Source organism: Phaenicophaeus curvirostris, chromosome 6 (genome assembly GCF_032191515.1).
Source record: "Phaenicophaeus curvirostris isolate KB17595 chromosome 6, BPBGC_Pcur_1.0, whole genome shotgun sequence".
Taxonomy (NCBI): domain Eukaryota; kingdom Metazoa; phylum Chordata; class Aves; order Cuculiformes; family Cuculidae; genus Phaenicophaeus; species Phaenicophaeus curvirostris.
Genome location: NC_091397.1, coordinates 57,280,939 through 57,353,027, shown reverse-complemented (window position 1 = coordinate 57,353,027; position 72,089 = coordinate 57,280,939). Strand labels below are relative to the sequence as shown.

The window sequence follows — 72,089 nt, the reverse complement described above, 5'->3', positions numbered from 1 at the left end:
GTTCGTTAAAATAAATTCTGCCAGCTCCAGTTACTCCAGCTACTGGCCTCTCTATTAGCGTATCAAACTATTCTTCACCACCTTTCCCTGGATTTTAAATACTCCAAGGAGAAAGAATTAGGAAAGCACAAATCATGGACCCATAGAAGTCTGGTTGCCTGCGGACTACTCCTCTCCATCTACCAGAAGCCTCTGTATCTTTCCCTGATAACCCCAGCACCATGTTTCACGTCCCTGGTTGGTTAGAAGACCAGAAGGTCAACAACATCCAGGTTTCAGAAAGGTTAAGGGGACACTGCTCTTTCCATGTTTTGTGTCCCCTGGTATCACCCAAAACTGGAAGACGTTTCTACTTTTAAGAACTGTAGGCTGTTGTCATCTTTCAAAAGTTATTAAAGGCAAGCTGCCAACTGAAAAATGATGTGATCATGCATATCTCTTTCTCCTACTTTTTTAATAGAAAACCACAATAAACGTTAAATCAGCAGTTCTTAGGCTTTTTTTTCTGTGGTTGATTAAGGCAAACAATGGTGCCCACCCACTTTGCAGTTGTCACTGGGTTTATATCTCCCGAAAGAAAAACAGTCAAAATCATAGTAGAAAATGGAGTTGCAGAAGAGAGGTCTCCTGTGAGCAACAGGCTGCCAACAAAGCCTATAAAAAGGACACTGCTGCTGTTTTTATTATTATATATTATTATTATTATACTACCATGACTGAATACCAACCTTTCATTTTGTTAGTCATTTACACTTCTAATTTTATTCTTTTTTCATGAATTTGAAGACAGTGGAGCTGGATAAACAGGAGGGAAAGCAAAGTTCAGTGCTGTGACAGTTTCTCAAATAGTTGGTTTGGTAGATTGATCTATTAAAGTAGCAGTGTTTGTGGGACATCATAAATTGCTCGATGAAAAACTTTACTTCCTACTTGGTGTTTGACTTTGGTTTCTAGTTTGGTTTACTACACTGTAAATAACTACCTTGCATCTGGGTTGATTTGTTTACTCACTTCCAGCTGTAGAAAAATTCTACCCAGGTTTGCAATAGTTAAATAGAGCAATTGTGCCATCCAGTGGCTAGCTAGGCTAACTCATTTCTTCTCCTTCTACATGATCTTCTGGTATTTCTTCTTTCTTACACAAAAAAAATATGTAATTATAGTAATGTACAATGTTCATTCCGTTGCTGCATCCCATTAATATATGTAATAAAAATGTTAATTCTATTCATACTTTTTTTTAATATCCTGCTCAAATTGAAGGCCCAAAGAGAAGAAAGATGAGCTGCATATCCTTTTGGATCAATTAGAGATAAGTTACAAGTCGTACACATCCTATCGTGAAGTGTTATGGATCATTGAAAACAGCGAGCCAGGAAAAACACAGCTTTTGACTCAGCTTGTCCACTGTGTCCGTGGACAATGACAGAACCTCTGATGGAGTGTTCGTAATATAACTTTTTGTTATAACAACTGGAATACAGTTTATAAATTGATTCATGAAACATGTCTGTGACTGAAAGAAAGAAAGAGTCAGAGGGGGCAGACAATACGACAGAAGAACCCTGTGTGATTATATTCTTACATGATCAGTCTCACCCATTTCATCACCACATCCAAAGCAACATTCTGGAGCATGAGGTGAGATCTGGTCTATACTGCATGAGTCTACACTGAGCAGAATGGGAAATGTGGCCATGAGTCATGTCTTGAGGAGGTCTTCTCATATCCAAACCAGAGCTTACTGTGATCACTTCTGAGGAAGAAGGACTTTCCTGATTGCAAAGTTTTGTTGGTGAACCACAAGCCTGCTTTGGACGAAAGCCTCATTGCGCAAATTAAATTTCTGGTAATCATGTGAAGCCAATTCGGAAAAAAATCAACACATAGGAAATGAAAAAAAACAACAGAAAGCCATCAGTGGAGAGGAAATGCAAGAGAAGAGTATAATGTGACACATTTGCCAGGTGCTGAAGATGGGAAACTTTCTGATGGACTATTCTGGCTCCTTCGCTTCTTTCTGTGTTTTGAGACATTCCATTGCTCTGAAACAATAACCTTGTGCAGGCAAAGTTGCACATCTCAGGGACAGTCATCTGGAGGAAAAGTGCATTGTTAAAATAGACAGGGGGGTTCACACTCTGGGTATGGCTCACAAAGGGAAATCTCACAGTCCCAGCACAGAGTTACAGCTTGGTTCTCACACAGCAGCCCTGTGCTCCTGTGACCCTGGTAATGAAGGAGAAGGGAATGCCTAGCTGCCTCTGTCTTAATGGATTGCCAGTCTGTTTATTTTCACTTGGGTTTAGCCATAGTTTTTCAGCTTCCTGGGCTCTGCACACAGTCCAGGTGTAGAGTCCTTCCATGAGCAACATAAACATGTATTGTGACCCCATGCAAATACCCTACTCCAGGAATAGTAGCCAATCAGCCTTCATTTTGGCGTGTCCCCTCGGTCTCCCTTCTCCACTACATTCCCAACACAGATATGACTCACTATATCTCAGTGTGATTCCTCCAGGATTAAGTATTTCCCAATATTTCTTCTCGAACACAAGCACCAACTTCCCCTCTGCCAAGAAGGACTTCTAGGGAAACCTCTGTGTAATGCTATCCTGCCGTTAAGGACATAAATCACTGGTGACTTACAACCTCTGCCACATTGTGATATGAGAGACTAGTTAGCACACCAATAATCCTTTTGCTACAGACGCAGCAAAGCTCTCCCACAAAGAGACTCTTTGATCAAATTAAAATTGTACCTTGACCTGAAGTTTAGAAGGTGGCTAGAGATTTAGAGAGTGTCTTGATTCCTAGAGGAACTTAAAACATCTTTTCTCTTGACAAAACCCCAGAGTTTTCTAGGCTTCTTAAAAATAATTTCAAAATTCTTATTAAAAAATCATGCATTTCTTAAAAAAACCCAAAAGGCAAAAAAACAAAGCTTAGCATGGAGAGGTCAGGAGGGAGGAAGAAGTTACAGTTCCCCAAATCTAAATTTTTCTTACCTCATCAATGGTGAAACTCTAAGGAGACCAAATGATAATTCTGAATATTTTGGGGAAAAAAAAAGTCCTCTCCAGGAGCAAGGGCTAGCCTCCCAAGGCAGATCAAGAATTCGCTATTCTGGGGCCCTTTGAAGAAGGAAAGTGCTGACAGTCATCACTATTTCACTCCCACTGAGTGTGTGTCTGCTAGGCAGACCTCTGCTGCCCCTCTGAGGTATCCATGGCTTCAGTTATCCAAACATGTTCAGATTCCCATGTGCTAAGTTTTCGTGGTTCCCTAATTAAGTCCCTCCACTCCTTTCCTTTTCTTTTTTTGCCCTCTTAAGCCTGACTGTCCATGTCCCTTCTCCTCAGGGAGCTCCTGGCTCTGCAGGCCTGAACTCCTGTTGAGGCTGAAGCTAATCTCTGTTATCTACAACAGAAGATAACGGCCACGCCTGATTTCTTCTTAGACCAAGTAATTAGCATAGTGTTAAATAGCCACTTTCATCTATCATAAAAACAAATTACCATGATAGCAATTTTGTAAGAAGAACTTTGTCAGTGTTGAGGGAAGTAATTCTGCTCCTCCACTCTGATCTTGTGAGAACCCTCCTGGAATATTGTGTCCAGCTCTGTAATCCCCAATGGAGGAAGCATCTGGAACTGCTGGAACAGGTCCAGAGGAGGGCTACTAGGATGATCAGTGGTCTGGAGCACCTCTGATATGAGCATCAGCTGAGAGAGTTGGGGTTGGTCCACCTGGAGAACAGAAGGCGCTGGGGAGATCTTACAGCAGCCTTCCAGTGCCTGGGCTCAGTTTGCCTCGGGTATCTTGGAGTGGCTGTCATGTCACTAGGACAAAATGAATGTGCAGAAACAGGTTGAACAAAATTTGGTTGAAAGCTTGCCCCTTGAATAAAATTGACTCTGAAAATTCTGAGGTAGTTTCAAATTCCAAATTCCTTTTGGAATATAAAATGGGCACAGAACCTCTGCCAGCTTTTTCTGGGATGAAATCACAGACTTAGGAACTTGTGGTGACTTAATTGGCTTTTCATTTACTTTTTTATTATTTTTTAACAGACTTACTTGATTTTTTTTCTAAAACTTAGAACAAAGGCTTTTGCTGAATGTTTGCTGGCAGGATCTGGGAACCAAACACTACTGCTTAGCAATATGGTTCTTTTGCTGAGGACAATGAATTGCATTACTGAATTTTCTTTTCTTCTGCTAAAGTGGCACAAAGATGCCCTAAACAACATCCAGTCTTTTTATGTCAGACAAAATACACAAAGCTGTATTAGTTAAATAAATCTGTTAACACGGATTAGGACAAGGAAGTACTTGATTTTAGGGACAGAAAACAAGAAATTAGGGCAAGACAGCGATGAAGTTGTAACAGGAGATACCCAAGAAGAAGCACTTGTCTAAGGTCAGCTGCAGGGATGTGGTTTTGCTGGCAGTGAGTAGATATATTCCTGCTTGCCTGAGGGTGCGTTAAATGCTGAGTGCAAGCAGATATGGAGCTTATTCTCACATCATTGCTGCTTCTTATTGCAGATATTTCCAGAGCTGAAGGTAGCTTGTTCTGCAGGACTGGAAGTGCAAGTAGGTCTCCTCTCCTCCACCACTGACATTGAATTTATGGATTCTAAAGAAAAATACAGCCATTCATACCAGATGGTACAGTCTGCTGTGCCTGTACAAAATGCACTCACAGGTACCAGTGACAATGTTGACAAATGTATCTGCTCCCAAGAGTAAGGGGATGTTTTCAAATGTTCTCCAACCAGAAGCTGTCAGTCAATGGGCACATGAAGAAAGAAACAAACTGTTTTCATGAAGAGTTCTTCCTCAGCAAGAGGTTCATTCAACAATGAATTGACTTGCAGCCTTGCTCTCCACAATTAGTGAGTAAATTGTTGATAACTTCTTTTAGAAAGAACTTCGAGGATGGATTTGTTTTCTCCTTCTTTCCATTTTGGATTAAGTACAATAACAAGTTTCAGGGAAATTATTGGGGTTTGGGACCAAAACAAATTTATATTCTCTCATTAAAACAACCCAGAAGATTAAAATAATATGGGGGGGGGGGGCGGGCAGAAAAGTAGAAAAGAAAACTTTGGACTTTTTTCCCTAGAACAAAGTGTTGAAGTGCTATATTTGAGGATAAGAAGGAAATGCGAAATCTATTTCTAAAAAGTTGGAGGAAAAAATGTAAGAGGGCATAATTCAGAACTAAAGAAAATCAAAACATCTTACTTTTGAAATCACAATATTTTTTCCCCTCTTTTTTTTGGCCAGAAATACATGAAAGATTTTGTAAAAGCTTACAAACTGTTTTGGCCAGTAGGAAGCTGCATTTTTCCATGGAAGAGAAGGGTTTTTTCAGGTTGAATCTGCTCTCAGTTGCGGGAGCTGCCCCAGCCAGCCCTGCCAGTAAGAGGAACATGTGAACTATGCCTCACTGCTCTTCTCCAGTACTGGAATCTCCAGCTGTACTCCCAAGCTATCAGTACAGGAAGCTAAAAGGTATCTTTACTTCCAGTTTCTGCATCTGGATTTTAAGTTTGATCAGCAGATGAAGATTTCAGTGTACTGAAGGGCCTCCAGGACCTCAGTGCCACCCAGCAAAGGTCCAGACCCCAGAGAGACAGTAGGTTTGGCTCAGGCACTTTTAGTGAGGTGCTTCCTTAACTAGCCTTTGTGGGGTTAGCTTTTTCTTCCTCTCAGAAATACCCAAGTAGAAGGCCAACTGTGACTATATAGGCTTGGATCATATAAATTATAAGGGAAGACTTTTAAAAAAAATCTATATTTTTCTGTTACCCTTCAATTGTTGTCAGCATAAAGAAAAATCCTTCCTAAATAATGAAATTATGCGACTGTAATGCAAGCTGGAAAGCACGTCTAATGGGACATCTTCAGGTTGGAAATGGAGGCTATGCTTTTCCAAAATGATATGCCTTTAGAGATTTAATGGCAGTCCATGCTTTAGAAACACTGTAAGCATTATTTTTTCTGATGGCATTTTGGCTTTTCTACTTGCAATTCCAGCTAGGTCTTCTATTTTGAGATAAGCAAATACAAAAAAAATAAAATTTGATAAGGATGGAATGAACTTGAACAAACCTTGAGTAACGTTGAACGCTGAGTTTGGGATAGACCCAAATACATTCATTCAGTTCCACTATCAGATATCTGAATGGTGTATCAGGAAGAAATCAAAATTTCAGTGAATGTAACAGCAGTAAAAAGTTAACTTTCAGGAAAAGCACTATCTCCTCAAACATTTCTGGACCATTGGTTTTCATTTGTTTGGGGCGGAGGTTTTTTTCTCCCTTGGCTATGCAGGTTTTTTATTAGTTTCCTGAAAGTGTGCAATGCCTGCAAGTTCTACGAACTGGCCATCTCCCCTTCATGTGACTTGCACAGAGGAGTCTGTTTTCCATTATTTTTATCTTCTTTCAGGTATTGAACATATAATAAATACAAAGTTAGAAAGACTTCTGATTTTTGCATTGCCAATGAGGTCTCATGTGCTTAACTTGCTGAGCAGGGCATGAAATACTAAGAAACAAATGTTCCGCTAGACAGGAACTGCCATAGTAAATGGAGCGAGCTATGTTTTAATGATTTATATAAATGGTTCTGCTTTTTTTTCCCCAAGGGTAAATGAATACTTTATTCTTTTCAGTAGATATACTGAAACTGATAAATACACTAGTTCCAATTAGTGATAACAGCATATAGACAAAAACTAAGCAAACTACCTGCATGAGAGGGGAAAGTGCATACAGTCCTGCTCTACTGGAAATCAAATACCTAAGTTTCAAGCATAGCTAAAAAGCTGGACCATTCAGTTTCATTTACATATCAAATACATCTCCATTAATCTAGTAAATTTGATTGGGAGGGGACTGAATTTCTAAATAATTTTTATACCCTCACATCACCTTGTTGTGATATTATAGACTCTTCTACTTGCACAGCTGCCAGTGTACCCTGGGCAGACTTACAATACAGCTAAATCCAATGCAATGTGGAGCGTCTTCTCTCAGTTCTCTGCCCTGTGGTTTCATCAACCTGGGGAAATACAAGACCTATTGAGGCGTACCCAGTAACAACTGGCTTCTAAATATTGGACTTGTGCACCAGGCAACTCTTTCTTGTTCTGCACAACTAAGCAAATGTGCGGCTTGCCCATCCCCTCTGACTGTGATGTTTGTTTCAATTAATTAGTCAACATTATAAAAGGATGTGTGCTACTCATCACAATGTATTACTATGACTGTTTATTATGATATGATGCATGTGGGAAAAGGCAGCTTTTCCATACTGAAAGAAACTGAAATTAGCCCCGCTCCCTGTTTCTGTCACCTCGTACTATTGTCAGGGACAGTTTCCTGGTTCATAACTTTTTTATCTCTTGAAAGTATTAAATATAAAGCACCCTCTGATAAGCAGTGATAGTTCATTTTGTAAAGGAGTTGTAAAACAGATAAAGCAGTTAAGAAACTCAGCCTAATGTTTTCTCTCTGGTTCAACGGAAGCTCCTACTCCACACATACAAACACAGGGGAGAGAATAACAGTAACCAAATGGAAGTGTGAGGATACCACACCTCTTGCACAATAATTGCAAACCCTAAGGGATAAGAAGAAACAGGAACTGTGTGTTTTATTTTAGTATTGTCTGACTTTTCCAACAAATCAGTAGTGCTCCTCTGGCTATTTATGCCCCCTTTGGTAGAGGAGGGCATTCTGTTTCTCTCTGTTAGTGGCTATATGCAATTACCTGTCTGCCACTGTATAAACTTCCAGTTTATTTGCGAGCAATTTGTGATCAAAAATTGTAAGTGCAATTTGATTCTGATAACTGACACACTAAATGGAGATGACATTTAGCAGCAAAGTTCAGACTAAACATTGGTCAAACTAGTCGCCAAATATGAGGTCTGACAGAAAAACCCCGAGACTGTGCCTATAACTCTTTTTATTTAACAAATTAAGAAAATCAACTGTGATCACCTTCAAAGTAGCTCCCTTCTGTAGTTGGCATACAGCTGCATACGATGCTGCCAACATTCAAAGCAATTCCACAGAACATTTTCTGAAAGCCTATTGAGGATTTCTGTCAGCTCTGATTTCACATCTTCTAATGACAAAAAATGAGTTCCTTTGAGCATTGACTAGATCTTTGCAAAGTGACAGAAATTGCAGCAAGCCAGGTCTGATGAATAGGGTGGGTGCTCAAGAGCAATGATGTTGTTATTAGTTAGAAACTGCTTCACAGACAAAGCATTGTGGGCTGGAGCTTTGTCTTGATATCAACTCAGTGTTCACACTTGCACACTGACATTTTCTGACTTGAGGGCATGAAAACCTCTGTATTTGAACGTGTGTCCACTCGTACTGGCTAAAGCAATCGAGCTGAGCCTTGTCTCACTGTGACAGTTTAGAACATCTCCTATAATCGTCCCTTTATAGCTCCCCTCCCACTTTTGCTTCCTGAGCTATAAGGTTACTCTGCGTTTTTTTGTGGTGGACCTCATATATATCATCTTTCCCACACCAGCCCATAACCCTCAAGGGCATTGCAGCAAGAGAGACACCATATCCCAAAATTTCACTTATCTATTTCAAATTATATTTTTATGACAACTTTCCAGATTTTAAGGCCTGATTTTGTAGCTGGAGCTCAATGCTAGGGCTCAGCATGTCTTGGCTAGGTTTACTTTACTATGATTGACTTAACTGATTGTCTAGTCAGACACTGTTGCCCCTTTTCTTGATAGGAAATAAGGGGGATTAAAGAATTTGCTGCTTCACTGGGAAGCTGAAACCCAATAAATAATGTAATGCTTGCAAAACATATTTAGTCTCAGATGACAGCCATTATCAAAACTCAAGATATTACTAGTTTAGGGGTGTTAAGTAATAACAGCTCCAATAATAAAATTTTTTCTGCGGAGGGGTTAATGGGTGAATTCTGGGGATGATCAGAGAGGGGAGGGAAACATCTGTATTTTCCTTTGGTGCCCAGGGATTTTTCTGTTTGTTCTGCAAGTTCTTACAGAGTCAGGACTGGGCCTCCAACCACCTTTTCTCACTGGTGGCGTGCAGAGCAGCAGCAGGGGCACCTGTCCTTGGTGACCTTTGAAAGTCATGAGGCAGGGGCAAGCACAGCTGAGCCTTGCCAGAAGCTGCCCAAGAAGGCTGGTGAGACCAGTGGTAGCAGAAAGGAGTTATTTGAGGTTGAGGATAGAGAGGAGAAAGAATAGCCCCAGGAATTAGAGCAGGAGGTACCCTGGTTGCCACAATGCCTTTCTATATGGTTGTTTATTACTATATAGCATGCAACAGAGAGCACGTCTTTTATACTAGGAGGTAAACAGGAATGACCCGAGAGCAGCGTTTAAAGTTTTTTAATTAGTTTGCCCTTCACATTCATGTCACGTGGTGCAGCTAGAGCCCAGCCTGCAAATGCTGGCTGCTGCAAAGTCAGGCCGAGCGCATTCGTACATGCTCGTGTCCCTGCATACTGATAACTCACCAACTTGTTCAGCTTTTTCTTACGAGGTTTCCACTGGTGTATCCCTACTGTTTTATTGTCGTGGCAGGGTTGCTACTGAGCTAAGAAGCAGTGTTGGCTTCAGCTACTGAGATCATTTTCTTCTCTTTTAATCAAATCATTCAACATGCAGAAGAGCAAATGAAGGATGGAAGGTGACTTTTTCATGCAATGCAGTAGGAGCTCTTCCACCATCTACAGTATATACAATTCTTTACAAAATGTCTGGTCTTTAAACAGATGGCACAGCCTGCTGTAGCCTTCCAGATTTGCCAAGGTTTTCCTGACCTGCCTGGTACAATTCTGTGCTTTCTTGGAAAAGGTCAGCAGCTTCTTGCATAAACTGTAATGTTCAGCTAAACCTGAACAAGTGCGTCTTGCGTGAATAAGCTCTTCAGATCAATGGGAAAGTTAACGTTGGCTTTAACATGTTCGCTAACCACAGAGAAATGCTAGATCATCTCTTGTGAGCAACTGCCGTTCACAAAGAAAAATCTAAACTTCACAGCTTTAACCCATACATTTTACATTTTCAGAAGAAAAGAAAATATTATTGGAATTTTGTTGAGGTGATTGGTTTTGTTTGGGTCTTTTTGTGTGTGTTTACTGCCTTATGTTTAGTATCAGGTACGTATCTGAGTTTTCTGTCTGTAGAACCTGGGCATTTCACCTTTTCTTCATATTCTCACAGTACTTCTGTGGATCAGGAAAAGCATATTTCATAAATTCCATTTCATAAGCAAATAGTTAATAATTGAAATAAAATTCTCTTTTTTTCAATAAATAGGAGGAGAAAATTACCTGCACAAGGTCACATAAGCTAGTGGTAGAAGAGCTAAAAAAGCAAAGAAATCATAATTTGCTAGACCATCTCATCTTTAACAATTGTTTCCTAAAAGGTTTAGTGTAAAGTTCTTACTGGTATAAGCCCCAGGGAGTAATATAAGGGATTTAACACAAGGAAAGTTTTGTGTGGAGTATCAGTTTAATTCCCCACATTCAATTCCTTGAATCTAAACTGAATCTACCACATCAGTGTCTGATTTGCCTCTCCTCTGAACCTTTTAACTTTTGATGAAAGAACTTCTGCTTAGTTTAATGCAAGATATGATCAAAGCAGCTGCTGGTAATACAATAGCACTCCTTGATTTCCATGTTCATGTATCGTCTGTACACAAAGTTTCAAATACTATCTTAAGGAAGATAACTTAAACCTTCAATTTGCAATATTTTTAGGAAAGCTTTTGGACTGTAGTACTCTGAAGAGTATAAAAATAATCTAGCCATTTGGAGAATGTTATTTAATTAGATTATAAGTGAATAAACATTGCCTTTCTGTAGCTATATAAAAAAAAATAATTTGCCCACAAACCAATTCTAAATACATTTTGAAAACTTCTCTGAATGCTGCATTTATTGCAAGGTGGAATTCCTACTGAAATCCATGGGAAGACTACTTCTTTACAAGGTGACAAGCGCTGGAAAGTAAGCTGGACTCTATTCAATGCCATAGAAATATCAAGCCTGTGATGACAGCAGCATTTCAGAAATACTCCATGTCCTATACTTCACTCCTGTTATTCATCTACATGGAATTATAAAGTTATAATATACGCTTTACACTGTCATATGATTCATAAAAATAAAGTGAACCAATACAAGATATGCCTCTCTCCTTGACCCTACTCAACTTGTAACTCTTTCTTGCCAGTTACACTGGTAATATTATGATACATCGGTGTAGATGAATGACATTATTTTATTATTATTTTTATTAAATCTACCTTGCCTGTGATACTGCAGTTTTTCTTCTTCAGTGAAGATACTTCAAGGAAGACCTGTAACAGCAAATTTTATCCAACACAGTAATATTCCTGGCTTTATATAAAATAGACCATTAAAACAGGAGAAATTAATATATGTGGTTTAAAAACAGCTTCATTTTGGCTAGTGTCTTTTAGTGTCTGTGATCATTGACACAAGCCACATGACTTTTGTGCATGTCAATACTCAAATCACTAAACGCAAGTCCATAATATTTACCAAAGTCACTGCTCTTTTTCAGTGTTATTGGTTACTTTAAACTCATAATATTTTCAAAACACATGTTGGCACGTGAAATGAATATCAGCAGAAGGAAACAACCACAAGCACAGCTTTTTGTAATGTTTAGCCAAGTCAGATGTTTTGGGTTTTGTTTTTTGGGGTTTTTTTTTGAAAGGATGAGACCTACATACTTAGTCTCAGACAGCAAGAAGCACAGATATCCTAAACTAAATCTAAATTTTTTGGGGTCTCCATGAAGATGTCAACTAAGCCTACTGTGATTCTGCCGGTGTGACATTTCAAGAGAATGCTAGAGCTGAATTGATTCTGTTTTTTTCAAACAAACAGTGTGCTTACTGAAAGTTTTGACTGTCCTAAACCATCTTCCTTACAGGCTTTCACCTGAAATAAATGCCGAGATGCACCCCTTACATTCAAGGTGGGATACAGTTCCCACAATCATAGAATAGTTTGGGATAAACGATCCTCTAGTTCCAGCAATCAGACACATCATTTTAGGTGTCTGCTTGCAAAGAGGCATGAAGGTGGAAAAATGAATGATAAATGTTCAGATTGTGTCTTCTTATGGATAGCATCCAATATAGATAGAGTTAAATAAAAAAAATCCAATGCATTCACAGTGATACAGTCTAAAAGCTCCTCCTAATTACTGTCTTCGGCATATGGTATGAATTTACCTGTAATTCATTAAAAGCTTTTTTGAATGACATCAAAAAGGGAAACACACAGTGCATACTGACTTCAAGGATATTTAGTAATAAGCAGTGCAGCTGGGATCTTCTAATTATTTCCATAAGCATCAGTTCATCAGAACAGTACAACTGGGTCCTAGTGAATGACATAGACTGCTATAAGGAGGAACAGGAGGAAAAAAAATCTTTCTTTTCTTTTTTTCATTGACCCAAATAAAGTTGTATCAGTAAATCAAAGTAATGTTTGAGTAACAACCATTTTAAAACTGAATACCTTCTTTTTTCTTTGAGTTTGTTTTTGGTGAAATCAATACTAAGTAGTTAATTATTTGAATTTCTGTTTTACAAGCATTCTGCAATACAGCTAAAGATCCCTTAAAATGAAGCATTGCTTCTCTGGATGTAAGTTATTTTATGGGCCACTTAATTAACTAATGTGCTACCTGAATTTATTCCTGTACTGTCATTCATTAGACAATTATGAGATCTTTCAGGAGCTTCAAATAGATTTGGTAGTATAGCAGACACAAACTCACACCCTTTTGGAAAGAATAAAGAATTAAGAAATACATGGAGGCAGTTACAGTTATTTTTCAGCTTCCTGCCCTTTCTTTCATTATCACAGGCACATAAAGGAAGATCAATGCATTTCAAAAGTTAGTCTTTGATAGTCTAATTGTTTTGGCAGGCTATTGCCAGCTAGAAAAGTCTAATCACTTCCTGAATCTTTAAAAGCTAGTCAGGTATTTTCTCATGCATACCTTGGAAGCATCAACTCCTCCTTAAAAGGAAAAATCCTTCATCAGACCTTTCTGATGCCCACATTAATTTAGTTCCAACCAGAAGTTCATCAGAGTTCTTGTAATCTGCTTAGTAAGTCGTACAACAGAAGGAAAGTTGGTGAAAGGCTGCATGACTGTGCAGTGATGCATACAGAAATGTAAATTTACATAACCAGTTTAATATTGCAAACACAATTAGAGCTAAAAGTTCAGCTCTGCATGAAAACAGAACAGAAAGTACTGATCTAGAGTTTACAACAGAACAAAACACAGGGTCTGTATCTCACTAGCCCCTGTAGATGCCTCAGCATTCCCCAGTCCACGTGAAGGATTTCTTTTGTTCTTATGAGGCTAAATTATTAAAGGTTACACTGGACAAAACATGCTCCTAAGGTCTTGTCATCTGTCAGCTGAAGGACTTGATCCGAAACTTACTGGAAAAGAAGGTAGATCTCAGTCTGTATATCTGCAGAGTGCACAACTGTCAGTGAACACTGTTACTTCTCAAGTGGGAGGAGGAAGAAGTAGAAAAAGGAGATTGTAGTGTTAACTGGGGGTCTAGCACATGGTTCTCAAAAAGGGAGGACATCTAGAGGGTGTCAGCATCTTCATTTTAAGCACTGGGGTTTGACTAAATCAGCTTTGGGACATGAAGTTCTTGTTCCCCCGCTCATCAGGAGCTATATATGTGGCAGACAGATGTAATAATACTTTGTTACTCCCCTCAGCCTTGTTCCCTCTGAACCAGAACTTGGTGCCATGGTAACCATCATCAGGACTAGCCACAATACATGGCAGTCTGAAATCACAGAATCAGATAGGTTCAAAAAGACCTTAAAGATCTTCAAGTCCAATCATTAACCTAACACTGCAAAGCCCACCACTAAACTGTGTGGTTAAGCACATCTTCACATCATTTAAATACCTCCAGGGAGGTATTTAGACCATTCAACCATTTCCCTGGGCAGGGGAAGTGATATTTCCTAATATCTAGTTTAAACCTCCCCTGGCACAACTTGGGGTCATTTTCTGTAGTCTTATCACTTGTTACCTGAGAGAAGAGACTAAGACCCACCTCACTACAACCTTTTTTCAGGTGGTTGCATTCAGCCTCTTTTATTAAGAATAAACAACCCCAGTTCCTTCAGCCACTCCTCATAAGACTTGTGCTCCAGTCACTTCATCACCTTTGTTTCCTTTCTTTGGACACGCTTCAGCACCTCAATGACTTTACTGTAGTGAGGGACCCTAGTCCAAAGTGAAGGATATGTATTCCATGCTCCAGCATGTATCATGATAATGTGAAAAAATCATGTTCCAGGACTGCAGAAGATGAAAAGAAACAAAACTGTTGTGTTGAAATTAGTTCTTGAGAGCCAACTCAGGAATAAATTATTCTCAAAACCAAACCGCACTTTCATCTGAAAGTGAACTCCTTGGTTCACTTCAAAAAGAAGCCTGGAAGTTAATATATAAGCCATGTCAATGACCCACCCAGGATATGGACTAAGTAGTGAAGTCACTCTGCCATTTGTCTTATTTCCCATCTCTCAGAAGTAGAAACCTTCACTAAAACTCTCACCAACTGTTCCTCAGACACAGTTTACACCTAAACTCATGTATTTAAAAATACAAGATGGAGCACTTCTGTTCCGTTTTGTCCTTCATTATGTTTATCAGCACAAGAGAAAGTAGAGCTGATGAGGACCTGAGAGGGTAATTTCATCCTTCCCCAATTCTCAAGGAAAAATAATCTATGCTAAATTTTTCCTTGTAGACAATTACTGGACCTGACCTGAAAAAAAGGGAAGGGAAATGGAAGGGGAAAAAAAAAGGAAAGGGAAGGGAAGAGAAGACACCAACAGCTCCATCAGTAATCTGGTCTGGTGCTTAACTATCCGTAGAGACAATGCCATTTTCCTAATATCTTTTTTTTTTCTTTCTTACTGTAATTGAGTGCCACAGTAGATATGGAAGACACTGGATCACACTGGTTTTGCAACAGCCTCTCATATTTTTCTAAAATTAATTGCATGTTTTCCACTACACCAAACCAAATTCCATCTGTCTTTCCTCAGAGGTTATGTCTTTTATATCCCTTCAATTTTGCTTTCTTCCATAATTCCTATCACACACATCTATCTTGAAATAACTAAAATTAGAAACAGCAGTTTAGCTGAGGCTTTAACAGCACTACACAGAGAAAACACTACTCCATGTGTTTCACATATGACTCTTCTGTGGTTTTGTGAGGTTTGTTTGCTTTTTTTTTTTACACAGAAGTTTGACATTGATGGCTTCTGTTCAGCTTTTCCATTCAGTATATCTCCTAGATTATGTTCTGCAGAAGAGTTGCCTACAAAGCCGTTCCCAATCTCTACTTCATGATAGATTGTTTCTACATAAGGATCTTGTGCTTCTGCATAAAAGAATGACCTCTTATTTGTTTTTGAAGTCCATAAAAAAAATTTTATTTATTGCTGCTCTTTTTATCCACTTTGCCCTTAGACTGCCTTTCCGTGAATAACAATAACTCTATACTCAAACTTATTTTATTTTGTTGCAATTCCTTTCTTTTTTCTAAAGAATCATGAACTTCATAACTTCACCACCACTTTCATGCAGAGTTCCTTCCTTGACCACATTCTGCTTCTCAGGATTAAATGTAGAAAAGCCCATCTCCAGTTACTTCTTTCACCTCTTAAAAGAGAACTTCGTTCCTGGTAATTTCCAAGAATTTAAGAGGCATTTTCCCCCTCTAGCCTATGTTGCCCAACAGGTGCCCAAGCATATAGTTGTCTCTTTAGTCCTTTCATTTAGCTAGACTAATGAAATATCATCTTCTTAATTGTCTTGGTGTGACAGACCAAACCCCTTTGGTTTGTCTTTCTCCTGATACAGGGAAGGCCTTAGAATAAGTAACTCGCTCTATTATGTAAGGCAGTCCCTCCTCCCTTTCTCATTGTTTCCTCCCTGCCTTTATACACCTATGGGTGTATAGCTTCACACTCAGTCCTGTGAATTATCTCTGTAGGTCTTTATCAAATTGAGTCACTATTTTGATAAAGTATGAAATCTTCCTTTTGAAGGTATACAAAGAGTTCAGCAGAAAAACTGCTTTCTGTGCTTCCTATGATCTTATTGCTCATATCGCTCCATTACTTAGAAAAAAAATAGTATTTTCTCTTCTTTTATAGAAAGCAATGAACCACATTGACTTGAGCTTTTTTCATGTAAGAATTAAAGTGATTACTCGAGAAATCTGCAAATTTCTCACCCTTATCAGTTAAGTTGCCCCTAAGACAGACGTGCCAACTTTATAAGAGAGAATAAAATGCATTCCTTTCTTTTCCTTCGAGTAAATGTGTACTGTGAAGAACTTGCAAAACCATTTCAGCCTCAATAAATTTTAGCTAATTGTTCTGGTTAGAAACAATTATGATTAAACCACTGTCTTTCATGTGACTCTGTTTAGTTAAAATAATTAGATATGTTCCTGCTCCCTGGTTTCCATAAAACCACGTAACTGTTTTGCTTGGCTACACCATGAGGACTTTCAGACAACATAGCTCAGTCCTTCTGAGAAAGTTCAAGATGTGGTGTGACATATATATTTTGGTGTAACTCTACTTGATTTTTAATTCTCCCAGCACTCACCTTTACCCAGATTTTCTCCATCCATTGCACCAAACCCCTCATAGCTCTGCAGTTGCCAGTGCCAAACTTGGGTTTGGTCTGGAGAGTTACTATATTTTAGCTAGCTGCACCCTGTAAAGAAACTAGAAAACTTCTTAACTTCTAGTTTGCAAATGTTATTAATATCCTCAAACTTTTTTACTAGCTTAACCAATGGTGTAATTAAACAGAATTTACCCCACCCTCATTGCCCCAGTTGGTATTCTGAAACTGGGGGGTTTCTGTTTTGTACTACCCCAGCTGGGTTTAGCATGGTTCAGTGTGATGGAGAATGGGGAAAAAAACTGTCCTCTCTGAAAGACACAGAAACCCACAGCTGCCACACAAGAGAGTCCTTTTTATTCCCTGTGGCTGCTCAGTACCACCAGTTTGTATAGCTCAACTTTGATCAGTCAGGCAGTGATGGAGAAAAACCTACCTCTCTCCCACCCCCTAGACATGAATCAAGCTTAGGCAGAATCTTTCTGTTCATTTTATATTGACAAAGTTAACTATGTAGGATATATTCATAAGTCACATATTCATAATCTAACATCCATAACCTCCATGAATATACTCCATGAATGTCCAGATGACAATGAGCCACTCCTTTTACGCCCACTAAAATATTGCAGTATGTCACAGTCATGCTACAAGTACCGCACCACGACTATAGCTACTACCATTGGCAATAATATTACTGTTGATCTTGAGTGCAACACGTATGCCCCTGTACTGAACTGATTGCAACTAATGGTGACTAGTCCACAAAGCCTATGCACCAATATTCCATTTTGATCTAATTTCTGACAACAAGACTTTTTTATTTTATTTTATAAGTGATTCTGGCAAGTCTTTTCTGGCTGAATTTCAGTTACAACGCAGATGCAAAAGTCACAAAACAAGTAGCACCATAGAGTAATAAGTAAAGATAAAGGTCTTTTATAGCTTCATCCTGTTAATCATCACCGAGATCCATGGAAAAGGTAGATGATCAGCTGCAATTAAGGTAACAGGTCAAATACTAGCCCTGACTCCCCACATGTGGCTTGTGGGTGCAGGCTGGGTGTGTCTTGTTGTTGTTCTTCCTGGTGCTCTTCTGGTCTGTTGCAGGAGTCAAAAGTAGTAAGCAGCTATGACACTTGTAAAATATAATACACCTTCTTTGTATTTGTCTGTTGCTTTGAGGAACTGTCCCAGTTAAATTGTGTGCTACTACTTTTGCATACCACACATTGTGTTCTTTTCAGTGTTAATACTTCGCTGAGGAAATGAGTTTTCATTTCCAGTTTGTGTTTTGGAGTTTCTTGAGCTGGGTTTGTTTGTTTGTTTTTAATAATGCTGTGCATATGGTTAATAGCTCTTTAAAGCAGGTCTCTTTTTTCTAGCTTAGTCAGTTATGCTGGCGTTAATTAATGATACTTGACTGTGTTTAATATTGCTTTTCCTGTCACTGGCCACATTTGGACACGTGAACCAAACACATGGAGGCATGGGTATATATTATCTGTTTGGAATAGACTACTTTTAAGAAGCACTGAGTGTTTCCCAACGTTGCATAAGTATTTCTGGATAAAAGAAGAAACACTATTTCTTCTCCAAACCACGTTATGATATTTTATCCTAATGTGAGTGTCCCCCAAAAATCACAAAGGCATTACTATAAACTATTATTACTTGTATTGTTTCTCTGCCTTCTTTTATTGATGGTAGTCTCTCTGCTTGACCTGTGAGTGTTTTAGTCCAGAATTTCTGTTTCTGCAACAATGTCAGATTGTGCTAATTTATTTATTAATTTTTATCTAATCACAGAGTAGCTAGCTGTAATTGGACTACAAATATTTTTCCAGGAGACTATTTCTTTTGTTCATTTTCTTTTTTAATCTGTTTGGTTTTGTCTTGGGGTCCCCCTGGGTCCTCCACTTTGGAGATGATCATTAACCTGCATAGAGTGTAACATCACTCCCAAAGGCAGGATGCGGGGAACACAACAAGTTTCTTTTCAATACCCCATGCTTCTCTTTTCTGCATCAGCAGTTGCTCATCTAGCACACCCTTTTTGGATTGACTTTTCTATGCAGAACTCTGAGAGTTTTTCTTACCAGGCATGCAGTGCATAGAGCAATGGGTATGAATTGTAATTGACACTTTACTGCTACTGTTTGTGAATAACTGACAACAAAGCTTTGGAAAGTGGAGGTGTGTGTGTTTCAGAGGTACCAAATGCTTCCAAGCTGTCAGGGATCCCAAGTAATATCTCTGTGATTGCAAGTAAGAGCTCTGAAAACTGATCCAAGACAGTTTTTTGGGTTCATGCTACCTCTGTTCTTCTACTTTGCTATCTATGTGCTTCATCAGTCCCACACATAGCATCAAATCCAGGCATTTGCTTTCTAGGTGGGATGTTGCCACGTTCAAAATTTTAAATGTAATGATGGTTTCTTCTAAAAATAACAGTTACTCACCTGTTTTAACAAAAACTGAGCCATGAAGAGGAGTTGTTCTCACTCCCATTGAGATGATTAAGAAATTCCTATTGCCTTTGGTGGAGGAAATACTGCATACTGCTGTGAACCTTGGAGGCTGTGACGGTGAAGTACTTCAGCTTGCTGTTCTTTTCCTAAAAATCTGTGAATTCAAATTCTTCATGGTGTCAGAAGCCAAACCTTCTCACTAATATTCTGGAACAAAGAACACAGTCATGGATGTAATAGGTCAGTAATAGGTCTGATGTAGGAGTTTGAATCTAACATACTGAACATCTAACTCAACATTCTGGACAGGAAGCAGTAATGCCTAATAATGCCTTATCTTCTGGGGCATCCCTTATCTTTCAGGGCATCATAACCAACATGCAAAATGCAACCTGAATCCTATGGGGAAGGCAGAAAAGGAAAGCTTAATTTAGGAAGAATCCTGAACTTGTTACTCAAGAATAACATAAACTAAGTAACTAGGTTAATTATCTGGGACTCAGCTACAGGATAACAGCATTTGAGCGGATGGAAAAATAACTAGGAGTTTATTCTTCAGAAATACTAAAGGCATTACTGGAAGCAAATGACATATCTTCCAATACGTGTGGATGCGGTAGCTGAAGAACTGTTATTTTTAGGGTTGTGCAGAAAATTTTAATTTGTTTACCTGATTTCTTCAGGGAGTGGGGGGCAGGGTGTCAGCTCTGAGCTAACCCAAAGCAAGAAACAGTCTTACTTTTGCGAAAACAAAATTCAACACAAATTGTTGGGAAGAGATAGGAACTAAATGGGCAAAATACAATGTTTCAAAAGCAGCATGGCCAATAGGTGGAGGGAAGTGATTCTGCCACTCTGCTCTGGTGAGACATCCCCTGGAGTATTGCATCTAACTCTGGGGTCCTCAGCACAGGAAGGACATGGACCTGTTGGAGCAGCTTTAAAGGAGAATCACAAAATGATCAGAGGGCTGGAGCACCTCACCTATGAGGACAGACTGAGAGCTGGTGTTGCTCAACCCTGGAGAAGAGAAGGCTCTGGGGAGATCTTATAGTGACCTTCCAGTATCAAAAGGGGGCCTCCAGAAAAGCTGGGAAGGGGCTCTTTATCAGAGAGTGCAGTGACAGGATGGGGAGTAATGGTTTTAAACTACGGGAGGGTAGATTTAGACTGGTTACAAGGAAGAAATTTTTTACAATGAGGGTGGTGAAACACTGGAACAGGCTGCCCAGGAAAGTAGTGGAGGTCCCATCCCTGGAAATATTCAAGAGGACATGTCCCTGCCCATGACAGGTAGGTTGGAACTAGATGATCTTTAAGGTCTCTTCCAACCCAAACTATTCTATGATTCTATGATTTTGACCTGCAGGCTCTTGCCCTCAGCATCCCCTTGGAAATAGCCCACAGGGCTTCAGCCCAGCCCTGTTATCGGGGTATTGCTTCCCATCTTGAGTCTCACTGTTATGAAAACTAGAAGAATTTTAACTTTGAAACCTCTGCTGATAAGCAGAGGTGAAGGGGTATTTGAAGAGGAGTCAGTGAAACTTTCATGCTTGTGAAAGCCATCTGCAAGGTCGTGCCCAGCTTGGGGAATTGATTCACTGCATTCAGTAAATTTCAACTGAAAGGAACAAGTCCAGAGAAGAGCAACAAAGCTGGTGAGGGGGCTGGAGAGCAGGTCTTATGAGGAGCGGCTGAGAGAGCTGGGGGTGTTTAGCCTGGAGAAGAGGAGACTGAGGGGAGACCTCATTGCTCTCTACAACTACCTGAAAGGAGGTTGTGGAGAGGAGGGAGCTGGGCTCTTCTCCCAAGTGACAGGGGACAGGACAAAAGGGAATGGCCTCAAGCTCTGCCAGGGGAGGTTCAGGCTGGACATTAGGAAAAAATTCTTCACAGAAAGGGTCATTGGGAACTGGAACAGGCTGCCCAGGGAGGTGGTTGATTCACCTTCCCTGGAGGTGTTTAAGACACGGGTGGATGAGGTGCTAAGGGACATGGTTTAGTGTTTGATAGGAATGGTTGGACTCGATCATCCGGTGGGTCTCTTCCAACCTGGTTATTCTATGATTCTGTGATTCTATGATATGCTGGTGAATTCGAACTAAGAAATGTTGTTACAAGAACTGTTTTCATTTCACACTTCTAAATGACGTGAACAAAGATAGCTAAATTCATTAATGTTTTTAGAGGAGCTAAGAGTCATAGAGTGCTTTGGGTTGGAAGGGACCTTTGCAGGTCATCTAGTCCCACCTCCCTGCAGAGGCAGGGATGTCTTTAATTAGAATCATAGAATAGAATCACAGAATAACCAGGTTGGAAGAGACCCACCGGATCATCGAGTCAGATTGGGTTACTCAGAGCCCCATCCAACCTGACCTTGAATATTTCCAGGGATGGAGCAGCCACAGCTTCCCTGGGCAACCTGTGCCAGTGCCACACCACTCTAATTATGAAGAAATTCTTCCTTATATCAAGCCTAAACCTGCCCCTCTCCAGTTTATACCCGTTGCCGCTAGTCCTGGCAGCACAAGCCTTTGTGAACAGCCCCTCCCCAGCTTTCTTGTAGCCCCTTCAGGTGCCGGCAGGTCGCTATAAGCTCTCAGAGCCCTCTCTTCTCCAGGCTGAACATCCCCAACTCTCTCAGCCTGTCCTCACATGCCCTCGGCCGCGGTTCTCCTGCCCCGCTGAGGCACCGACCCGCACCTGAAACCCGAGCCGAGGGCGGGCGGGCCGCGCCGCCGCTATAAGGCCCCGCCCGGGAGGCTCCGGCTGCGGCCTCCGAGGGGCTGGGGCGGCCGGCTGGGCATCCAGGGGTAAGCAGCACCGGGGGAAAACGCAGCCGGGAAGCTACTGAAAAGGATGGTTTGAAAAAATAATAATCCTTCTTTAATGTCAGGTTGATGATGCCTTTTGTTATCGTTATTATTTTAGCCTACTGTTTGCATAGGCTTGTGGTGATGGGACGAGGGGCGAGGGTGTAAACTGGAGAGGGGCAGATTGAGGCTGGATGTAAGGAGGAATTTATTCACTATGAGAGTGGTTGCCGTGGCTGCCTCATCCCTGGAGGGGTTCAGGGTCAGGTTGGATGGGGCTTGAGCAGCCTGAGCTGATGGGACGTCCCTGCCCATGGCAGGGGGGTTGGAACTGGATGATCTTTAAGGTCCCTTCCAACCCAAACTATTCTATGATTCTACATCAAATTCATGTGTTGGGCGTTTGGGGGGCTCTGTGTGTTTTTTACCTATTTCTTTTAAAAATTAACTGTATCTGCGATACATTAAGAAGAAAAACTTAGAGAAATTTACAGTATCAGTCATTTACCACCTCTAAATCTTACTTGGTATGTGCTATCATGTGTGTGTCTGTCTTTAGTCTTTATCATAATTGTGATCAGGTTATGAATGTAATAAGATTTGATCAAACACAAGATAATGAAGGAAATCCTCTGTTCTGTAATAGATTATCCACAACAACTTGCACATGAATGATCTAAGGATTTAGCATAAAAGGCTACTAAGCCAGGCAACAGAGTTGGGTTCTATTATAATAGTTTGCACTGTTCTTGATATCTCGTGTAAAGTAGTTCATTATCATGCTATTACATGCATTCTTTAGTCATTATATTTAACTAGAGCAATATTGAGACCAAAATGTACAGAGTCATGGAAAAACCCACAAGTATTTTATCGTGAATTCTTTGAATATCTACTATTTTTAACTGTATTGTCGCTTTCTTGATGCAGATTTTGATTAGTGCAACTTTATCTCATAAGCATACAACAAAGAAGAAAAATGAATGACTATTATGTAAATCATACAGAAAAGAATGTCTCTGATGCCGGTAAGCCACAGGCGTGAAAGTTGTGTGTGCATTTGAGGAATATATGCCACAGCTCCAAATCTCAAGGTGCATTATAAGAATTTCCTGATTACCATAGGGACTTTATAGCAGATAACATAATGAGTTTCCTGTGAACTAAAGCCGCCGCCTAAAACATGTTCATGCATGAATCATTCTACTGACAAGTTCAGCAAAATTCATTTATGTAGGTAAAACTAGATGGATCCTAGCCTGGGCATGAAAATGCTCCTCAGATAAGCTGGGTGAGGTGGAAGCACATTATTCCCTTCAAGTGGTTGTCTAAGTCAGTCTTTATAGTTTGACTGACATTAAAAACAGTATGTGAAAAAATCTTTTCATAGTAAGTCAGAAGATAAGGTAAATGTACAGCTGGCTACTCATCAGTTTCTTTATCCATTTATTATGTCTCATTTTATGCTTTTAGAATCATAAGCTTTCTGGGGTATGATTCTTCTCTTGTGTAGGTTTCTAAAGCCTCTAGTACAATGGAAGTGGGGTGTGTGGCAACTACTACCATACAAAGAAATAATGAAGACGGTTATTATGGGCAAAGACATGATTCTTCATTTAACTCCCATCTATTCCATGTTACCTACAGCAATTATAACCTTTGCGATAAGCAGTTTCACTTATTTCAGTAGGGGCTTCTTCTTGTGTAAGAGTTTGCAGAATTAATTAATTAATTCTTTATTTTAGTCTCTGGTAGCCTTTCTGTATAAATATATTTCAATTGTAAAAATGAAGGGGATTTTTCCATCTTGGAAATGGAGCTGGAAGCTTTTTTCTGGGGTAGAGGAAATAAACTGAATTGAAAGGAAGTTTCAAGAAAAATTTGCTAGGCTGTTTCACAAACATGAGTAAAATCCAGTCTTTAAGCTTTACTGCAAAAGAATCAGCAGTAAGAGCTACAAGAAACTGGTACAAAAGACAGGACATTATTTTTTTAATGTAATTTTATTTCATAGAATTTGAAAGCAAGGAATATGACAACCCTTCTTCCCAACATCATGAAAGTCTTGAACAAAGTGATCAGTTGAAGCCCAGGGAAAAAAAGTAGGTATTCCTTGAAATTAACACATTGGCCAGTGATGTAGTGGGTGGAGGTGGTGGTGCTAATACAGCCTTGGTAGAAAAAGCTCATCTTAATTAGTTTCTTGTGTTTTCCTCTAGGAAGGAAAATCAAAAGCCAGAGAAAAAGGCAGTTGGCATTTTTGAATTGGTTAGTGTCCAGTTTGATGGTTGGTTTTATATTTCCTTTATCTGTTATTTTGAGTTTTTTATTTATGAGTTGCAATGAACAGACAATCAAAACTGTAGAAGTCACCTGGGACCTATGCAATATTACCACCGGTGTTAGGGCTGTTTTTAACATTTGGCTTATTAGGTCCGATTCCCACCTCAGCATATTGGTAGCATTTGGGGCAGTTCAACTTCAATGCTGCTGAAGGATTAAATTCAGCCCTGCTGAGGCTGATCTAGGAGGTATACACTTCATAGGCCCTTGCTTTAGCTCTGTTTATAAAGGATTTATCCTGTGTTTGACATCGGAGGGATCTGCTTTTTGAAGGAACAAGTGATACAGTTCTGTGTCAGTTTTCTATATGACAGCTGTTCCTGAATAACTGTTACACATGAACTTACTTATTCTGGAATAAGAGAAGTTTTATTCTTCTCTGGTTTATTCCATGTCCATGTACACTTTGGAAGAGGTTTAGAACAGTCAGGAATAAAATGTTCTGATTTCAGATTAACCACACCCAGGAATAGCTGTTGCAGTTGAAATCACATCCTTCTTTCAACCAAACAAATGTTCAAAGGTAGACAAGCCTTGGGATGCAATCCCTTTTGCAAACATTTTCCATTGGTGGCTATAACCCAGATGCTGGTCAATAATGTATTGTTGGTTACATTTCAAAGGCGTTATCTTAGTAAATGTGTAACTTACTGGAACACAAAGTATTGAACAGACATCATCACTTAGAAACATGTAGGACATACACTTCGGGGGTTTTTTTCCTACTGAGCTGCAGAAGACCTGTGCATCCTGCCAATATTCCCCTAGCAGCCCTACCAAGTACTGATTTAAAGATGTGTGGGACCTAGTGCAAAACTCTTATATTCTGAGTTTGCCTTCAGTTACAGTGTTGTTGCTGCTTAGACTGTGTAGGTAGGAATGAAGTGTGTTTTCTGAGTCTGCTTTACTGTAACAAATATGTAAACAGTCAGGCACAACTTCTTTTTTTTTTTCCTCTTTTTAATGCTCACATAGTTTCGCTATGCTGACTGGCTGGATGTTCTTTTGATGACAGTTGGCTTGATTGCAGCTGCTGCAAATGGTACTGGACTGCCACTTATGATTATTGTCTTTGGAGAAATGACAAACATCTTTGTGCTAAGCGGCATAAATTCAACTGTGTCAGAAGGTAAAAAGTTAAAATTGGACTTCTCTACATACCAGTTATGTTTTGCTACAGAGGCCATGATTTTTCCTCAGACTATGGTGCCCATCTGAATAAGTCTGTAATGAGGAAAATTCATCCTGCTGCAAATGATCCAGTTGTTTTAATCAATCTTTTAATGGCTTGAAGAAGACAAAAGCAGTGTGTCTACTGTGCTCTTTATGAATGAACTTCACATTTGGCTACATAATAAGGAACATGACCACTGTCTGTATCATAGTTATCAGGCAGTGTAATTACAAGAAGTTCAGAAAAAATAAATGTGTGTTTGCCAGTTATGTATTTTGCAAAACTTCACTTGCTAAATACAAAATATTCCCAAACTGATGACTCTAGATTGCCATGATTTGTCTTCCACAAATACTACTTGCATAAATATTACTACTTTTTTTTACCCCCACAGATACTTCAGTAAATGGTTCCAGCTGTCCATCAATTCCAGGCGTAGATATAGAAGCTGAAATGACTAAGTAAGAGTCTTTGTAGTTATACTGTCAACAGAGTAATGGGGAATTTTTCTTTTACTGTATTATCCCTTGAGCAGATGCCAAACATTTGCTTTCTCAAGAAGGCTTCCCAATGATGTGTCACAGGTTTCAGGATTTACTTTGGTGGGGTAAACGAAGACTTATTCTTGTTTTATGTGTCTATCTTCTCTCATGAGACTCAGTGAGGTCACGTGGCCTTTTGTTCCCTTATCACAGGTTTGCTTGCTACTATGTGGGAATTGGGTGTGCTGTGTTGATCCTGAGCACCATCCAAGAATGGACATTTTTAATTGCTGCTACGAGGCAGACAGCAAGGATCCGGCAGAAGTTCTTTTTTGCAGTGCTCCATCAGGAGATGGCTTGGTTTGACACTACCCAGATAGGAACGCTGAACACTAGACTGACAGAGTGAGGGCTCTGTTCATTTTTGACACCACTAAGTATGACATTTAGATGAAAACTGCTATCTGTCTTCTGCAGAATAGCCTGTAGCGAGTTTAAAATATAAAAAAAAAAAGAAAAGAAAAAAGAAAATGAAATGCAAAATATTACAACTCTAGGGGAGAGAAATTCATTACTCTTTTCGGCTTTATTTGTGCAGTTTTTGTGATATATGCATAAGAAAGGGCTTTGTTGAAAATGCCTGACATTGGCTTCCGACTGCCCATGAATTATGTGGCGGACGGTATTAGATAAACAGATCTGCTGTCTCCAGCTAGTTTCCAACCAATGAAAGCTCTGACACTTTATTGAATGGAAACGAGCTTTCATTTACATCCAGCCAGATCTCTGACTGGACTCTATCCAGACAGTTAAAATCCTTAAAGCTTTTCCATAGACCTACATAGACTTAGGGATGGGGATTGGATACCCCAAGATGCAATGAGACAATATGCATGAACAATATGCATGAATAGGTTGTTCTTTTTTTCTGGACAGAGCTAGGTCTTGAGAGGTGTAAGAAAAGTTTCAAGGAAGCACTCTCAGCTCTAATATCTGTACATGCTAGGAGTAGACAGTGGGAAAGGAAACTTGAATGAGAAACAGGGGTTGTTTGAAATGTTTTTCTGATAGAGTTGAGATAACCCTGGATCTGAGTGTGTAGCCAAAATTAAGAACATAAAATGCATCACAGAGATGAGCAGAGAGAATCATTTGGAGAGAGTCATGGGAGGTGAGGAGGCTGTTTGGCTATTTACTTGTGTTGCTCCATTTGGATTCTGGATAAGGAAACTAAGTCATTTGTGACCTAGTGACAGGGCATAGAAACAGCAGAGAATGATGGAAAACACAGAAAATAAGTCCTAAAAAATAGGAGGCTGCTTCTGTGTTTTGGCCACACAAGAGACTAATGGTAACGTTCAGTAGCTGTGGTTAGAAATGTCACTGTGCCGGTTAGGAAATGGCAAGGCTTCTGACATTAGGCCACATAACATGAAACAGGGGGTGGGAGTTTGAGCAAAATGTATTCAAAGCTAACAATTTATTATTATTGTTGTTGTTGTTATTTAAAGGGGCATCAACACTATCCATCAAGGCATTGGAGACAAGATCTGTATATTTGTACAGTTTTTTTCCAGATTTCTGGTGGGGATTATCATAGGATTCGTCTTCGGTTGGAAGCTGACATTGGTGACTTTGTCAGTCAGCCCTCTGCTTGTTGCAGCAGCAGCAGTTTGGTCAAATGTAAGTGTGTGAGGATTAACAAACAAAGCAAACCAAACCAAAGCACCCACCCCTGGAGGTGTTCAGGGCTGCGTTGGATGGGGCCTTGAACGGCCTGATCTGGTGGGATGTCCCTGCCCATGGCATGGGGGTTGGAACTAGATGATCTTTAAGGTCTCCTTCAACCCAAACTATGCTATGAAAAAAAAGTCATAACTCTTGTACATAGGAAAGGCAGAAAGAATGAAAGAAACCTAGTGTGGTTTCTAAGTTGAGAAGTTGGCCCCATGCACATATTTGCATGTCATATTTGTTCTGTCTACCTGTGCTGTCCTCATGCTATGTGGCAGGAGGATAATCTACATTAAAGCATCTTTCTTGCACAGCTATTTCCTCATGCAGAGCACTAGAGAGGCCCAGGTACACACAATCCTCAATGTACCTCTTAACACAGATGCCTATGAAGATCTTTCTATCTGCACACATATAATACCAAATCTTGCAAATAATATACCAAATCTTGCAAATAATTTACCACATTACATGCTATGTATAGAGTAGAAACTAGGACATAGATACAGCTACTGCAGATTAGACTGATATAAACTAGTGAAATATCTGGAGAGGTTCTGCTTTTGGATAGGAAAATATTTTGTGCTTGTGATCTGTTGTAGTCACATTAATGGATATAATCCTGCTTGTGTTCCTGAGTGATTGATTACATACTAATTTTATTTTCTACTTCAAGCATTTTGAATAAGCTAGGAAATACAGTATAAGAAGCTGTAATGTGACTGCCTTGCTTACTTCAATGCCTACTTTTACTCTAGTTTCTGAATACCTCAGACACCTCCCAGAGCAGCTATGGCAGATCTCCCTGACCCCACACACATCTTGGTGTAGTTCATAGGTTGCCTTCATTTTGGGAGGAAAATGGGTCAGTCATGAAGCTCATCTGATGCATGTTTCACTTTAATAAGACATAATGAGAGAATGAGCTGGGTTTTGGGGAAATTCAGGGCGCAGAAAGGAGCTGACCCCCCACTTTCCTAAAAACTCATCTTGTACCTTGAACACTGATCATCTTTATTAACCAATGTAGTGTGCATACCCTTTCAGTTGGCTGCAATAACATCTGTTTTTCAACTTTCCAGCTCCTGACATCCCTTACTGCTAAAGAGCTGTCTGCTTATGCAAAGGCAGGAGCTGTGGCAGAAGAAGTTTTAACAGCAATCAGGACTGTTGTGGCTTTCAATGGACAACAAAAGGCATTAGCAAAGTAAGTTTTAAAAATAATAATTATATTTTAAATACAGGAAAGGATTTTGGCTTGGGGTTGGGGTTTTGGGTGATTTGTTTTTTGCAGGGGCATGGGGATGGGGTTTTGTGTAGTGTCATCTTATCGTTCTGTAAATGTACATCTCACCTGAGAATAACGATATGTAAATGGACCTTGTCAGTGAATAAGGCTATTTTGTGTTATCACTGCAGCATAGACTCAAATCTCTCTTTTGACCAAGAACTGGAGTTGAATTTGAAGTGAAAGTGGTGAGAAGTTTATCTCTACCTAGCAGTCAAATGCAGAAAAGCATGTGATTAATTGCTTAACATGTGCACTGCTGTTCTGATCTTTCATTAATGAGCCTATATTTAAGCTTCACTGGATAACAGCCTTAAGTAAAAAAATCACTTCACTGACTTTTATTACTTTAATGATTTGTGCTTAACACTAGTAGCTGGCCTAATCCAGTGTTCGCCCTAGTCACATGTAAAGCGTGAGGTGGATGTGGCTGACCACAGTCACATATCAGACACAGTCACAGACCACATATCATAAACAATAACATTCAGTACACAAATACAGGGCATCACCAATCCCATGCAATTGGGAAAGGCAAACCAGAAGAACTAATACGTAAGATCCATTTATTTCTTCTGTCTTTCTGAATTCTTATGCATGTCCTGGCCTTCTGCAATTTTCTAAGGTGATGTTAGCCTTAGCTTGGGGACCTGAAACCTGCTCCTGTATTTGTCTGCTTCCAAGGGATGAGCTCTGACTGTCTTACAGCACTATATTCTGCCTATTGGAATTTGTCTTTATGTTGCAACAGCGTTAAGACCCTTTTTGCTGACACAATAAAGTTAAAGCCTAGGCCAGTTGTCTCTACTTTCCCCATCTTCTTCTTGATCCCTGCAAACGGATTTCTGAAATTCCAATGGTAAGACCTGCTTCAAACCACTTTTCCTTTTTTTTTTTTTTCTTTTGAGATGTAGCGACAAAATAACTGATACTCAAGTAACTCCACAAAAATAAGAACTTTTCTTTCCTCCACAGTTGACCAGTCAGACAAACTGCTATCAAGGACTGCCTAAGGCATTTTGCAAACCATGTACTGTTACTCCTACACAGCTCTTGAATAACAGCCTCAGAGCTAGGAAAAGCAATCTTTCACTGCACAGTCCCTCTGAAAGTTGACCTTCAGTTATCTTCTGCTTCTGGCGGTGGCTTGGCTCCTCCTCTGTAGTCAAGTGATCACATGTACTTGTTACAATGCTTAAATCCAGTCCTCATTTCCCTGGAGGACCTATGACGCTGCTGACTCAAAGATAGGGCTTGTTTTTAAGAACACAACCAATTCAAAACATTAAAATATACTTGAGTAGCAAATACAGCATTAGAAGCTTGTGGGCAATTTACATGAAGAAAACGAATGTGTGTTGTTTTAAGACTCTTTCCCAGCTGACTGAATTTCCTGTCTTCCTACTATAGGGGTGTTTTGTGTGTAAAATACATATTGGGAAAAAAATACAAGCTGCTGAGCATGTCCCCAACAAGTAAAAAGATACACTAATCCTAGGCTATACTTTACAAAATAAGTTTGAGTGAGTGAAAGTTATTAACAGGAACCTATAAATGAATTAATATGAACTATCCTTAGAAGAAATAATTCTCAATTTAACTTGGAAGAGCAGTATAAACACTGACATGTTCGCTTGTTTGCTATATTGCCTAATTAATAGGTAAGCAAACCTAAGGGAAAGATTCCTGACTTCCCAAAAGGGCCAGTAAGAGAACAACTCTGGCACAGAACGGAGCTCTGGTTTCTATTCATTCGCCTGCTTTCATACATAGTGCCTGGGGTTTGTTTTTTGGTTTTGCCTTTTTAGAATCTGGAAGAATAAATCTAACATTTCATAGGTGTTACTGGTAAAACTTTTTCAAGATTTTGTTTTAGGACAAATGCAAACAAATGGTTCAAGGGTGTATCTTGCCTTCCATCGTGATAAAGAAGTCATGCTACTCATTTGTTTTTTAAATGTCTTCCATAGCAGTATAAGAATATCATCAGGATATGTCAGAGCACATTTATTCAATATCCCTACTAGTCCTTTGTCAGAAAAAAATCTGTGTTCTCTCTATGAGACTTTAATTGCTTTTATGGCAGAAAACCTTTAAATTAAAAAGAAGGCACTGGGAAATACTGGGCAGAAAGGCATACAGTTCCTGTCGAATTAATGGTTTCCTTATCTACTTTCAGATATGATGCTAACTTAGAGATTGCTAGAAGTGTTGGAATGAAAAAATGCATTATCACTGACACATGTCTAGGAATTTCACAATTTCTTATCTTTGGATCCTATGCACTTGCATTTTGGTATGGAACCAAGCTCATTGCTGAGCAGGAAGAAAATTATGACATTGGCAGTGTGTTAATTGTAAGTTCAACAACGCAACTTTGAAAAACACTAATTGCATAGCTATGTAAATGGAGTATATAAGTATTTCCATTTTCTGCTAAGTACTTGCTAAATTAGCTGTTAGAGACTCACCTGATATAGAAGAACTTAAAGGAAGACAATTAATTTTACCTGCCCTCTGATATAACAAGTTTGAACATAGCACCTTGCATTCCCACACTAATTAATATAGAGGCAACAGCATCTGCACTTTTTTCACTTGGCTTGGACACTATGGTAGAGCAAGATGAGTACCTTAGAGCTGGTGCTTAGGGAGCAAGACAAGTAATCTGGACAGAAAGCAAAATTCTAACTAGGCACTAGGATTAAATTAATCCCACTTGTGTGCTGAGTGTGTTCTGGGAAATCCTCAGGATCTCATTTAGCCACATTGTCTTCTCTGGATTTTGTTTATCTAGAAACATTTACTGTACATTACCAATATGTCTAACTTGGTATTGGTTTGAGGGTACTTAATTATCATCTTGCCATCAAAAGTTTATCTACATGCTTAATTTTCACACTCAAGTAATTTCTGATGAGTTTTCCTCCATACGCTTCTTCACAGAAAGTCAAGTTAATTGTGTGTTGGTCCCATAGGTGGGATTTCAATTAAGAAAATCTGGACTAAATTTTGTAACGCTCTTAACTTTGCAAGCATCTGGAAAGCATCAGAGAATTATATTTGTTCTATTTGTTCTTGATAGAAAATTCAAAGGCATTAGAAAAGTCATTCATGCCACAAAAGCTTGTGCCAGTAGCCACTATTCACCCCAGGAAAATGGGGAGTAGGCAGAAGCAGCTCTGGAATGCACTTTTCACTCTTGTATTTAATTCTCCTGGAAAAGGTGCGCTAGAAAGTACTAAGTAGATAGACAATAAACAGCTTTGCACTGGTGATTCTGTCACTTCTGTTAACTGTGATGCTTCCCTCCATCTCCCACAGGTATTCTTCTCTGTCCTTGTCGGAACCTTCTCCATAGGCCAGGCAGCTCCCAACCTGGAGAGTGTGGCTAAAGCACGTGGGGCTGCCTATGAAGTATATCAGATTATCAATAAGGTAGGTATCTAGGTAGAAAAGAGGCCTTTCAATTAGACATTATTTTTCCTCGTTTTTGTTTTTGGCTTTTTATGACAGATGTAAAAAAAATTCAAAAAATCCCTAAAACAAACTCTGTAGATGCCTACCAATGAAACCCTTAGTATTTCCATTCATATCAAGAAAACTGCCTCTTTATTTGTTACAGTTAATACTGACAAAGATGGCATGTGTGTCTGAGATTTACAGATGAAGTCTTTCTCTGATATTAGGCTTTGCAACTGCAGAGGGCAGGTAGTAAGGCACCATAATATTTTTTAAAAATGCATGTATGCACAATTTCAGCTGGGCTGGGTTTTTTTTAGCCAGAGGGGGGATAGTTACTAGGGAGGGGACTAATAGTGATATTGAAAGCTATAATAATATAAAGCTAAAGTGCTGATGTCGTTATGAAAAAGTTACTACATCGTTGCTATCTTGATCTTGCTGTGTTATACAGCATTGGATATTTGTGTATATAAAATATTTTAAACAAGTAGAACTAGAAAATTCATACAGAAATGGCTATGTGGTTGTTCTCGATGAGTATAAAACCCTCCTACATAGATAACCGGAGGTTGTGTAGAGTTAAGCACTGCAATCACAGATTTTCTGCTGTGGATTTTGTTGCATTTAAAAATGTGCTGTATTTGTCAAAGTAAAATTCACAGTTAGATACTCCCCTGCATTCGGCATTCTGCAAGTAAAATGCAGCAGCTCTGCAATGGTGTGCTGCAGCGTAAACCAACAGCTAAGAAACTAAAGGAAAGAACAATGTATCCAACTGAAATAACAGCTCTAAAAGTATGATAACCAGCAATTTATTTTAAAAACCTCTTTCTAGAAACGGCCTATAGATAGCAGCTCTAAGGAGGGCTACAAACCAGACAAGCTCATAGGAGACATTGAATTCAGAAACATCCATTTCAGTTACCCATCCAGACCTGATGTTAAAGTAAGTGCTCATTTTTCTGTTGTATTGAAATTCTACAGCCTGCATCCATATTATTTCTCTAATATTCCTGTTGTTGCTGAATCTAAAATGCATTTCTGTCTTTGGAGATTATGCACTTCTGGGAAAAAAAAAGTAGTGTCCAAAAAAAAAGCTCTAAGTTTATTGCCACTGGCTATCTGCTCACTGTTTTCATGTACTGGACAAAGCTAAGAGGAATGTGTTGCTTTGAGTCTGAACTTCTGTGAACAAGAGTTCTGATAAACAAAACAAGATTTTTCAAGATCTGTCAAGAAGGTTTTGTTAAAAAGGTCTTCTGAGGAGCAGTTGAGGGGACTGGAGCTGTTTAGTCTGGAGGAGAGGAGCCTGAGAGGAGACCTTATCACCCTCTACAAGTACAGAGTTGTAGCAAGGTGGATGTTGGTCTCTTCTCCCAAGTGACTCACGATAGAATGACAGGAAATGGCCTCAAGTTGGACCAAGGGTGGTTTAGATTGGCTATTAGGAAAAATTTCTTTACTGAAAGTGTGGTGAAGCATTGGAATAGGCTGTCCAGGGAAGTGGTGGAGTCATCATCCCTGAAGGCATTCAAAAAACGTGTAGATGTACTTCAGGCCATGGCTTAGTAGGCACAGTGAAGTGGGGCTGACATTTGGATTAGATGAAACTGCTCTTTCCAGTCCTGTGCTTGCTCTACATTGCTGTCATATCCTATGTGAAAAGTGACCTGTGAGATAGGCTCTACAACAATTATATCAATAAATCTATTTAAACAAATAATTCTAAATATAGCTTTGGAAGTCAAATGTTATTTTGGGCAAATGTATAAAATTACTGGTCAATAAACAGATGTCTCTGTTCTTTGCCAGTTGAACTTCTCTTAGTACCCTAACTGTGCTGTGTACATCATGTCATGGTGATCTGCTTCTGTGGTGATTCAGTTGGTTTGACCTCTCTACCATATTCAGCAGTTTGAAATCTTTTGAAGACAAAGGTGAAAGGAAAAGGGATTTGCTGCTGTTGTTACTTGGGGAATGAAAATGTAGAAATAGAGTAGCAATCAGAAGCTGGACATGCAAATTAAGGGGTCAGAATGTGGGTGTTCTTTTCTTCAAACAACTCTTCCCACTTCAATCTGAGGCTTGCCCCATGGTATATCCAGTATGTGTCCAGGACACAGGAGCTGCTGAATGACAGATCCAGAGCTAAGCTTTCTGCTTGGCTGAAGTCAGTGCAATGCATTTTATTTCACTCTTGGCTCAGAAATCAGAAGTGACAAATCAGACTCTTCATTCTTCCTAAAAATGCTGTGCAGGCCAATGAGCTGTGTTATGGGTATGCAGGCCAAATGGGATGGGAATAAGAAGTATTTTGTAGTATTCCCCAAATCTCATGAATCAGCAGCCCTCCCTACTGTGAGTATTAATGTTATTTAATAGATCCAAAAGGAAGCAGCAAAGATGCTTAGAAGTTATCCACAGTCTTTCAAGCAATTGATGCACCACATCATAATCTCCCCTGTCCAGGCTAAACCAAATCAAAGAGATCTAAGAAGTCCAGTTATCGTCAGTTTCAATCTTGACAACAAGTTGCCTGATAAAAGAGTTAGAAATAGCCTGTTAGCTGGTTGTGGCTATTTGCATCTGGAGAAATTATAGCATCCAGAATATAGTTCTTGACAATGCAGGCACCAAGATATTGGCTTTTTGGAGATACAGACTTGCTGGACGTAATACAGAGGGAGGAGAGCAACATTGCAACTATTTTAATCTCTCACTGCAAAAACATGTGTAGGCAAAATTATAAATCAGCCTGGTATAAACAAGAAGAGTTCCCATAGCAGCCAAATATTTTGGCAACCACACAGTATTATTCATATATGACATGGACAACTTTTGAGGTAAAATGTTCCTAAATGTGAAAACAGCAACAAAGATATCATTAATCTGTAACTATTCCCCAGGATGCTGAGGCACTGAACAATAAGGATTGGGATTTATTAAGGGCTTTTCAGTAGTTAGCTTGTCAAATAGCCATTTATATTCTAAACACAGAAGAAAGCAGACTTGTTTATCAGCAATAATATTTAGCACCTTAGAAAAATATATTTCTGTGAAATTCTTAGAAAATGGCTTAACAGTTATTTAAGCATTGGAAAATGAAGTACAGTCAGAGAATGTAACACAAGCCTGCTACCAGATCACACAAACTGAAGAAAATGAGCTATCAAGTTTAGAGTACTGTGGCTGTGTCTGTAGTAGTTGATTTGAGTGTGCTGGGGAATTTTCCCAGGCACTGGAATGCAATGGTCTATGCAAGAGAACTCTTAAAATGATTCTTGGCATGAACTTGGCCTGTTCCAGTTATCAATCTTCTCAAATAATTCCCAGGCTTGGTTTGGTAGCCAGAAGGGCCCCGGAACCATTCCCAAAAGGCAGGTGACATTTATCCATCCCATTTCAAAAGCCGATCCACTTCACAAGCATAGATGCAGGCTCTTTTGTACCAGTGCTCCAGGATATTCCCAAATACAATTACCTTAGTGATATTGCTATACGTTCTGACTGCACCCCTTACTGCTGCTTTGATTACTGCTACAGTTACCTTGACAAACTGTTCTCTAAGCAAACTTGTCAAACTAAGATATAGAGAGATAAATATATATGTATGTTTATTATTTCCCCCCAAGATCCTCAAAGGCCTCAACCTGAAAGTTCAGACTGGGAAGACCATTGCTTTAGTTGGTGCCAGTGGCTGTGGGAAAAGCACTACTGTTCAGTTGCTGCAGAGATTCTACGATCCTGTCGAGGGAGAAGTGAGTACCTGCAAGTGAACTGTAAAAACTGAGAGCTCTTAGGATAAACCTGGGTTTCCCATGTTGACTGAACTTTTTATTTTATTTTTTTTATTGAATTTAAGCATACCTCTGCATAGTTTAGCACTTCCACAATTTAAATTTCAAATTAACTGTCTTCTCCTTTTGGCCTGACTTTATTATTCACCTCCTTCTTGCAGTACTATGCCAGAAGTAGTAAATGCCACGAATCTTTAAGTAGATGCTAGATCCGAAATTGAAATCATCTTCATTAACAATTGGCTTTTAAGGTTCTGTAAACTTTTTTAAGCAAAGAGTTCTCTGATGTGTTTTGATTCCTTTTCACTGAATGTAAACTAAAACCTGGAGAGTTTTCCTCTTTTAAATCATTGTTTTCTTGGCTTGCATTTCTCTATCTGCTAACCCACAACAAATGTTTCCATCATTACACATTTGTGTGTCTGCTCTACCACTAAAAGCTAGATCTGGTCAATGGTAAATGATTCTCATAAGAAACTTCCAAAGGGGGAAAAAAAAGGAGAAAAATAAACTATATATTTTTAAGAATAATATTCTTTTTATAATTAACATTTGAAGAATGCAGAATGCTACTTAGTAGTTGTTACTGTTAATGTAACTAGATAAGCATTTCAAATATTTAATAATGAACTGTCACAACACAATGTATCAGGGCAGCTATTTATTATCAGCACAGTTGTTTCTTAAGCTTATTTTTTCTGTGGCTGTTCTTTTCATTCCCGCCCTTAATGCCTCAGGTTGCTGTTCCTCCCCTGTGCAAATTGTCAATGTTCATAGCACCACATTGCAAATAATCTAGGTTAAAAATAACTTTCCCTTCATTTTTAGTTGACTTGCATTATTTCTTTTATCTGGTGTAAAGAACAACCACAGAGGCAATTGTGTAACCACAACTGCAAGGGCAGCAAACTGGCACAGGGGTATGAAAAAAGGGTGAATTATACACAAGCAAGCTGGAAACCTTTTAAGCCAGCTTGGACAACATGGTTATTGGGAGGGGGGGGTTAAAAGAATTTTAAAAATGAACCAAACTGAAGTCTTTCTGCTGCTCCTCACCATTTTCTACCTTATGCAGTAGATGGAAGATCTACAGTTATAACTTCTCTCTCAACACACTTTTCTTCTAGGGACAACAGTTTTTTTTTCTTTTTTGTCCTTGTAGCTGATACTTAAGTAGTAATAATTGACTGAGCAGAATGCTTTTCCTCAACTTCTTTGGCATATGCTCTTCTTCTCAGATTGTCCTAGATGGTCGGGATATTCGGACACTTAATGTAAAGTGGCTAAGAGAAAATATTGGTATTGTGAGCCAGGAGCCTGTTTTGTTTGCAACAACAATAGCTGAGAACATTCGCTATGGCCGAGAAGATATTTCTGATACTGAAATTGAACAAGCTGCTAAGGAAGCCAATGCTTTTGACTTTATATCTAGACTGCCTGATGTGAGTTCATGAACTTCTTTTGACTGTAAGAACTTAAGGTCCATTTAAGCCCATGCCCTGTTTCTTAGAGGGGAGAGCATGGGAATTCAGCTTGTAGTATAACTTCCCAAAATAGTCTTGCAGCCTCCAGCAGCTTTCAGTTCAGGGACTTTCTGGACTAGACATTGTGCATTTGTTTGGTTACCCTCAAAGGATTTGTGTCTAAGGACGGAAAAAAGTCAATGCCTTAACTCAGAAGCAAGGAAGTTTCACAGCTATATTACCATCCCTACCCATCTCACAAGGATTGAGAAGAGTTTGGCTTTTAAAGGGAAGTTCCTGAAATCCAAATCCTTTGTCAGGGGCTGTTTGCACAATCAATAGGAACTAGGGAATAGAAGTAAATAAGTATGCCCTGAACCAACAACTTTTTTAGCAGCTGGGAGCTTAAGCTTTCCGTCTGCCTGAGATTCACAGCTTTGAGCCCTGTCCTGGGAGTAGTTGCCTTACTCCTTCCAGAGTGGGAGCAGGAAGTGAGATCACTCATTCAAAACACATAAAAACACAGTCATGGGTGATATGTCTTTCCTTTGGGTCCTGCAGGTGCGGAAAAATTGCACACCTGGGGTTTTAATTCAAATTATTCTACTGTTTTAGAGAGCTCAACCGCCATCTCTCAAGCATGTTCCATTTTTAACATACCAGTCTTTTTCAAAGGTTCCTTCTTATCAGAAGGTTATTTGATCATATTTACTCTGAAACAGCTGTATAAGAAAAGACAACAGTGGCCTTTGAGACTTGCCACTTTGGAGTAAGCCAGTAAGAACCAAGCAGTGGCTCCAAAGGGTGTGTCTTGGATTCAGAGGAGGCAACGTTAGAGGTCCTGGTGTGTATCTATGATCCCAACCCTATTGAAAATGTGCACACTCTTCAGTAAATGCAGAGGGGTGTTTTACAGGGTTGTCTTGAGAAAACCCAAAGTCTAGAGCGCTCTCTGAGCAAAAGCAGTAAAGGCTTTAAAGCACTGTAAGTTAGAAGTTAGGCATATAAAATATATAATGGGGGCAGGAGGGCTTGGCTAAGGGCTAGGCAGATGGGTGTTGGATGGATAGATGTTTGCTCTGCCCCTGCTCAAGTCTGCCAGATAAAGCTACCTCTTGTCTGTAAGCTGAGCGCTTCCTACTGCACAAATAAGCAAGGAGTTCATTTTGGGATGTTCCATCTGTTTTGTTTTCTGCTTTCTCAGAAATTTAACACTGTGGTAGGGGAAAGAGGGGCTCAGCTGAGTGGAGGACAGAAGCAGCGAATAGCTATTGCCCGTGCCCTGGCAAGAAATCCCAAGATTCTTCTTCTAGATGAAGCTACATCTGCACTAGATACTCAGAGCGAATCCATAGTGCAAGCAGCTCTTGATAAGGTAGGAGTCATGTTATTGAAGCTACCATGAAAATGTGCAATAGCACTTTGTGAAAATAAACATACCATTTTCACTGCAAATTTCCATTGGAATAAAAAGCACTGGAAAATAAAATTTGGATGGCTGTTTCAATATGAGAGCTTTAACAGAGAGTATAAACAATCAAAATTTCACTTAAGAATCATGTCTATTTGGGTTTTTTTAACATTATTAACAATTACCAAGATGCTTACACAGTCACGTGTAACTGTAACTTATATCTCTTACACTCTCATCCTCAAGTCACAATCATTCATTTGCTAGTGAGATATGGATGGCATCTTACCAAGACAAGACCTAAGGACTGAATGGCCTTTTTCAGGTAGATTAATAGAAATGTCTAGTATAATACTTCTGGTACTTGTTGTTCATTGAACAAATGCTTCATAATTTTCAGAAATCTCTTTGTGTTTAGTCATTTCCTTTCTTTACAGAGACCGAATGCAAATCAGACCCTATGACAAACAGAAAGCAGAGCCAGTTACAAATACTAAGTCTCTGCCCCTTGTGTTTTTTATCAGCCCCAGAGCTCTAGGGCAGGTGTTACTGCAGAACAGAGCTGTCAGAACTCATAACCATGCCTCTGTCCCACCAGCTTACAGTCCCTTCATCACAGTCCTCCTTTGTCAGCAGTTTCCCCAAGATGTAGTGGAGTCTGGGGACTTTGATTAAAGAAAAAAATCATGGTTGGGTTGGAATGTTGTTTCATTTATCTAATATTTATATTAATATATTTTTAAAAGCTAAGTGAGAAATCCTGTCTTTCATTTCAGTAGTTATGAACAGAAATGCATGATTTATAAGTATGCTCAAGGGAAATACAGAATTTGCTACCTTCATTGCCAATCTGTAGCTGTTGGCTATATTCACATGGCTATACTGTTATTATTAGTATTAAGGTAACATGTGGATGCAAAAATAATATTCATCTAATCTAATTTGTATATAAATTATATTATTGCTGCAAAGTTAAGCACTAAAAGATTGCTGCTTCAGCTATATTTAGCTTTCTACTGCATGTTCTTTAATTCCATGATCAAATACTAACTTTTCCAGAAACTTATTGCTTCATTTAGTGCATAACATAGAGGGAGATCACTCAATTAAGAAGACTGCTCTATATACTTTTCCTCATCATCCGGCATATTACCAGAACACACCAAAATGAGCCCTGAGTCATAACTTATTTATCTTTTCACAGCTTTTTGATGTCCATCAGTGTAGTCCCTAAATGGGATTTACAAATTTCTTCTGAACATCCCTGAGTGGAAAAAGTGGTGCTAATGTTGTTCCTTATTTTTACAGCTGAGGAACAGAGATATTAACTACACAAATGCACACTGTTTCTGAGCAGCTTTATGCAGATGATTATAGTCTTCTGTTTTTCAGATAATTTTGGATCTTTTAGAGTATTTTGCTTGTTCACATCACAGCTCCCAGCTGCAGTCTTGAAGCCTCTGGCATGAGTGCACAGGCCTAAAAACTGCACTGAGGCAGACCTCCCGTGACAAGCTTTGAGTGACTCGTGTCAGATGCATGAGAACTTGGTGGCAAGTGTAGAGGAAGAATACAAATCTACATGGAAGCATTCATGTACTGAAAATGCCCTCATCTCCACACTCTTGTTCCTGTGTCCTTATGACGTACAACTTTTGTAGCAAGTAACTTCCAGCAGGCTCCTTGACTGTAGAATTTATTTGTTACGTGACGTCTTCTTGCATTTCTCCTAACATGATTAACATTATCTTCTCTGCCTGAATTAGGGAAGTGAAAGTTTCCCTAGACTGTTAAACAAGAGCCATGAAACCAGAACAAAAAAAATCTTTGCTTTTAGAAGAAAGATTTCTTTTTAAAGTTTGGGTTTATTTTATATTATAAATGCCTAAGGTATCTTTGTTTTATTTCTCTCCTGTTTTCTTGCACTCTTTAATATAAATCGCTTTTTTTATTTTTCTGTAAGGCTCGGACTGGCCGTACCACCATTGTGATTGCTCACAGACTATCTACAATCAGGACTGCTGACACTATTGCTGGATTTGAGAAAGGTGTCGTGGTTGAACAAGGAACACACAGTGAACTCATGTTGCAGAAGGGAGTCTATTATTCTCTTGTAATGAAGCAGGTGAGGGCAAATTTATTTATTTATTCATTTTGCGAAGTTGTGAAATGCTGGTGTGTGGAACCATTTTTTCTCTGTATTTCCTGCATGTGGTCCAGCTGGACGCTACTCAGTCACTCTAGTCTGGGCACAGACACAGGCTTGGAATTCTTGGGAGCTTTACCCATAAAAGTTTTTCATATTTATGCAATCCAATATGTCAAAAGCATAAGTAACTTGCAGGCAAAAAGTACATAATTATGGCATAACCACAGAACTGTTAGATTGCAGGTTGATTCCATGGATTGCGTAATGAAAAAGAGAAAAGGGAAGAAGGGGTGGATGCATCAGAACCAAGTAGTCTCCTGCTCTGCCATTACAGGCTGAAATATATGTGGTCTGTAGGTAGCAGTAACCACATGACTGAAAAAGCAGTACTTGTGAGAAAGAAATTTTACTATTCCTTGTCCCTTCTCAAAATGCCTTGTGATTGTGTCCTGAATTCTCACTAGAGTTGTAGTGATGATGTTCAAGGGGATGGGACATCAGAAGAAAGTGAAGACACAGAGGTTGAGGAATATGAGGAAAATTACAGAAATGATCTTGTGGAGGATGTGGCTCTTCAACATAATTTTGAAGAATCAGTGAGCAGCATTCGAAGAAGATCCAGCAGATATAAGAGCAAGAAGTTCTCTTCTAAGAAGAAGTCCCCTGGAAAAAAGGAAAAAAATGAGATGGAGGTTGGTATTAAAACTTTAGTTCAGAACTTCAGTGATAACATGTAAGCATAAACACAAGGCATATAATTTTAATTACTTTTTGATAGCATGCAATCTTTATTCTGGTGTTATTACAGTCTGCTCACTGAGCTGAGTATTTGCCCTAGAAATATGGGAACAATCAAGTACATCTTCCCAAAATCTTCCTTTTAATACTGTTGACTTACTGTGGAGCTGGAAAAAACTTGTACTGTTGACTTGTCATGCTTCATAAAATAAGTGTATTGTTTCTGTGTTATTTAAGTTTTAATTCTATTGAATTAAAACAAATTGTGAGATTTTATTTGCAGGATTCTTTACTTCCTCGTACTCACTGTTGTACATACTGGTGGATAATGTAAGCTCTGGGGTTTGCATACCAGGTTTTAAAGCACTTTAGAATATCACATTACATTTATTTCAAATGAAAAAAAAATATATTGAAACCCTAATGTTTTTCAATATATTCTAAACAAAAGCTATTATTGTCTCTATCTGTCTTAGTATGTGCTTTAAGACATCCAGTTCTTTATTTGGATAAAATACTTTTATTCAGATAAAACACTTTTGTTAACAACTGTCATAGTGGAGTAAAAGTCATATAGGAAGTTCGGCTTTTAGAAATAGAGCTTTATTTTTTTGCCAAAATTGAGCAAAACTTCCTCATAGCAATCAATAAAAGCAAGCTTCTAGTGGGCTCTGAATGAGACTTTGTGTAAGCAGCTCAACAGAAACTTGATTTTATTTTTCACTATTTTTTACTACTTGAACTACAGCTTCCCCCCCCCATGAAATGTATTAGAAGAGTTGTTTGTTTGTTTCGGGGGCAGTTTTTTTACCTGATTTCAGAACCCTTGACATGAAGAAATAAAAATATACTCTGAAGTAAAACCATGGATCCTTTTAAATCTATGGAATTCAGAATCTCATTTGTAATATAACATCTGATTATTTAAAATACTTATGGAAGCCTTAGAGTACTTCGTATCTATCGATATTCCTTCTCACTAACAAATAGCTTCCAGATAATACATATATATAATAGTATGAAAGAACTGGATCCATTTGTATTGTCAGAAAAAAAAAGATACACTTCTTCAAAAGATACTTTTTGTCTATGTATTAACACTGCTTAAAACCTTGTCATAGGAAGTGGTGAGTGTTCATGCTTCAGTATTCATCACATTCACTAAGAAATAAGAATTTAAGGATCCAGCAGTTGCTATTGTTTCAGAAAGCTCAGTCCACTTTTATGGTGGAGGCTTAGGCACCCTCATTCAGCATCTGAAACATGTGATAAAATAACCTGGAAGCAAGAGTAATTTGTAATCCTGCCTAACATTTTGCCTCATTTCCAATGTTTTCATTTTTTGCTTTTCCAGAATTTTCCCCTCTGTGAAGGCATAGGCACTTGAATAAGTTAGTAAAGCAGAACAGGGCATATTTTGTGCTTTCAAAAGCAAAGAAGGCTAACTGAGGGTTAAGTATGTCTCTTTCATGCTTCCAGTAGTGATGCATAGGCTATAGGTTGCAAAAGAGAAAGATGACCTCTCTACTCATTTGTATTACTGCCAGCCCACTAGTATTTAGCTGAACCAGAGGGATGTTTTTGTGCTCCGAAGAGTGAGACTTTTAGTTCTTTATAAAAGATTCAAGTCTTAAAGTTGCCATTCATGGTGACTAGTCCTTTCTGACTTTCAATGAACTGTCCTGGCCCTTCTCCCCCCATGACTTAGCCTTTTGTTAATTTTCTGCTCCAAACTTCTATAGTGCAGTTGAAGTTCTAGGACATGAAACAGCAAAGCTGCAGATCTCCACAATGTTTGCTTGCTCTGAGTGCACAGAGAGGGCTTTCAGTGGTTTACCAAGACAGCTCACTACTCAAAGCCTAATGAACACCCACTGTCATAGGAATTTCATGTTTCCAAGGAAAACTTGCAGTCTTCCCTTTCGTGTAGGAAGAAAATCTCCCTGCTGTGTCTTACTTGAGAATCCTGGCTCTGAACAAACCTGAGTGGCTGTACGTACTGTTGGGGGTGATTGCTGCTGCCATCATAGGTGGGGTCCATCCTGCATTCGCTGTTGTATTTGGAAAAGTCATTGGGGTAAGTTTTGGGGTTGGTTTTGGTTGTTTTTTTTCTCTTCGCAAATAGATGTTGTAGGCCTGAGTCTCTCTCACACTCAGCCAGTTCTCCCTGTGTAAGACTATAGAGGATTCATTTACATAGATGGATCTAATGAAATTTGGATAAGGGCTGGTGAAGTGACCCTGTAGAGGCAGAGTCTCTTGGAACTGTATCTGCCCAGCAGTAGAAAAGCAGAACAGTATTTGGAGCTGAGGGAACAAGTAGCAAGATGTAGGTTAAATGGAAAGCTGAACTGTCTTTTGGCCCTCATTTCAGGATCCAGGATACTTGCAAAGAGAAATTGAAGTAGACAGGCTTGTTGGGATGAAGGCTGATTTATGTAACTGGCACTCATTGTCTACATACACATTCTGTGGTTTTTTCTCTTGCATAGGCTTTTCAAGAAACGGATCCAGAAAAGAGGAATAAAAACACTTTGGTGCTTTCTTTAATGTTTCTTCTACTTGGAGTGATTATCTTAGTAGCATACATTATCCAAGTAAGTGTCGCTACACTGAAACATTTGAAGTTTTTAACTTCCCAGCAAGCTGCAGGTATAATTCATATGAATTCAGCTTGAGAAGAAAAACAACTAACAGAGCTTACAAAAACATGCAGTGCTAGGCTACTTCCTGAGATATATGAGTTTTATTGATGTGTTTACTTATACATATGTCCATATTTGCTGTTGTTTTAAATAAGCCACTGAAGACAATGTGGATTCATCATGATTGAAATCAAAGTTGAGTGTCTGGTCTTAAAAGTCAAAGTTATGACTGACATTTCTCATTGAAATTCTATAGGTTCTTGCCAATGTAAGTATAAAGTAGAATCATAGATTCATTAGGTTGGAAAAGACCTTTGAGATCATCAGCTCCAACTGTACCTGTCCACTACTAAATCACATCCCCAAGCACCTCATCTACCTGTCTTTTAAACACCTCCAGGGATGGTGACTCAAACACCTCACTGGGCAGCCTGTTCCAGTGCTTGATAGCCCTTTCTGTGAAGAAATTTTTCCTAATGTCCAATCTAAACTTCCCCTGACACATCTTAAGGCCATTTGCTCTTGTCCTATCACCCATCACTGGGAGAAGTGACCAACACTGACCTCTGTACAACCTCCTTTAGGTAGTTGTAGAGAGCGATAAGGTCTCCCCTCAGTCTCCTCTTCTTCAGGCTAAATGACCCCAGTTCCCTCAGTCACTCCTTGTAAGACTTGTTCCCCAGCCCCTTCACCAGTTTCATCGCTCTTCTCTGGACACGCTCCAGGACCTCAATGTCTTTCTTATAGTGAGGGGCCCAGAACTGAACACAGGATTCAAGATGCAGCCTCACCGGTGCAGAGTGGAGGGGGAGAATCACTTCCCTGGTCCTCCTGGCCACACCATTTCTGATACAAGCCAATATGCTAGAATAGATTCTTTCCATAGCAAATAGTCTTTTTCAAATGGTCAAACAAACTCCATCATTTGGTGTCCACTTATGACTACCCCCCAGCTTTCAGGAAACAGTTACAGCACACTAACATCCATATCATAAAATCCGTTGATATAAGTGCTGTGAGTGAACGTCTCTGGTGGCCGTGAGAGTAGATAGGCCAATTTATCTCCTAATGCTGCTGAGGCATACAAATAAGACATTACAACAAAGCTGCTGCCTTCTTTGCTGTGTTGCTTCCTCTCTGTGGGGAAAATAGAGTTTCAGGTTCCAGGAATGTGAATGACACTTTTCCAAAGACTTATATATGCACAGGGGGTTGTAGGAGATTTTTTTTCAGCTTTCTAAACAGAATTAAAGCAACAGATGAGAAAATGTGACCCTCTTTCCTCCCGTAGGGATTCATGTTTGGGAAGTCTGGGGAAATACTAACAATGAGACTGCGTTCTTTGTCCTTCAGAGCGTTACTTCAGCAGGTATGAATTATGCTAGGGTATCATGAGAGCCAGATGGCTTTTGTGGACTGTTAAAAGGTACACATTGGATTTCAATTGTGTGATCTGGAGAAAAGAAAACAAAAACATGTCTCTAACCTTTTCCTTTGCTAATGGTAGAATTTTTCTGTAAGTCATCTGTCCCATGCGTAGTTTGGCTCAGTGCGGCTACTGCAAATAGTCTATTTTTGAGGGAGTGTCATTGCAAATCTACACATTTCTGACATGCTAATATACAGCTTGAAGTTGTCTGTGTGCAAGTGTTACCAAAAAAGTTTAATCTCCTCTTGCTTCGGTTGTCATGATGTATGATATATGTAATATATAGTTTTAAGTCTAATTTGTTTAGTTATTTAGATTTCATCTATTTTTGAGGGAGTGTCATTGCAAATCTACACATTTCTGACATGCTAATATACAGCTTGAAGTTGTCTGTGTGCAAGTGTTACCAAAAAAGTTTAATCTCCTCTTGCTTCGGTTGTCATGATGTATGATATATGTAATATATAGTTTTAAGTCTAATTTGTTTAGTTATTTAGATTTCAATCTACATACTGCAATCCTTAGCAAGTAGACAATATGATAGTTTTTACTGCAAAAAAAATCATATTTTCCTGTTGCATCAAGAATTACCCAAGAGAAAAGTTACTTACATTAAACCCTTCATCTTAATTTCTGCAGTCTCAAGGTACTTACACATTCTCAAAACTCATATGCAACTTGGCACCCTACACACCCATTGTGGACAAGAACCCATGTGTTAACAGAAATGTCTGAAAGGGACTAGGAGAGGGAAAATCAGTGATTAAAAAAACTGCCATAGCCTTCAGAGGTAGAAGGGCCTCATTCCTTCCTGTGTGTACACATATAGATAAACTCTTCTATAGTTAATGTAGTAGGTAATTAGTAATAGAATAGTTAACCTCTGCAGATCCAATGAAGGAGCACATAGAAGGGATTTCTGACAAAATTTTCTAAATAGGCACATTCAGAAGAACATTACAGCAAATAACACTTTGATTGTGAACAATTAGATGTTAACAACAGAATAGTTTTTAAGATTTCCTTTTAGTTTACTTGGAAGATGTTGACTAGATTAAGAATATTGCAGTTGGCCATCACGACTTGTACTTCCATGTCCCCTTATGCTACCTGAGCTGGAAATGTTTGTTCATTTTACTAGTAATCCTGATAAATCTAAAATATGATAAGAACATGTAATTTTTAGAAACCAAAATTATTGTCTTTTCTTGCAGGAGATTGGATGGTATGATGATCATAAAAATGCTGTTGGCGTTCTGCTAACTCGGCTTGCCACAGATGCTTCCCAAGTTAAAGGGGTATGCTGAATCATTTCATATGCTTTTTAATTTTTTTTCCCCACAAATGTTAATTGTAATTGGCAAGGGGTTATTTCAGAACAAAGGGTAGTAAATCTACCCCATAAACTGGCAGATGTATTTATACAGCAAGCTGTTGTTGACACCTTTGAAATGGCTTCCTAACTGATAATTATAAGAACTATGAAAAATCCTGTAGGCATTCACGTACCTTTCATTTCCCTCCCTGCAAGTCTTTAAGCTATGTATATAATAGCTGTAGACCATTTCACCATGCAAAGTGAAACCTGTATGTGCTGGCAACCAGAATTGGTGGAGCCCTCGTTTTTACACCCTATGACGGGTGTCATCTGAGTATGATGAAGAAGTTGCATCTGCAGATGATAGAAACCTTTATTGACCTTAATGACTTAGTCATTTTCACTTTTTAAAGTTGCAATTTGTCAATGGCACTGAACCATACCAGCCTGTTAAGGCAGTAGAAAGGAGGGATGCACAGATTCCCTAACTAGGAAAGCCAACCAAAGGCATGAATTGCTCTCCAGAGCTATTGTGTTCTCTGGAGCTGATACCCTGGCTGGTTTCCAAATCCATCTTTATGTGCAGCTCTTAGAACATATGGCAGCAATTCACCTTGGCATTAGTTTAATTATTACTATTTTAAATTTTATTGAACAAGAAAAGCTTTTTCAGGGCAAGAAAGTCTTTGGCAAAAGAGAGAAGAATTTTGCTTCCCGCCCAAGGATTTTTTTGTTTTTTTTCCATCGAGCCAAATTTTGGAAGATGAACTATTTCCACAGAGCTGTTTTCAGACCTTTCATCTGCAGATCAGAGCCCACCCGGATGCTGGATGCAAATCATCTCTCTTTTAAAAGGTTCTTTATGAAAGGTTACACAGGCTGGGAGACAGGAGTTCTTCAGTACGCGTTCATCTTTCCCACTTGTTATCCCTGCTGAGATCAAGTGTATCTGTAGGGTAGCCAAATTGACAGTTTCTTCCAAGAACTCAACCCCATTTGCAGCCATGTGAGAGCCTGAGAATGAATAGCTTCCACCACTGTTAGTGGAATGGGTCAATGGATGATTGTTGTTAGAAAGAAGCCCCTCTTGCCAATGCTGGGCACCCAACAGCCAACTTGCCCTGCTCTGCCAGTGGCCACGATCTTCTGCACCTCAGGTAGTGCAAGAAGTCCTAGATATGTGTTTCATTAAATAAATGTCATTCCCAGCTGTGTAGACTCCTTTAACTTTGCTTGAGGGCCCGAATACTAGCAGATAAGAGGAACTTCTAGGAACAGTTACATAAGTAAGTGCATAATGTCCATGGTTTCATTTTCCAGCTGAACTGCTGGCCTTGACTGTATTGTGATTTCAAGTGGTGATATAAGTAACAAAAATAAAATCTAATGATGGATATTTGGGGGTTTCTGGGGTTTTCTTAGGCAACTGGAAGTAGACTTGGACTGATGACTATGACTGTCTTTACCCTTCTGACTGCCATCATTATTGCTTTTGTATACGGCTGGCAGTTAACTTTGCTTATCCTGGCCTGCATTCCTTTCGTTATTGCTGCAAATGCTGTGAACACTAGCTCTGTGTCTGGTCATGCCGCACAAGATCAAAAAGCTTTGGAAGAGGCTGGAAGAGTAAGTTCTCCAATTTTAACTACAGGGTTATGGCATGAGATCACTTTTAAGGACAACACTGTAGCTATATTACAGCTGACTCAATTATCCAAGATAAATTAAGGGGGAGAGGAGAGAATAGGACAGGGTGGGGGATGAAGGGAATGTTTATATATCCCCAAGAAAAGCAAAACATAGATAACACAAAACATCTGTAAACTGGGCTATAAAAATTCATTTGAAAGCCTCCATAGCAGATTTCTGGGCAGGAACAGCTGCAACAGCAGCAGCCCTGGCACTGCTGTGCCTTGTGCTCAAGGCGAGCAGCATAACACTGCCCTGTGCTGTGGCCAGAAGTGTCACAGGACTGACCCACCTAGGGCTGATGTTTCTACTTTTTTATTACATTATAAAATGCAAACCATTAATGTGCTTCGGAGTTTTAAGATGCTGCCTTCATTCACTCTTCCAGGAGACAGAATTAGCCCATATAGAAGTTTAAAATGTGTCCAGAAGACTGGGGTTTGTTCCTATTTCATGAAACAGGGTTTAAATCATAAGGATCATTACCCACTGGTTAGCACAGGGGATGCAGGCACTGCCTGTATGCTGGCCCAAGGTTGTGAATTCAAATCCATGTTGGGTTCAGCCCCTCCTTGTCTCGTGACTGTGGGGTGAATAATCTTGCTCTGGGGTTTCCTTCACCCAGTAATAGAACTCAGTCTCTTCTCTTAAGCAAGCACTTCCTGATTGAAATTAATAAATGCTAGACAAGAGACTGAGTGTTTAGATGTGTTGTAGATTGTGGTTGTAAGGGATTACTTCTTATTTTTTTTATCTCCCAATTTAGATTTCAACAGAATCAGTTGAAAACATAAGAACTGTAGCTTCATTGGCCAGGGAAGAAGCATTTTATGAAAGATACATTACAAGTTTGAATGGTCCATATAGGTGGGATTTTTTTCTTTAATAATTCTTTATATATTCTAGCCTTTCAGACCTACTGTAAATATATTTCTTGCAAACTAGCCAATACCCAAAAGGCTGGGAAAGATATCAACAGCAGTCTACATATTTTCAGTATTTGTTCACTTGGTATATTTTAATATATATTCATAAATGCAGAGTGAAAAATACATTTGCAGGATTTGCCCTTTCATTTCCCAAACACTTTATAAACTGTTTTCTCTGCATATGTGTTACAGAATATCATGCCTTCTTGTGTATGTCTAGAATATAGGACATACATTCACCCCATTTCAGTGTATTGGTTTGATGTTAGTTAACCCAGGAACTGATAAGTAATTCCCATACCACACCCTTTATAACAAAGTGTTTTATTTCCTTCTTATGATTTTCAAACTGGAAATCAACTTCATGTATTTCCCTTGCTTGAGCTGCTACATCCCACTGACTTGTCCCCACTGAAACACATTCAAATCATCCAATTTTTGTATCTCCGTTTTATTTAAACAAAATATCCAAGAATTTAATTTGTTTGTTTCCTCTTTTCAACGTAACAAATGTAAAAGAAGGAATAATGCGTTGTATAATCTGTCCTCAGTCAAAACAGTGTAAAATTCAGTGTCCAGTGAACTACCAATACTCTGGATAGGGGCAGGATTCTCACATGAACAGTTAAAGGTCTCCAATTTACAGCTTGAACTAGAAAGGAAATCTCCATTTGCTCAGAGATCATCCTAAACCATTACAGCATGGAGTCCTCTAGAGTCTGATTCAGTGTGTATTCAATTAGCTACACAAAATGAAAATTCTTCAGAAGAACAGATTGAGAAATGGAGGCTTAGTCTGAATCCCTGAGGGGATACCCAGCAATACATCCTTTCTCTGAATCAGAATGAGAGGTCTCTGCTTGAATGGGAAGACCTGATGGAAGTCTGCAGGGCTGGAGCCTGCTTGTTTTCTTAATAATGTGGGTCATATGTGGTCATTATTACATTTTATTATTTTTTTAACTGCTCTAGTGACCTACCTTGCTATAGAAAAGCAAAGGAAAAGATTCAAGACAGCCTAACTGAGGATGAAGTATCTCATTGCTCTAACTTTCTGTCCTAAGGCAGTTGCATGCCACGATGCAGGATGCTTTTAGGGTCTGGCAGAGGTTGTTTGTGAGTGTACACATAGAATCATAGAATAGAATCATAGAATAGTTAGGGTTGGAAGAAACCTTAAAGATCATCTAGTTCCAACACCTTGCCATGGGCACCTATTCCAAACTGATTTCTGTGTTTTAAGGGTGTGAACTGTTTTGCTTGAAATGTTTAACCCTGAAACCTGGCCATGCACCAGCTAGAGACTGCTGTTTCTCTTTTACAAGTTATTTACGGAAAGTCTCTTCTTTTATCAGAGATTCTCTGAAAAAAGCCCCCCTCTATGGATTTACGTATGGAATAGCTCAGTGTGCAGACTACTTTATTAATGCAGCAGTCTTCAGATTTGGGGCATGGCTCATTGCCCATTGTCTGAGCAACTTTGAAAATGTATTTATGTGAGTATACCTTATAAAATGTAAAAAATAATAATAATAATACATATTATAGTGATTTCAATGCATGCAAGTTATTTCATCCAATTACAGAGGTAATATGGTGTAGAGATTCAGGAGTTCATTCTGATTGGGAGTGAAGTTTGAGCAGAAAGGCTGTCTTAGGAAAGGTGCGTATGCTGGCAGTGAAGCAGTATGTGTGTGGCCTTGGTCAGCACACTGTCTCTGGAGAGGACTTTGCTGTTTGATGTTCCTCCCAGGCAGAAGGTATTTGATAAATAAGTGATAATTCTGGATGACATTTTGGGGAGTGAGGTGCTCTAGAAACATCATAATCAAAAGATGTTAAAAAGACTTTATTTTGAGGGTTTATGTTAAACATGAGGAAAATAATGCATTGCTCTACTTGACATGAATGATGCTTTGTCTCTTGTTTTTTAGAGTCTTCTCTTCCATCATATTTGCAGCTATGAATGTTGGTCAGTCCACTTCCCTGGCACCAGATTATGGCAAAGCTAAAATATCGGCTCAAAGAATCTTTCAACTTTTGGACAGAAAACCTCTAATTGACAGTTATAGTGAAGAAGGTGAAAAATTGGTAAGGGTTTTGTTGTTTGTTTCTTTGGGTTTTTTTTAGAAAAACCTTAAAACAAATTAAATTACTAATTTTTTTATTGTCTTTAAACTGCATTCATGGGGGATTTTTTAGGGTGTCACAAAAGATAGACATAGCATAAAATAATAGTGCTGCCTTGTTATTTTTAATGGGCCATATTATTTTTGGTTTTCAGTCAGAAGTGTACACCCTTAAATGTAGTTTTGCTCTGATTGAGCTAAAAAAAAAAAATCTTTTCATTCTACTGACCCACACCTTAAACAGTTTCAGAAAAACACTGGCAAGGTCAGTTCCACCCAGTTGCATTGCCTTTGTAAGGGTTTACAAGAGAAAAAGATAAGGGTACATTTTTCTACTCTTTAGGTATATAAAAGAGACCAGTTCCTTCAGAGACAGAACAGTTTTGCCAAAATACATCCTCTTACAACTGTGGAAACACTTATGAGTAGAAACGTGCTCATTTGAAATCAAAGCTACCTTAGTAATAAATTTTTGCTCTAAAGTTGGGGTGGGGGAAGCAACACGAAAAAAAATCACTCAAAAAATCCCAAAAGTTCACCTCTCAATCAAAACTGTCATTATGGAAACTGACGTCAGCACTTGTCAAATTAGATGGTAACTCCTACTCAGGAAGCCATAATCCAGCTTCTGTAACTTCAAGCTAATACACAGAATTTTTAGCCTTTTGAATTATGGACACACTTACATATCTTCTTGAACCAAAGCCCTCCGGCACAGATGCTGAAGGATTTGGCAGAAGTTCCCTGGTAAAATAAAACTTAAATGAAAATATTTCTAGTTAAGACTGGACTCACCTACCAGTGATGTCTGTGACTCCTGTAAATCTTGGAGCCCATTAAATCAGATCATGATCTTCTTTTACAGCAGTGTACTTGTGATGCTACTGGTATGTGCCTAGGGCTGGCTCCTACCCCAAATAGTAGGAGAAGAAATAGCCTTAACGTCTGTCCCTTTTCTTCTACTTGTGCTTAGAAATCAGCCTAGCTAGAATAGCTAGTTAACAAATATAATTTAAAACACATCTTGTTCTACGTGCCTGTAAACTACCTATTAAAGAATTTAGGTCCATTGTCTTAAAAGCTGATATTGATCTCCTGTTAAATTAATTCAAATTGCACTACCAGCAGTGTGAGATCAGGAAAGCAAACACTATAGATTATATCAAAAGTAGGGGTGCCTCAATTACATGCATCAGAAATGAAAAATGTTAATGCTGCTTATTTGCCTAAAGATACTCTTTTCAAAGGTGAAGTGAACAATAGATACAAAAAATGCAGAAAACTCTCCAGAAGCATCTAGTGACTTACGTATGCAGATCAATCCATAAATCATACTATACTTAACTCAATACGTAATGTAAAAGGACTTCAAAAGCAGTTTTGAAAACATAACCCCCCCAAATTTTCTTGTCAGTTCTCTCACTTCAGTAATCAAGCCTTGCATGTGTTATTATTGTTAAAGCTAATAAATGTTAATATGAGCATAATAACTATTACTTTTCAGAGCAATTTTGAAGGCAACATTGAATTCAGAAACATCCATTTTAAATATCCAACAAGGCCAGAAGTGCAAGTTCTGCAAGGACTCAACCTGAAGGTTAACAAAGGACAGACTTTGGCTTTAGTAGGAAGCAGTGGCTGTGGCAAAAGCACATCTATTCAGCTCCTGGAGAGGTTTTACAATCCTGTGGAAGGACAAGTGGTAAAAATAGATTTGTGTGGTTATTAATAACAATTAAATCTACAGAAATTTATATCTTCCAAGGTTTTGGAGGTTTTAAACCATCCTGGTAATATCTCCCTTTTTAGAGGCGTGTCATCTCACTAATTCATAGTCACACATTATGGACATAGATAGATGCTTCAGGTCAAACAGATGTAAACCCACTGGGTGTTGCTGTGCTACCATCGGAAGATTACAGTGGGCTTTTTGATGCAATTGTCATTAATGAGTATATAAACTCCAAAGGAACCTCCTTGGAGGTTTTAAGATTGAGGTAAAGGCTTACAGCTGAGAATATTTGTTCTTGCGTTCAGCTTCTTAGAACTAGGCTTTCTGAACTTTTCGGTGCTTCTTGTGGTCAGTAGGACTGGAAGGGCTGCAAGAACAGCCTGTGATCTGCACTCTGTTTCTGTCTGCTGGGAAATGGAAATGAAAACACACACAACATTAAAAACTAATGAAAGGAAATATTTCATCTATGCTGCTGGTTCTTTTCTATTTTGTGTGCACAATTTACTACATTTCAGCTGGGAATCTAACATGTAACAGGCTTCCTCTCCCAATTTGTGTTTCCTGTTTACAATGTGTATCTGTGGATGAGCTCTGTAGTCAACTTGGCATCATTTTTCTGTTGCTTTTTTCTAGTTAGCAGATGGATTTGATACCAGATCTTTGCACTTACAATGGCTGAGATCCAGACTGGGGCTGGTGTCACAGGAGCCCATTTTGTTTGACTGCAGCATTGCTGAAAATATTCAATATGGAGACAACAGCAGGGTGGTTAGTCAGGAGGAAATTGAGGAAGCAGCCAAAGCAGCAAATATTCATTCCTTCATTGAAAGACTGCCAGAGGTAAGAGTTAGTGATCTCTTCACAGTGAGATTTGATTTTTGGAGTGACATGGAGAAATCTAGGCAATGCTCACTTGCATAGATCAAATAAAAAATAAACATTTTTGTTTCCCTTAATTTGAAGAAATACAGGATTTATGTTTTAAAATATCAGTGTGTTTCAGTCTTAAAATCCTTGTTAGTTTGTTCAAAAAAAAAAAAGTTAATGTTCCAATTATTATAGTGGTAGACAAAGCAGAATATGAGGGAAAAAAATAAGAGTACAAACAAGTCCTCATAATTTTTTCATATTTTTTTCTTTTGACAGCTGACACCTCTCATGCTACTCTGACAATGATGATTTTTTATTTCTAAAATATCTTATTGCAACTAAATATTCTAGATCTAATTGGATGAGCCGTGCGTAGGGAGCTTTTCTTAACAAGTATAAAAGGGCAATAAATCAAAAGTGATTGACATGGCATTTGACCTTCATGCCTGCCAAGCGTTTGATTCTAACAAGAAAAAGTAATTTGATAATTTGGTTTCACTGTAGTTCTATGTAAATTGAAAATTATATAACCATGCTGAAAAATATTTCATCTTCCTTACCACTAATGTTCAGGATTATTTATTCACAAGTAATGCAGGATCAAGTTCTTCATGTATATTTCAGTAACCATTAATTCTCCAGTTAATCTTTGGTCATATACTCATGGCCAGATGTCTGTGAACACCTCCCTGCTGTATCAGTGATGGTACCATTCAAGACCCATTCCAGTCTTTGAGGAAGCAGATTTTTCAGACCAAGTTTAAATATGTGTGGCTGTAGATATAACTCTTCCTACTAGAAGTGTTTATAAAACCTTAGCTTTATTAAAATTTCTTGCACTATTCTTTTCTTTCAAGATGGAAAAATCTAATCATTTTTATAGCTGCACATTAAACTTTACTTTTCTAATCTTCCTTCTCTGAGAGTATTCACGGCCCTTCTTTATTAATTTTTGTCATCCAGAAATATAATACCCGAGTGGGTGAGAAGGGAACACAACTTTCTGGAGGTCAAAAACAAAGAATAGCAATTGCCCGTGCTCTGGTTCGTAATCCTGCTGTTCTGCTTCTGGATGAAGCTACCTCTGCTCTTGATACAGAAAGTGAAAAGGTGAGTAATGATTAGTATGTGAAGTATATACGTCTATGTACATGGCCAGTTGCTTCCTGTAGAATAAAATCAGTACAAACTTGTTCTGAATTCTCAACTGTGAAGCAAGGCAGGTGTATCGCAGTTAATTTTTCCAGCTGCAAGCTGTGAATTGAAAGACACTAGGAAGCTGTGCATATCTACTAAAATAAAAAAGTACAAAAATGCAAAATCGTAAGTAGAAAACACCATGGGAAACTGATATTCTTCATCTGTCCTCCTATTAGCTGTATTTTATGGTAAATATTGAATTTATGTTCTGACCCAAATTGGATGAGAATCCACTTCTCAGTGTCTCACGCTCATTTGATTTGTCTCACTGACCTCAATGAGAAACCCTGTTGAGTAAAGGTCTCATGTATGCACTGACTTGTACGTCTATGGGAGGTGTATTAGGGTGCTAACAAAGAGTAAGAAATGAAGTGTGGCTCCTATGACGAGTGAAGGCTTTCTAGGTGCTAACAGCATTTTCACAACGTCTGTGTGCAGATCGTCCAGAAAGCTCTGGATAACGCCCGGCAAGGTCGAACCTGCATCGTCATTGCACACCGCCTGACAACGGTGCAGTCTGCAGACATCATTGCAGTGATCCAGAACGGCAGGGTGGTGGAGCAGGGCACCCACAGCCAGCTGCTGGCAAAGGAAGGACACTACTATGCACTTGTAAATGCACAAGTCTCCAATTAGTACTGTTTGCAGATTTATTTCCTTTTTTTTTGGGGAAGACATAAAAAGCTTACAGAGAATTAATGTTGATTGTGTCTGTGCTGATGGAGCAGGGACCTTGTATCACAGCCTGGTTGCTGTACCCAGTGCAGCCCTTGCCCCACACATCCGTGGGGGTGAGCAGTGCATGCCCAGGAGTGGATCACGGAATGTGCCCGGGGGAGTCCCAGGGAATGAATCTACTGGGTGTTTGTGGGGATTGTGTGATCTAGAGGGAGCCAGACCTAGAGTGGTCTCATCCACAGCTTAGGTAGGGCACCCAGCTCTTGTTGTTCCCCCAAACCGTGGTCTATACCAGGTGCCATACACCGAGGCAGTAGCGGAGTATGATAGTGATTACGAATCATGGATACGCAGTAAGCTGGTGGTTTTGCTTGCCTCTTAGGTTTCTTTACCAGCCAGATGCAGACATAAATTCATCAAAAATAGGCATTTGTATTAAATTTAGAGAGAGGGAGTTGGATGTGCAGATTTGTTGTCTTTTTCCCCACTTTAAGCCACATTTCTGATATTACTGTGCTTCACACACTTCTTGGAGATTCAATATTCTATTTTAGACAATAATTGTAATAGTTATAAGCTTTCCATGTAGAGACAAACTGACATAAAAGATATCATTGCTTGTTCTGTATTTTTCAATTGTTAACTTAACAGAGTTTAATCGCTCTTTCCATCCATCAGGATAATTTCAAAAGTCTTGCAGGGGAGCTAGAGTGGCTTCTTTTGGCATGGACCCATGTCAGCCATGTAAATAGCTTTTCTTTAAAAAAAAAATTAAAAATTGAGTTTCAATATGAGATCCTTTATTTTGAATAGACATGGCGCTTATGGTTTAGTGGTTGACTTGGTAGTGTTAGGTTAATGGTTGAACGCGATGATCTTAAAGGTCTTTCCCAACCTAAATGTTCCTATGAATAATTTTGAAGATTGTTTGAAGTGTTGGCAAAAACTAGTTTACACATCTGCTTTAATAATTGGTTATTTCTCTGATGTATTCCTCGGGGTGCTGCAACACATCATTCAACAGTTGAAGAATATTTACTGTGTAGTCAGAGTTACTAAGCAGCTGATATTTTTGGCTGGTTAAACCAAATTGCAGCATTTTAATTTTCCAAGGCTTTATACGTGGCTTGGGGTTAGGATTTATCACTGAAGCAACCTACAGCACTTCAAAATTTCCAGATAACTCTGCTCAATTGTAGAAGACAAAATTTACAGTAATTACTATGTTCTTTGCTTGCTTCAATTGTTTTCCAGCATAAGGATCTGTGAGGGGAATAAAGTACACAAAAGAAAACAAATTCTGGTCTCAGCTTTGCCAAAATAAATATATTCACTCTCCCTCACACAATTTTTCTCAGGGTCTGTTAGAAGAGGAATTATCACTCATTCAGGTACTCCTCTACGGGAGCTGCTGCCCTCATTACATTCCCAATTATCCAATGTCGGCTCCAATTATGTCCCTTTTCCCTGCTTTGTTTCTGTATTGGAGTTAAAATTAAAAGGAGTAGAGTTTAAATCATAGTTTTGAAAATAAAATATCTTCCTTCTTAATCCAGGAACCTTTTGGGGTAAGAGAGAACTATTTTTGTACTTTTTGGTTAGATGTATAAGTGTTTTTTATTACCACTGTAATGAGTAATATTTTTTTCAATATTACAATTCATTATATTTTAATAGTTAAGATGAAGTAAAAATGGGAAAATAATTTAAATATATAAATAGAGGAGATAAAAGTCACTGAGCTAAAGCACTATAACATAATGAATCATCTAACACCTGGCACTAGTTAATGGAGCATCTTTGTGGAAAATACTGCTTTCACATCCATGCAGATAAACAGAGAAAAATCCAAAACATGCTTCCTTCCCATCAGTTTGGAATTATTTACTAGCACAGGGGCAAGAGCAGTGAGGAAATAGGCACTATTTGACCTGGAAGGTGCTGAAAGAGCCGCTGCATGGTCAGCCTAGAAAAATAAGTTCCGCAACTTTTTGTTTGCCCTTATTTGCTCTTTCAGAGGTCAACATCACCTACCATGGAAAGAAAAATGGCTACATTTGCATCCCTTATGGCATATTCCTCACCATTGTTCACAAAGTATTCTTATACTGCAATTGCTGGACAGCTATGTATGTTAAGGACTAAGAGACAAAGGTCTTGAAGAAAGATGCTTAGCAGCACTGTTTCACATTGTTCCTTATGGAAAGACAGGCATGGATTTTGATCTAGACTGGAGGAGGAGATGCTGATGTTGTGATGGAGGGAGTGTGTGTGCACTGCTTTGGGACTGTGACAGCCAAGTGAGGAAAGAGCAGTGCCAGACAGATGTGACTCAGAACGTCCTCTGCCTTCATGTCACTACAGAAGGGAACAAGAAAACCACAGTTGAAGTAAATAGCATTGATTTACTTATGTTCACGAGTGAGATGTTGTGTAACATACTTTAATTTGTCTCAATACAAACATATTTAGTGTTTGATAGGAATGGTTGGACTCGATGATCTGGTGGGTCTCTTCCAACCTGGTGATTCTATGATTCTATATTAAAAGCCACTCTTATCACAGCCCTGTTTTAAAAATCATCTGCAGATCTAAGAAAAACACCAGATAAAAGGAAGTCCTACTCAATGCAAAAGAGATAGTGAGCAAGGAAACAGAGCAAATTACGTAAGTCACCCGTAAGAATGACAATGAGCATGCTACTGCGTGCCTTCTGAAAGACAGTGTGAGCTGCAGGACTTTACTGCCTCCAAGAGACAGATTAATATGCTCAGCTTCTAGGCACTGTTAACAAACTCTGATGTTTGATTTCAGAGCTTCCCAAGCAGACGTGCCCATAGAGCTTGCACGCTGTCTCTCATTAAAAGCAGATCTAAATTCAGAGACAAATGCGTGTTAAAAGAACCTTTCAGCATCGAACCTGAGGCTGATACAGAGAACAAAAGAATTAGCTGTGACCAAAAAAAAAGCCTGAAAGCGCCCCTCTTAAGAGTAGAAGTGTTTCAGCCCTGTCACTTTCTATCCTGTGCTGCCATCTATCCCAGATGCTAGAGTTAAAAGACCTCTCTTATCCCTGCCCAAGCAAGGGCTAGTGTTCTCCAAACATGTCCACGTAAAAGACCTCTCTTATCCCTGCCCAAGCAAGGGCTAGTGTTCTCCAAACATGTCCACGTAAAAGACCTCTCTTATCCCTGCCCAAGCAAGGGCTAGTGTTCTCCAAACATGTCCACAATATGATGAGCCACTGCTGGTGTCGTTGGGGACCTCACCCCTAAGGTGACTGCTGTGAGGATAGCAAGGCAGGAAACGCATCACCCACCCCATGCCTATCAAGGAACACCAAAGGCCTTGCTCATGGTAGGCTATAAGAACTTTTCCTATCCATTTGATTCATACCAGCACTGATTTAAGCCTCCTGTAGGTATGATGAAGAAAGAAGGCATTTGTAAGGGAATTTGGAGAAAGAATTTGTTGTGCCTTATCTACTTGTCTCCATTGTAGTATCATGCATAGCTGTTGAATTTGATTAAAATTTTGCAATCGTTAGTCTGGTTCAAATGGTAATTACTAATGCAGGCTGAAGCCCCAGAGATGGGATAAGTAGCTGATGGAAGCGTGTGAACTAGAGGGCACAGGACCTGATTATTTTCATGGCCTCAAAGAGTTAATTGTCCTCTCATTTGTATGAGCATTGGAGTGCACCAGTCCCAATGGGTGTGGATGTTTCCTGTTTCTGGTTGTGCTGTTTCAGAGTTTGAAATACCTGTCAGCAATTCAGAAATAATGCTGTGTGCAAAAAAGTAAGTTAATATATTTTTTATCATTACGTGTTTTTTCCCAGATGTCTGCTTTCCTCTGCAGCCTGTAAAATTTCAGTGTATTCACCTAAAATCTGTAAAGCGTGCATCCTCATAAAGAAGTTACTTAATAACTTTGGTTGTATGGCAAGAAGGAAAGCTTTCATTAAATATGCTGTTTGCAACCCTTGTAGTTTTAGAAACAATCCTTTTTAAGAAAAGTGGGGGGAAAAGAACAATTGGTGTTTTCTTAGGGTCAGCTGTAATACTGAGTCAATATTTATATGTATTTATTTATTACCTAGATCAGATTTATGAGTTGAATTAAAGTTTGGAGAGTTTGTAGAATTCCACTAAATCTGTGGCAGGCAATACCCAGCCTGCCCTTTCCAAACTACATCAACACACATTGTACTTTTGGTTTTCCACTTATGTGTTTGGAAGTGGGAATGTGTCTGGCTGAGGGAGAGCTGCAGGGCTCTTGTCATACTGAGCTTTAGGAAAATTCCTGTCACACTTGGGAGCAGGCCTATTTAAATGTTAATGGTCAGTGATTTCACCTCATTAGTAAGAGAAATGTTGAGAAACTGTGCGGGATGGTTAAGGTCTGCTCCCCTGCCATTGCTGGAGGCTTTTAAGTGAATCATAGAATCATAGAATAACCAGGTTGGAAGAGACCCACCGGATCATCGAGTCCAACCATTCCTATCAAACTGCTCTCCTGGACTGTGTCTGCTCTAGGAAAAGAGCTGCACATGTAACACTGGTAAAAAAAAAAAAAAAAAATCTGGCTCTCGATCTGCTAGATCCTACCACAGCATAAGTATGAGCAGGACAGCTGACCACCTAGTACCAGTGGATTTGGGGTTTCAAGGTTTAGATATTGTCTCTGGATGAGGTTTGTGCCTCCCTTTCCCCGAAGAAGCATTTTGTTGCAGGACTGCTCGAGCTCTGCCTCTATTTAGGGCTCACCTGCTACCACAGGCACTGTGTGCAAGGAACTCCTTTTTACTAAGGAGAACAACCAACTGCAGAAGAGTTCATACAGTTTATTTAGAGCCATGGTTGTGTCTTGGTGAAGAAGGAAATAAAGTCACAACTTTTCCAAGTTATTTCCAAGCTCTTCTGTTTGCAAATGGATTTGGATTACACTGGGGAAATGTGGCTTGGCAATCACTGTGGTTATATCCAAACTGCACATAAACTGGTCAAAACAGCAGGTGAAAGTCAATACGTGACTTGACCTCTTTCCATGTATCCATGCTGCTGCATGTAGGACAAACCTGACTTCAGTAAAATACATCTTCTCTTAATGTCTGAGGCATTAAGTTGTTTCTAAGATTTTCAACATAGTTAGGCAGGAAAAGAAATAGCTAGGCAAGTCCACAAACACCATATATGTAGTTCCTTTTGTAAAGAGCTTATTTTGTTAAGTCTTGGTCCTTAGGTACTTGTAAAGGACTGATGGGTTTCCATGAGAAATTGGAGGAATTGATTTGCCTTGTTATTCCCTGTCAGTCTCCACCTGCCCTACGTATATGCCTCACCACAGATTAACCGTCACCCTGACATTTCCTAGGGTTACAGTTCTCCCTGACTGTTCTCTTTTCAGTTCCCTGGGTTGCTTTTCCTCCTTAAGCCCCTTCCCTGGCACACCCAGCAGATGCTGCACTAAGTGATCCAATGCAAAAGTTCAGACAGGGATGAGAGGGGAAGTGCCAAAAGCAAGAGTGATGCAAAAGGATTACTTGCTAAAATTAACAAAAGATTTTCAGCAGAAGATTGGTCATTACTCTCAGTAAGTGAATGATTTGCAGTGCATTGCTTCCATGTGCCTCCTAGACTGCAGGCAGCTCTTATCTCCCTGAGACCCTAGCAGTCATCATCTCATTTCAGCATTTATTGCCTATCTGGCCCATCAGCAGTTACGTCTACAAACTGTTTTCTGAAACATGCCTTTCCGTCTGAAAATAATAATCTGCTGTGCCCTTAGGGAAGCTCAAACATCCGCTCAAGTTATCCCCAGCCTGTCCAATGACATCAGTATCACATGCTCCAAAGCAAACCCTCTAAGCCTTCCTGTAATTCTCCGGAAAATGCCAATCATTATTTTACTGAATACTTTCACAGAAATATGTTACGTTGTTAGCCTAAAAAATAGATTTTGTGGACTTATTTGAATTGACCGTTATATATTTCCTTGCTCTGCTGTTGCCATAGGAATAACAACCTCATTTCTTTCTAATCATTACGAACACCCTCTGTGACTACTACCTTCTCCTGTGTAGCCCAAGCAAAACTCTCTTGCAGTTAAGTCCTTGAGGTTTGAAAGAACAACTTGGATATAGCTATTTTATGGAAATAATTGTTCAAGTTCACCTATGGTTGCACAAGGATTTCCTCAGCATTAGATCCACCACAGAGAGCATTCCCAGAGAACACACACAGCATTCTACTAAGAGGGAAACAAGGGAAAGGTCTCTGCAGCACAGGAGGATGAAGTTTCTTCATCTGAGTATTAGTGGAAGAAGGTTGAAGTGAAGGACAAACATTCAGAGAACAGGAATTACTTACCCTGAATGTGTAAGATTGAAAAGAAATTTCCAGACTGCAGAAGCATCCAAAATGGCTTATAATATTGAGTGAATTAGGAGAATGTGGATTTTTTTTTCCCCCTCCTGGATAGCATGAGGGGAATTTTAAAGGAGGAGTTAACATTTTTAGGGAACAGAATAAGTGATGTCTCTGACAATCCCATACATTGTCTGTTTCTTATGAAATCACTCTAAAAATGGTAAGTGGAGTTCCCATTGTCACATCTGCTATTCCTATGAACATACACCTGGCAATATAGTGTGTTTTGCCTCAGAGGAAACTCAACCAAACAACTATCACTTTATACAGCACTAAAGGTCTTGGTTATAAACTAAACGTGTGTTTTATTTACTGTAAATGAAGTGTATATCAGCAACACTGAATATCAATATGAAATTTTAATGGGCCATTTTTATGGTACTAGAGCATGTGCAGATGTGAAGAGACATGTAATGTGATTTGCATTTTAGTATTCAGTAATGTAATTTTAGTTTGAATAAGTAGGATTCCCAATAAAGAATCACATGACTATTTTCCTCAATTTCTTATTTCACGTATACTTTGAGAGCTGGAGCAACTTTTTGCATGAATCTATGCCAGTCCTTTTGGGACTCTTCCAGTGTTTTGTTTAAATGTTTTCTTTCTTTCCCTTTTCCTTTTTTTTTTAGTAACTTAGTACCCTGCTATAATTATTTTACATCTATATGTTTAGTTGCACAGTGTAGTAATGTATATTGCTTCTGATAAATATGTATGTACGTATCACCATTAAATAATCTTTGCATCTATCACTTCTTAATTGTTTCTCATAAATAGAGTAATGGATGTGTTTTTTCTGAGAGAAAAGGTGTAATCTGCCCCATTTATGGAAGAGAAGAAAGCATACACTTCACAATATATATCAGTATACTTAAATGGATGTGTAGTTTCATAATTTTAAAATATACATTTGTATATATTTAAATACATTAGGGGTTGCTTCATGGTGAGAAGTTTGGAAAGAATCCAAGCAAAAATTCAAATGAATCATGGGAAAATTCCTTTGGCTTTCAGCATTTTAGTTCAATCTTTCAGAGTTAAAAGTAGCTTTGGCTTCTGACAGTCATCAAGCTTTGATGATGCAATTTCTCTTTTCAGCTTAGTCAGACACTTAAGCCATCACTCTCGACTCACATACTGCACTTGTCCATGTGATGTTAGTTGCTCATGCATATTTATTCTATTTTTCGGTATATAAACCTTTGTTAGCTTTTATGTCTAGGCCTTTTAGCCATACCTCCTGGGAAAGCAATTAAACTCCTTGCACTTGAAAAGCCCAGACAGCTCACACTATGAAAGCAGCAGCAGGTCTGTCCAGACTCCAGAAGCTGCCTCCTGGCTTCCATGAGAGATGGAATTACGAAAACCTGCACAACCCAAACCACCTTCTCTGAAAACACTTCTTGCAGCAAAGTTAAACCTCTCCTTGTCTCACTCCTTTGCCAGAGGCTTGCATTCTTCTGAAAGCATCTCTTTCCTGGGACGGCTTCCTATTTTCTCCCCCCAGCCATCCTACTGTTGTGCATTGTTCTTATAAAAACCCAGGGGCAGCCGTGCCCTGCTGCTGCTCTGAACATCAGTCAGTGCTGAGAAAACGCTCAGCACAGAAGGAGCCCAGAAATGCCACCCACTATGGGCCAACACCCAGCACTGAGTGTCCTTAGAAATTATTTCAAGCCAACAGGAGAATAGTTTATACGGCTGTACTCTTGATTACATCATTACTGCCAAGTGTCAATAAAGGACTGTGTTACATGGGTGACATTTAAAACACATTTTGCTAAAATTCAACATGTGCCATGATTTTTTGAGCTTCTGTTCATCTTTACAGGGAATATAATACGTTTAAAAATGTATTTTATCCTCTTTCCTATTAAGCGCACTCAACCGTAATGCCACCATGGTTGACAGATTCACTTAAACTTTCACATGTGTTTATAATAAACTTGTGCTAAGACAAGTCATACTGAAGCTGAGTGTCTGTTTTTTAATAAAAAAAAAAAGCAAAAGAAAAGAGGCATAATTTTTTTTTAATGCTGCATGTAGCAGGTTGGATTAGTTGAAAATATACAATTTATGAATAACAGACTATTGTTTAATACTATCTATATATTCTTTCTAACATCAGTAGTTCTATTTGTTTTCCCCAAAACTGGTGGAATTTCCTTCACCACCAGCACCCCTGTCACTTCTTCTTAGATTGCCCCAGATATTAGTCAGTGTCTCAGCTGCAACCACCACCACAGAGAGAGAAACTAAGATACCCTGGCAGCTCCATCCTTCACCAAGACTAGCAAGGGGCCACTTGGTGAGACTGTATCACTTGTGATAATGTTTCACTGGAAACAAAGCTACACAAAAAGTGGCTTGTTGTGTTTTGCTGGGGGAAGGGGGTAGATAGAGGTGGCCAAATCAACTGTTATAACTGGAAATGTCTGGGAACTTCAAGTACTGAGTTGAAGTTGCTGCATGTAGCCCCAGTTTGATGACAAGCCAAAGTCAGAAGGGGCTTTCTTATAATTGTTACCATATTTATTATTTAGACAATTGCCTCTAAAACGTGCCAGCTTCTTTCTAATGAGACAGGGAGAATCCTGTCCTCAAATGAGATCAGTCTAGGAAAAAAATAAAACAGGATCCCCCCCTAAACCTTAAACATTTGAGGCACGTGGTGAAATGAATACACACAAGTAGAAACATCTCCAAATCTTTCCTCACGACTCCTCACTATTTTAACCTTCAAAAAAACTTGGCAGCCTTTAAAGATTGAACTGGATGATAGTCGGGTGTGTATGTTTTCTGGAAATATTTCATGAGGCTTGAGGGGTGAATGATGTTTTACAAGGACATTAGCTGTACATCTTTCATGTGGCCTTCCCTCTTTCAGCTCATCGCATTCACTTGTCCCATCTTGCTTCAGAATAAATAGTAAACCTGTCATGCAAGGGGGAGGTATTTCCCTGAGTTGTTTATGAAATGACTAGCGCTGTTCAGCTTTAGTCCTGACTGACTACATTCAAGCACATGAAATAATAATAGAGTGTCTCAAACAAAGAAGCCCTACACATGAAAAGGGTAAGCAAACTCCAAAAGTGGTGAGTAATGATGCTACAGGAAACAAACAAAATACAGAGAATTTCTGTCGGGAATGGTTGCTCTGTGGGTGATTAGTAGTAGAGATTTCAAAAGGTCATATTTTTCTAAGAAGCCACATTATGCTTAGATCACAAGACAGGGAATTTTCTACATCCAGCAACAGCTGAGAAAAGCCATCTGCCCAGCCACTCCTAGGTTTCAAATCATTATGGTCTATCACAGCCACCTAAGACTGCACCAAGAGAGCCTTGAGGAGACAACAGGAAGGTGGGATACGTCTGCAGGACCAATTATTTTGTTAGATATGCCAGGATTAGTGCCAGGATGTGTATTAGATGGTTTCCAAAATCAGCTCTGGGTCTTACCTGACACCGTTAATATAGCAAGTTCCTCTTTAGTAAATGGCAATTGCAAAATCATTGTGAAGGTGTTGCCTCCCAAATTGTTTTGGGGGAAGCCAAGATAAAAATGCATTCACTAAACAATTATTTCAGCTAAACCAACTGTTTTGAACATTTGTTGAAGAAACTGGAAGTATTGTTTCTGCTTTTAAAATACTTTTTTAGAAAAAAACTTCTCCAGGTAAAAATCAATTATTTCATTCTATAATGTTGAGATTAAGACGTTCACCTTGTCAGTAATTTTTCATGGCTAAAACCAATGTCCATGTTTAGCTGTGAATAGTTTTATCTAATTTCTGTTACCCTTTTTACAAGATAAACTATACAGCCAAGGCAATCACCTGTTTCTAACATATTGGAGATACAACTCTCACAGGTGACTCTTACGACAAGAAGAACCTATTGTGGAAGAGAAGATGAAGAATGGGAAACCAAGCCGATTTAAAACAGCAATAGTTGTTCATGTTCTGGTTGTGCTCTGTAGTTCATCCCATATTGTCATCTCACATCCTGAGTTAGACTGCTCTATCCCTAGCTGTGCCTGCCTTAGGCAAAAGGCTTAATAACCTATCATCCATATTTGGTTTGATTACCTGATTTTAATATTCTTACTATTAAAAAAAAAAACACCCAACTTGCTAGTGTTAGATAAGAAGCCGCTCTTCCTTCTTCCTTAATACATACCCACAAAACCCTCAGTGCTTTTTAATACTTCAACAGGCAGCCAAATATTTTCAAGTTGCCATAAATCAAGATGGTTTTAGCCAAAGTAGGACCTGAGCAATGTTTTCATGAGAAATTCCCTGTATCCCCAATACAGGAAATGTTTCAGGCTGCTGAGAAAGAGCAGTATTAGCAGGGCAAGGTGATGATACATCAGTCTGTACCTCCAGCTCTGTTACTGGGATGTAAAAGTTTTCTAGGCAGCTTAAGTCTGAGGTATTCTGGCTTTTGACATGTTTAGTAGCTCATATGCTCCAAGAATTAAATCCTAATAATTTACCAGAAATGTTTTTCGATTAGGCCACAGTAAAGGAGAACTGGAAATAATAGCCCTGACTGAAATTCGCTTGTATTCCCCCGCACATCTTTTTTTAAGTATATTGTTTTAAGGAAATGAAAAAAAAATAAATGAAAAAAAAAAATCGCGGGGAAAAAACAAAACCTTCTCACCAGCTGGACATTTCTGTGTAATTTACAAGGCAAATTCCTCAGGTCAGATTCTCATCCATGGGGATTTTCCACTTCCCCACTTTCGAGGAGTGCAGAGGCTATGGCACATCAGCACACACTGACACCCACAGGGATCCCAACTGTCTGATAGGAGATCACTTTTGTTCCTTTCAAACTCCTCCAAAGGTACTCAGTGCACAGCCTGGTGTTTGTTTTGCGCTGTGGAGGGAAGGATTTAGGCCAAGAGAAGCTGGCAGCCATGGCTTTTTAACGAGCCCTGTGCTAACAAGCCTGGGTGTGAGCTGTTACAGATGTGCCGGACACTCTAAAAAGATGCAGGAAGTTCAAAAGGCAAAAAAAAAACCTCTTTGGATTTTCTGCTTATGCTGGTAGGGTCAAAACCACTTGTATTCTACCTGGCAATATGTTCGATGTCCATAATAAAAACATTACCATGTGGGGAAAGGGCACTGATGCACATTGATTGCCATAAGGGGGAATAAAAGAGGGGCTGAGTCATTAGCCAAGAATGAAAGCACAGGATCCTGCAGCAGCACATTAATTATAGTAACATTTTCTGTAGTGCCCTTGCTACATAACCAGAGATGTGGGAGCATGAGAGGGGAGCACGACGTGGAAGGAGATGGTCTGGATGTATGATCTGAAAAGGGAAAAAAAAACCCAGGTGAGAGAATAAACCCTCCCAAAAAATTCTCCCCACAGAGTGGAGCCTTTGGCTGATGTGTCGGGCCCCAAAGAGGTGCCTTTTCCCAGTGCTTTAGCAGAGGAGTGTTCTGATATTTCTCTTAGAGCATGAGTCAGATTCAAGGGCTGCCAAAGAGCTGTGCCAAGTCGTGCTCTCAGTTACATGTGCCCACAACAACGTGGCACGCGAACAGATATTCTCTCAGCACAAACTGAGACGCTGGACCAGCTGTGGGCTGCGATGTGAAGCTCTGCGGCTCCTCGATCTCAGCTCTGTTATCTCTGTGAAGTCTGATTATCAACTCTGTTGCAGAGGGTATTGCTAATTGACAGGCCAGCAAATTCAAACAGGTCAATGGTAAAGGTCTGCTTTTATCATTCTGAAACAGATAAAAACATTTAACTTTCTAAGTGATGAGGCACTAGCCAGTAGATGACCCATTTTACTTGTTTTTTGTTATATGGGCAGGCTTATATGTAAAAAAAGCATAGGCAAGAGCCTATGAAACACAACAGGACACATGCAAACTCCTTTCCCAGCACAGCTGGGTGGATAACATTTGCCAGAACTATAAACCAACATAAGATATGTTACAGTGACATCTATTGGCAAACAAACTTTGTACAGATCCCTGCTTGTTTACTCACCACATTTTTAGCTGCATTAGCAATGCCATAAGTGTGCATGACATGTTGCTGCAATAGCAAACTGCCCCTCTCAGGCACAGGCTCTGCAGGCAGTGCTGCTACATAGGGAATGTCTTTAATAATTTGCCCTTAAGATGCAAATAAATTTAGTCTCAACTATGAACAGTCTTTTTGCACAGTAAAAACTGCAGACAGTCCATGCTTCTGCAATCCTCACTAGCAGTGGACTCTTTTTAAAAAAAAAAAAAAGAAAAAAAAGTACATTTCCACCTGAGTAAACCTTCATTTGTAGCAATAACATTGACTTATGGCATGTTAGCTTGAGAGGAGAAGGGAAAGAGACTTCACTGCAAGAATTTCTACTATCTTGGGAACCCAGTTGTTCTCCAAGGCAAAATTAGGTGGAAGCAAGGCTGCCACTAAAATTATTCCTTCCTTTTGGCTGTAAAATCCTTGAGGCTCTGTTTCAAGTCCAGACACAAGGAGCTATAGCAATCTTCAAGCCCCAGATTTTCCAGCCCATGAGGCAATTGCAGAGTTATGAGATTTGGAAGACGTGATGTAGTGCTTTTAGATCACTTGACTCTCCAGACTCATCTCTCTCAATTCAACAAAACTTACTCCACAGGAGTAACTTTCCTGAAGAACACAACTAACTCTCTAGAGTTTTGTAATCAGTTCCTCTGCTGCATTTATTTTTTAAATAAGCTTGTTCATTGGGAGGGTAAGTGAGATGCTGTCAAGGAAATAGCAAATGTGTGGGCCTGGCTATGAACAATAAAAATATGGGTTTGCTCACTATTTTATTCAACAATACAGTGCACTCTCATATTTTCTGATATGGGGTGGCATGGCTTAAGTGTTTTGAGGTTTGTTTCTAACTAAAGCTGCCTGATTATTATGTGATGCAACAATAATTATTAACTCACAGTGATCTTTGACTGTTCCCCTAATCATACCTGAAACCATGTAGAATCATAGAATAACTGGGTTGGAAGAGACCCACCAGATCATCGAGTAGTTCAATGCAAGAGGATAATCTGAGTTCCAGGAATACAGTGTGCTCTAATATTCCATCAGCATTGTTAAGTCAAGTTTAATCTCCAGTTTTGTTAGGTTTACTAATCTTTTTAAGCCGTCTTTCAATGAAACTATTTCTGATTATTTCAGTCACAAGCAATTTACCTAACCAAAAGTGGCTCTGAAGAGATGTAGGGATAAGCTTAAAAGATGAAGTATTTTAATCAAGAGACATCAATTTGCTTCCCTTGTCTCATCAGAGAAGCCTGGGGGAAAAGAGAATAGATCCTATAAAACTGATTTTAAAGTGGATTTTAATTTCTGTTTTACCTGATTCTTGTAATAAAGTGGCATCTAGTTAAGTTTTATTGCGTGAATGAATTTTGAACATTCTCACATCTAAATCAGCTGTCTGTAAAGGAACCTAATCTGAGTAAGATCAGACGTCACGGCGTTATGAAATTGTGTTACAAAAGCAAAGGAAAAGACTGTGAGGAGACTGGATTTCCGTTGTGGCCACAGTCATTGCTGTCACCCAGGGAGAAGTGGTAGGTGATGCATTCACTGCTAATGACTAAGAGAGTAGAGCACAAGCAGACACAAATGCTGCCTCTAGAAGAAGAAAATAGCTTTCCTACATAGCAATGCAAGAAAATACCTAGTGAGCAGTCAGGTCCGTAGAATTGTGGCATCAGAGCTATTCTGGGTGAAGAGTTTTATGTATGAAGTACATAAAAATGCCTCCAAGGTTACAAAGTTGTCCCTCTTTTCATAAGTGCTCAATCATCCTCCTAGGTGCCATTCTTACTAAAGAGTTCCTGGAGCCAGAGCTGAAGACAAGGGAAAGTGAATACACAGATGTTTTCACAAAGCTACATTCACTTCTTCCTCTTCTTAATTTTTAAGATTAAATTGTCATTTTTATCTGAGTGTTTTCAACAGCTGTCACATTTGGTTGTATTTGTGAATCCAGACATGCAAGTTTGAAAGATATCTCCAAGCTGGAGGCACTTAATCATGATTATAAAGTTAGTCACTCAGGACCTAAAATAATATATGTACAGTTCAGTTGATCAACCATCATAAAGCAAAGGGAAGAAGCTATCAGAAAGGTACATTACAAATTACCTAAATTTCTGTATAAAATGTCAGTCAAATTCAGTATTTTCTTCATTATTTCTGCTTGTTTTTTCATAAAGTCTCTGCAACTGTCTGGCTGCAGAGATCATTTGCAGATTAAGGGGACCAGGCAGTGAAATTATTGTTGAAGTAATATTAACATGGAGACAGGGTGGGGGTGGGGGGAAGCCACAATAAAAGGGTAATCCAACCTCTTTTCTACCAACCTTAGTTGATGTCTTTTCCTGGAGTATCAAAACTAGTTTGAGCTTGGACTTTGGAAGAAGACCTTACCTGTGTTTGTGTCCCTAAAACAGTCCTGACAGATACCAACACTTCTGATGAATTTGGAGAGCTGGCATAGACACTCATGACTTGAAGATGGACAATATTATTGAAAGGAGAGACAGACATGCAGCTGGATATTTTTTATTTCCTTGGTTATTTCCAATACGTTCTGCAAAGAATGCGTTTTGTTAGGACTGAAATGAAAGGTCCCCGTCTAGCAACACCCACCCGTGTGTTTTGCTGACATCAAAGCAAACTGCAGAAGAAATGTCCTAAATAAAAAGCCTATTCCAAACTGCAGCAAATCTTACCGTAATCCAAATGCAGCAACTTTCATAATGCTGGAAAGAAAAGGCTTGTTATTTAATAATAAATTATCATATTGTTTCAGGAAAACACTGTGTGTTGTGCCACTTAAGATGCTGTATTTATATACCTGTAATTTATAAATTAACAGTCTATTGGCATGTAAAGGC

At 39.1% G+C, this 72,089-nt stretch overlaps 1 protein-coding gene across 1 annotated transcript; it reads left to right on the top strand.

The window, feature by feature from the left end:
- Positions 1–22,981: 22,981 nt before the first annotated feature.
- On the top strand, positions 22,982–57,176 carry ABCB5 (ATP binding cassette subfamily B member 5). The gene is made up of 28 exons (XM_069860315.1): positions 22,982–23,094; positions 24,081–24,168; positions 24,286–24,334; positions 25,385–25,538; positions 25,978–26,044; positions 26,279–26,470; positions 27,577–27,748; positions 28,882–29,006; positions 31,267–31,444; positions 32,412–32,525; positions 33,388–33,498; positions 36,185–36,310; positions 37,588–37,791; positions 39,017–39,187; positions 41,187–41,348; positions 41,837–42,064; positions 44,041–44,187; positions 44,603–44,707; positions 46,047–46,124; positions 47,399–47,482; positions 48,925–49,128; positions 49,958–50,058; positions 51,476–51,616; positions 52,055–52,211; positions 53,754–53,951; positions 54,618–54,824; positions 55,818–55,964; positions 56,493–57,176. Exons 1-28 carry the CDS (start codon positions 23,046–23,048, stop codon positions 56,688–56,690), a joined length of 3,957 nt encoding a protein of 1,318 aa, XP_069716416.1. The 5' UTR covers positions 22,982–23,045; the 3' UTR covers positions 56,691–57,176.
- The last annotated feature ends 14,913 nt before the right edge of the window (positions 57,177–72,089 follow it).

What these genes read in the sequence shown, in the direction of transcription:
- ABCB5 (XM_069860315.1), top strand. Translation starts at nt 23,046, where the DNA reads ATGAATGACTATTATGTAAATCATACAGAAAAGAATGTCTCTGATGCC. An exon ending in CTTTGGAAGAGGCTGGAAGA is followed by an intron (nt 49,129 to 49,957) that starts GTAAGTTCTCCA and finishes CTCCCAATTTAG; the next exon opens with ATTTCAACAGAATCAGTTGA. An exon ending in AGTTTGAATGGTCCATATAG is followed by an intron (nt 50,059 to 51,475) that starts GTGGGATTTTTT and finishes TTCTTTTATCAG; the next exon opens with AGATTCTCTGAAAAAAGCCC.